The 72,089-nt window shown below is 39.7% G+C and overlaps 1 protein-coding gene across 1 annotated transcript; it reads left to right on the forward strand.

Moving 5' to 3' along the window:
- The first annotated feature begins 5,354 nt into the window (after window positions 1-5,354).
- LOC124884918 (SLIT and NTRK-like protein 3) lies at window positions 5,355-35,734 on the forward strand. The gene is made up of 6 exons (XM_047392969.1): window positions 5,355-5,776; window positions 5,949-6,200; window positions 6,426-6,541; window positions 8,042-8,962; window positions 12,872-13,091; window positions 33,185-35,734. The coding sequence occupies exons 1-6, from the start codon at window positions 5,561-5,563 to the stop codon at window positions 34,319-34,321; spliced, it is 2,862 nt and encodes a 953-aa protein (XP_047248925.1). The 5' UTR covers window positions 5,355-5,560; the 3' UTR covers window positions 34,322-35,734.
- Window positions 35,735-72,089: the final 36,355 nt, after the last annotated feature.

Consider the following 72,089-nt stretch of genomic DNA (forward strand, 5'->3'; position numbering starts at 1 on the left):
GCAGACAATGAGGAATGCAATTGGATTGCGTTACTCTGCCAAGGATTTTCATACATAGCCTGGTAAATGCTTTAATATGCCCCTTTATAGTGACTGAACTGCTCATGCTTTATTCCAACTAACTATTGCAATGTCTAAATTGGAGTGGCTGTGAGTTATGGCCCCTCATGTATTTGATATGTGAAGCTGCTCGCCTGGTGCGGGGTCTGTGCTTTGCTTTGCTGGGAGCAGGGGCCCTATGTAAAAAAAAAAAAAAAAACACTGAGTGTGTTTTCTGACCGCCAGAGAGGACACGGAGGCAGACAGTGGAAATATGTGACATGAATAATATGGGGAAGGAGAAGCAGTGACCGTCATCTCTGGTTGGCTTGCGTCAGTGTGTGTGTGTGTGTGTGTGTGTGTGTGTGTGTGTGTGTGTGTGTGTGTGTGTGTGTGTGTGTGTGTGCAAATGAAAGAAAAAAGAAAAGAAAAGACTCAAGAGAGACAAGGAGGAAAGCCACACCTGTGCCAGGCCTGACTTATAAATAAAGCAGCAAGAGACATATGCACACATCACATTCAGCCAGAGTCGCTTTTTTTTCCCATGATGATGCAGAGCTATGCTGACTGCTGACTACTTCACTTGGCTGATCTGAGAAGGAGGCTTGAGTGTTGACTCTGTTGCTTCCCATTAAGGCAAAGTCTAACAGGAGGGATCCCAGTGGTCTATCTGGACTGAGTATTGATCTTTTTCGTAAAGGAGGAGGGGTGTTTTTTTTTTTTAGCCCAGAGACAAACTGCACCCCACGGATAAAAAAAGATCACCCACTGGGACTCTGTTGTGTTGCGTTCCAGTTTGTTTGACAGTATACTGAGCACGTTAGCCCAGATTGGTGAGTTTTCTCCTTCCTGAGGCCATCCAGCACGTCTTGCAGCATTATGAAAGCTCACACTCTATCCACACGTGTTCCCGCCACCTGTTTCTGTTTCCTGGCAGGCTTCAAAAGCATACTTTTTGGATATGGTTTGACCTTTCGTGCATTGTTTTCTGCACACACAAACACACACACGTGAGAAACTTGGCTTGGGAGCTGCTTCTCTCTTAGGCAGGCGTACATTGTGTGCAGAGCAGGAGGAGGGCTTTGATGTAATCAATATCAGATTTCAGCTGTTTCACTGTGAGCTCTCATCCTGAGTGGCAGACTTGACTGACTTCTTACTGCTTATGCAATCCCACTCCTTTCCTCCTCCTTTTGCACCCACTCTATAACCCATTACTCTCTCCTTATCTGTCTGGTCTTTCTCTAATTCTCTATTCCTTCACCTTTTCTCCCATCTTGCTTCCTCCTCTGGTTTTCACTCATCCCTTCATCTCTCCCCCCATTATAATCACCTCCGTGATTGCTCTTTCTTTCCCAGGCGGTGATGTTTTCACTGCTGCCTTCTTGTCTAACCCGCCGATGCCAGATTATTGCTGGATGATTACAGCCACCATACCATCATGATCATTATTGCATTCCGCTTGCCAGTGTTCAACACTGTATGAGCAGATCGAGATGCTTTATCCAATTTAGATCTCATTAAGGCTTGAGAGGAAATATCTCAGTGCAAGACTCTGCATTCTCAGCTGTTTTAATTCTTTTTTTTTTTTGCTGGTTTCTTTCTAACTTTTGTAAAATTGTTCATTCTCCCTTCTGATAGTAGTCGGAAATTAGATGTTGAAACATTGTATACATTCCAATAAAGGGGTAAGAAACTGAGAACTCTGCTAATCTGAGACTGAAAACACATTGAATTCGGCCATGAAAAATGTGTAATAATCCTGGTCTTCTTACATCACCGTCACTATCAGCATCAGTTCATACTCCTGCCTGTCACCGCGCTACCTCCACATCAACCGGGTTTTGAAAAATTCTGAAGAGTTTTGATTTGCAGTGGTGCTTCAGCTCCGCTGTCATTATCGCAATAATGACCGTGACAGGTCTTGATGGCTGTTGATAACCCAACATATTTTTGCTGATTGATAATCTCGGGTAGTTTGCGCCTGACCCCCCAGTGTTCCCTGATTGCCATTCATCCTATTAAATGGAGCAGTTCATTAGACAGAGGCATTATGAATCTGATTTGCATTTACTCATATTCATATTGCATACATTAAAACAACACTTGCATGACATTTTAGCTTTGCCGGCCTTTTGAGAATAATGCTGAATATATTCATCCCAGCTGTTATTATTTTTTGTCCCCTACTTGTCCGAAAAGCCACTCTGAACATGGTAAAATGTGATTCAGAGGTGAGCGTGTTTGTGTTTGTGTCTTTGATTTGCATTTACAATGTCAGTATTTAAATTTGCATTATAAAAGCATTTGGTGCATCAGCTAAGAGACTGTTCAGTTTGCTTTCAAAAAGCATTGTTTTCCTTTGTTGGATTCAACTTACCTTGCAAAAATTGGCATTCTGCTCAAAGTTGTCCACATTTTGTCACATTATTACCACAAAATCATATATTTTGTTGTGTCTTTATGTAATAGATCAAAACAAAGTAGCACATCATTGTTAGGGGTAAGGAAAACACCACATTGTTTAATAATTTATTTTCTCCCTAATTAGTAAATATTGTAATCTCATTTTAACACACCGTAATTACAGCTGTCCTGTGAAAAGCTCCGAGATTAATCATGGTTGTGGCAGCATCATGGTGGGGGTTGTTTTTCTTTAGCAAGAGCAAGGAATTTGGTCAGAGTTTATAGGCAGATGGAGGTAAATCCAGGGTATCTTTGGAAGAAAACCTGTTGGAGGTTGTAAAAGATTTCACCTACCAACAGGGCAACAACCCAAAACATACATCCAAGCCATTGTGGAATGGTTTAGACCGAAGCTTATTCATGTGTTAGAATTACTCAGGCAAAGTCCAGCTCTTAGACCAATAAAAACTTTATGGCAAGATTCCTCTATTCAATCTGACTGAGTTTTAGCTACAGTATTTTGCTCAGAAAAATAGGCAAACATTTCATGTTTCAGCAGAAATTTGTAAGGCGGTTGTGTTGGCATATAATAAAATTTGCCAGCAGAAGGTGTTAGTTTTTTTTATGTGTTTAGTGTGTGTTTAACAGCCAATGAAAGTTTAGAAAGGGCTGAATTCACATTTGCTACTAAAGCAGAGACTAAACAATTGCTGATGTACAATCCACTTCTACCCATTGTTTGTTGCTTCATTTAAATCCCAGCGTGTGAGCATTTCAAGTTACTAACTTGTGTTGAACGAATTTCTATGAAAAGTTTTTGTTTGTTTGTTGTTATTGGACTTCTGTGCTAGTCACGGATTGTCCATAATGAACACCATGTTCAAACATAAGGGTGTCCATCAGTGCACTTGGCACCAGGACACCCTAGGCCGAAGGTCAATGATCGACTTTGTTGTCGTATCATCAGACCTTCGGCCGCATGTTTTAGACACTTGGGTGAAGAGAGGGGCTGAGCTGTCCACTGATCACCACCTGGGGGTGAGTTGGATCCGCTGGAGGAGGAGAAAGCCGGATAGACTTGGCAGGCTCAAGCACATAGTGAGGGTCTGCTGGGAACGTCTGGTGGAGCCCTTGGCCAGGGATGTATTCAACTCCCACCTCCGGGAGAGCTTTGACCAGATTCTGAAGGATATTGGAGACATAGAGTCCGAATGGACCATGTTCTCAGCATCTATCCTCCTCAATCCTGCCATCACACATTCCCTGGTGGAAGCAGAGGCTGGGGACTCGGGGTTGGACTCTTTCATCACCCAGGCTGAAGTCACCGAGGTGGTTAAAAAGCTCCGCGGTGGCAAGGCTTCGGGGTTGGATGAGATCCGCCCTGAGTATCTCAAGTCTCTGGATGTTGTGGGGCTGTCATTGTTGACATGCCTCTTCAACATTGCGTGGTGGTCGGGGACAGTGCCTCTGGACTAGCAGACTGGGGTGGTGGTCCCCCTTCATAAGAAGGGTGACCGGCGGCTATGTTCCAACTACAGGGGGATCACACTCCTCCGCCTCCCTGGTAAGGCCTACGCCAGGGTATTGGACAGGAGTGTCTGGCCGATAGTTGAACCTCGGCTTCAGGAGGAGCAGTGTGGTTTTCGTCCCGGCCATGGAACACTGGACCAGCTCTAAACCCTCTACAGGGTACTCGAGGGTTCATGGGAGTTTGCCCAACCGGTCCACATGTGTTTTTGGACCTGGAGAAAGCATTCGACTGTGTCCCTCGTGATGCCCTGTGGGGGGTGCTCCAGGAGTATGGAATCGGGGGCCCTTTACTAGGGGCCATTGGGTCTCTGTACAAGCGGAGCAGGAGTTTGGTTCGCATTGCCGGCGCTAAGTCGGACCTGTTCCCGGTGCATGTTGGACTCCGGCAGGGCTGCCCTTTGTCACCGGTCCTGTTCATAACTTTTATGGACAGGATTTCTAGGTGCAGCCAAGGGCCGGAGAGGGTCTGGTTTGGGGACCAGAGGATTTCGTCTCTTCTTTTTGCAGATGACCTGGTCCTGCTGGTCCCCTCTAGCCAAGAGCTACAGCATGCGCTGGGGCTGGCCTGGGAACGTCTTGGGCTCCCCCCGGCGGAGGTGTCTGGGGAGAGGGACGTCTGGGCGTCTCTGCTGAGTCTGCCCCCGCAACCCGGTCCCGGATAAAGCGAAAGACGACGAGTACGAGTTTTTGTTTTTGAGTAATTTGTCATTTGTATGGGAAGATATTTTTTTACTGCAAGCATGCTGGGTGAAGGTGTTATGTAGATTTTGGTCAAGCCATACAGAGATTAAGTTGATTTGCGTTTTGAATTTTCTGCTATTTTGCAGAAATGAAAATGATGCCATATTATTGCGTTATGTTGTTTTGTTTATTTTGTTATAAATATGTACAATATGAATGTATCCAAACACATGTCGCCTGATATGTTTGAGATGTCCTCTGTCGGCTATGATGGCAACCCGTCATCTGACAAAGAGGGACGACAAGGACTGCTTGGCTATGTTGACGCCACTAAGCGCAGAACAGCGGTGCGATAAAATATTGCTTCCTGGGGAGTGAATACAAGTGGATGCTAAACCTTTTTAGATTTTGATGTGTAAAATATTTTGAAAGTTAGGTATTAGTATTCTTCAGTTTTACAATTATGGGGCATCTTGTATAGGTGTATCATAAAATCACAATAAAGAGCATTAAGGTTTGTGATTGTAACAAGAGTAAGTGTGAAAAAGTTCCCTAAGTGCAAATATTTTTGCATGGCACCGTATGTTTGTCATGGGTTGACTCATATCATGGCAAACTATGGCCCGGAGCTGGCCTGTACATAATTATTTCTGTATAATGAAATGCTTTCCCCATGGCTCAACAGTCTGTGTGATTTAACATTTATTTCCAGCCTGCTTGAAAATGCTTATGATGTATCACCAGTCTGATTCCTCCTGAAATGACTTCTCCTTCTCCTTCCCTGTCTGTTTCTGTGCGTGTGTGCGTTTGAATGTATGCATCTTTGCCTCGCCTGGCAGTGAAATAAAGGCCTGATGCCGCGCCGTAGCCCCAGGCTGCTCAGTTGAAAGGGAGAAGCAGTAGGATGCGGTGGGTCACTCTGACAGCGGCCCTGGGGTGTTTGTGCCTGTCCCAGGCATCGCACGGCCCCACCCCTACCCCCACCTCCACCCACACCCCTCTGGTGGACAACTCTGAGGAGGAAGTGGATGAGCCGTGCTTTGAGCCGTGCACATGCGAGGTCAAAGAGGGCGTGCTGCACGTGCACTGTGATGGGCGGGGCTTCACCAATGCCAGCCAGGTACCCCTTCGTCCTCATTTATCACGGGCTTTGCGACAATGTCATTAATCTTGTTAAAATACCGAATCTCCAATGCTAATATATTGTCTTTGTTGTAGCTTATGGCTTATTCTTATTGTTCACTTCCCCTAATTAATAAACTAAGTAATCAGAGCTATAATTAATCATCCAGGTGTCACAGTCATGGATCCGCCCTTTCAAACTCAACCTCCAGAGGAACTCTTTCAGACGTCTCTATAGCAACGGGTTTCAGCACCTTGGCAACGCGGTGTCGATGAACCTTGGCAACAATGCATTACAGGATATCCGAGTGGGGGCCTTTAATGGGTTAGCCAAACTGAGGCGCCTGTACCTCCATGAGAACAAGCTGGAGGTCTTCAGAAATGACACGTTCGCTGGTTTAGAGGCTCTGGAATACCTCCAGGTAGGCTCGAGCACATAATCAGTCCTAATTATCCATGACTGACTTTATCATTGATGAATCAGCCAGAGAATACAATTCGTTTCCATGCCAGAAACAGTCATGGATTGGCAGGTGGTCTGGGAGAAATGGGGTAAAATAATTTTAAGGTTTGCTTTTGAAGAGAGTACCCAAGTTTTGGTTTCAGCAGTGACACATTTGTCAAAATTGCCCTTTTTTCTTCTGCAGGCCGACTACAATGTGATCAAACGCATCGACAGTGGTGCTCTGAGGTTTCTCCACAAGCTTCAGGTTCTCATACTGAATGACAATCTGATCCCCATCTTGCCTGCTCATCTGTTCAGGTTACATCCTGATTATTTTACTCCAAAGCTTTTTAATTATGCCACGACTGATGTGTAGAAATATCACTGCCAGGCACAGTTAGTCACAGTGTTCTGCTGAGGTAAGGTTGTTGTAGCGCAGACACAGCGCCATGCAAAAGCACTTATATCTCTTTTTCTCAATTAGTTATGTTACAGAAACCAAACTTTAACATGCTGTATTGGAACTGTCACGTGATAGACCAACACAAAATGGTTCATAATTTAAGAAGAGTGAGACTTTTCAGAAAACTTTGAAAAGTTTTATGATAAAAAATCTAAAAAGTGTGTTTTGAATTTGTATTCAGACCTTTTTACTGATCATCTAATCAATAAATGGGCTTCACCTCTCTTTATAAATATAGCTGTTCTGTGAAGGCCCCAGAGGTTTGTTAGAAAACATTAGTAAACAATCAGCATAATGAAGACCAAGAAACACAGTAGACAGAAAAATGTGGATACATTTTAAGCAGGGCTAGGTTATAAAACAATATCAGGTGTGGGAATCTGTTGATAGAACAACTATTAGGCTTGCACTTTACTCTGCCTTTATAAAAAAGTGGCAAGAGGAAAGCCATAATAAGTTCAGTTTGCCACAATACACATAGAGGATACAGTAAATGTGTGAAAGAAAGTGCTCTGGTCAGGTGAGGACGAAATGTAACTTTTGGGTCTAAACCCGTTGTGTGGCAAGAAGACTAACACTGCATATCACCCTAAAAATCCTACCACTGTTGTTAAACATGGTGGTGGCAGTATCATGCTGTGGGACTGCTTTCTTTAGCACGAACAGGGAAGCTGGTCAGAGTTGACAAAAAAGGTGAACCCTAATACAAGGCAATCCTAGAAAAAAACATGTCTGACTGCAAAAGACATAGGACTGGGAGGTTCACCTTCCTGCAGGACAACGAGTCTAAACTAAACATCACACTCAAACGGTCCTCTATAATTGTGACAATGCATACATGGATTCAGAGATGATGACTGTAATTAAATATGCTGTGCAGAAATCCACTTGATAATTGGTAGCAAGGCCATTCAATGTGACTTTGCAAAGAAGAATGAGAAGAAATGTTGTCTTTAGATGTTTACAGCATATAGAGACATACCCTGAAGTCTTTCAGCTGTAATTGGAGCTAAAGGTGTTTCTACAAAGTATTGATTTACAAGGGCTGTGTACAAATGCATTCCACAATTTTCATACTTTTTTGGGGAAAAACATTAAAAACCCTGTATCAATCCTTTAATTTCATAATTATACTCTTGTTCTTGATGTTCTGTCAAATAAAACACTAACAAAGTATATTCAAGCTTGTAGTTGTGATGCAACACAATCTGAAAAAGCTCAGGGTATATGAATGCTTTTGCAAGGCACTATATGTCATATCATAGAAGATTAATTCAGTATCGAATAAAAAACATATTCATTGCAGTTTGTCCTTTTTACTAACTCGCCTGCCTCTCCTCCCCCTCCTACTCCAGATCTGTGTCTCTGACTCATTTGGACCTGAGGGGAAACCGTCTGAAGAGCCTGGCATATGCTGGGACCCTGGAGTACATCGGCCGATCCCTGATGGAGCTACAGCTGGAGGAGAATCCCTGGAACTGTAGCTGTGAGGCGGTGCAGCTACTGCAGTGGCTGGGTCAGATCCCCTACACAGCCGTAGTTGGGGATGTTACCTGCGAATACCCATTTCATCTTCATGGAAAGGACCTGAGGGAAATCCCTCGGAAAGAACTTTGTGCTGACCTGCCGGATAAAGAGCTGCAAGAAGAGAGAGGTGCTCCATCAGAAGGATCCCAGCCCCAGCCTCTGCCCCCAAACTCTAAACACAACTCCAATCCCAGGACAGTCAGGCCGACAAAGCCATCATCTATGGTACATGGCTCTCGACAGAATACTCACACTTCATCCTCCTCCTCTTCATCAGAGCGTAAAGAAAGGGAGAGGCAACCGAGGCCGACTAAAAGACCTCGACCCTCCAGAACGCCCCCCACAGCTCGCAGTTTGATGCCCAACCAGAACCCCCCTGTTGCAGGTTACCAAACACGACCTCCTATACCTATCATTTGCCCCATCCGTTGCACCTGTAACCTGCACATTGCAGATCTAGGCCAAACCCTCAACTGCAAAGAGAATGGATTCCACAACATGTCCCAGCTCATGCCTCGGCCCCTCAATGGCCGAAAGCTCTTCCTAGGCGGGAACCTAATCCAAAAGATCTATCGCGCGGACTTTTGGAACTTCTCCAGCCTTGACCTGCTTCACTTAGGGAACAACCGCATCAGTTACCTCCAGGAAGGGGCCTTCTCCAGCCTAATAAACTTGAGGACCCTCTCCCTGAATGGAAACAACCTGGATAGATTGAGCCCCCACATGTTCCTAGGACTGCAGAACCTAAGGTAAGAAGGTTTTGCCTCGTTCAACATTTCAAGCACACGCTCCCCTCTTTGCACTTCAAACAAAATCCTTTAACCAAAGTCACATGTCAGCTTAAGGTACTTAGAAATTTGTTTGTTTAAAAAAGTTGAATTAATTTCACTATAATCCTGGCACAGCATATAGCGCTGAAAACATTGATTACTATTATGCTGGAGTTTGATTGAAATGAAGGTTTCCCATTCTCTACCATGTTTGTCATTACTTAGTCACGCTGGCTGATGCAATGCTCCAGTTGAGTTGTAAGCCTGGTTCTGAGTGAGAATGTGAAAATGAATGTTTTTTGGTATTTGCATACAGAAGGTGTTGATAAGACAGCGAGGTGTCAGGATGATGGCAGGATTTTGTGTTTGGGAAAAGGCTTGTCAGAGCAATGCATATGTATATAAATGTCAGATTAAACTCACAATGATGAATCATCAGTACATAATGCATATCTTCCTTCAGTAAGTGCATTAAACATTAATAAAGACAACAGATCAGAATTCATGCACATCTATCTGAAGAATGATAGGTCACCCGGGTTTAGATTTCAGCAGTACCATCTTTATATTTCCAGACAGGTTTAAGAAAATCTAAAGCCATTAATCTGACTATTAATCAATAATAAAGATCCTCTGCTGACATGGAAAATGTCTTCCTCTTAACCTCTCGTTAGCCTTTGTTAAGTGCTAAATGGTGACAGAGCGCTATGATCAATTTGAACTGGGTCTAAAGTGGATATAAAAAGTCTACAGACCCTAATTAAAATGCTTGTTTTTTATGAGGTTTAAAATTAAACCATGAAAAATCCTTTCAAACTTTTTAAACCTTTGATGTGACATTTATCCTGCGTAACTAACAAAAACAAATCTGTCCGACGGGATAGAAATATAACAAAAAAGTGTCAATACTCCTAACCCAAACTTTTTGCAGAAGAATCTTTTGCTTCAGTCTCAGCATTCAGTCTTCTTTGGTTGGAGTGTCTAAGCATCCCATATCTTGACTTGGTGAAATTTTCCCACTCTACCGTGAAGAAGTTTGCAAAATCTGTCAGATTGTGAGAACATCTCATACAGTGTCTTGCGAAAGTATTCGGCCCCCTTGAACTTTTCAACCTTTTTCCACATTTCAGGCTTCAAACATAAAGATATAAAAGTCAAATTTTTTGTGAAGAATCAAAAACAAGTGGGACACAATCGTGAAGTGGAATGAAATTTATTGGATGTGTCAAACTTGTTTAACAAATCAAAAACTGAAAAGTGGGGCGTGCAATATTATTCGGCCCCTTTACTTTCAGTGCAGCAAACTCACTCCGGAAGTTCAGTGAGGATCTCTGAATGATCCAATGTTGTCCCAAATGACTGATGATGACAAATAGAATCCACCTGTGTGTAATCAAGTCTCCGTATAAATGCACCTGTTCTGTGATAGTCTCAGGGTTCTGTTCAAAGCCCAGAGAGCATCATGAAGACCAAGGAACACACCAGGCAGGTCCGAGATACTGTTGTGGAGAAGTTTAAAGCCGGATCTGGATACAAAAATATTTCCCAAGCTTTAAACATCCCAAGGAGCACTGTGCAAGCAATCATATTGAAATGGAAGGAGGATCAGACCACTGCAAATCTAAATTTCCATCTCGAACAAGGAGAAGACTGATCAGTGATGCAGCCAAGAGGCCCATGATCACTCTGGATGAACTGCAGAGATCTACAGCTGAGGTGGGAGAGTCTGTCCATAGGACAACAATCAGTCGTACACTGCACAAATCTGGCCTTTATGGAAGAGTGACAAGAAGAAAGCCATTTCTCAAAGATATCCATAAAAAGTCTCGTTTAACGTTTGCCACAAGCCACCTGGGAGACACACCAAATATGTGGAAGAAGGTGCTCTGGTCAGATGAAAGCAAAATCTAACTGTTTGGCCACAATGCAAAACGATATGTTTGGCGTAAAAGCAACACAGCTCATCACCCTGAACACACCATCCCCACTGTCAAACATGGTGGTGGCAGCATCATGGTTTGGGCCTGCTTTTCATCAGCAGGGACAGGGAAGATGGTCAAAATTGATGGGAAGATGGATGGGGCCAAATACAGGACCATTCTGGAAGAAAACCTGTTAGAGTCTGCAAGAGACCTGAGACTGGGACGGAGATTTATCTTCCAACAAGACAATGATCCAAAACATAAAGCCAAATCTACAATGAAATGGTTCACAAATAAACGTATCCAGGTGTTGGAATGGCCAAGTCAAAGTCCAGACCTGAATCCAATCGAGAATCTGTGGAAAGAGCTGAAGACTGCTGTTCACGAACGCTCTCCATTCAACCTCACTCAGCTCGAGCTGTTTTGCAAGGAAGAATGGGCAAGAATTTCAGTCTCTCGATGTAAAAAACTGATAGAGACAAACCCCAAGCGACTTGCAGCTGTAATTGCAGCAAAGGGTGGCGCAACAAAGTATTAATGCAAGGGGGCCGAATAATATTGCACGCCCCACTTTTCAGTTTTTGATTTGTTAAACAAGTTTGACACATCCAATAAATTTCATTCCACTTCACAATTGTGTCCCACAGAATTTCTGTCCACCAGAGTCCTAAACTCAGGTTGAGCCATTCTTTCGTTAAATTTGATGTAGTCTCAGATTACTGTGATGCTGAAAAAGAAAATCCATTTTTAGCTTTCTAACAAAATGTTATATGTCAATATTGTCTGATCCATAACTCTTCATGATTTTTCCCACCTTTTCAAAATGTAATCCAAGAGCATGCTGCTGCCACCACCATATTTCACTGTGGGAATGGAGCTATGCAGTGTTGTTTTAATGTTAAACTTACTGTTTGGAACTGTGGAAAAGTTCCAGTTTGGTTCCATCACAAAACCTATTCTGCTACAAGGTTTAGGAGATTTTAGCCAGGTCTGGATATTTCCTTTGGAAGAAAAGGATTCTGTTGTTCAACCCTAGAGGAGATCAGTACTAATCCTGCTGCTCAGGTTTGGCCATTGACTGCCTCCTTCACCACTTTCTGTCTTGCATTTTTGTGAGTTATGGAGAAACATGCAGTTTTAGTAACACTGCTGCTGTTACATATTTTCTCTAACTGCTGATATCTGTCTTGTCTGTGTTATGATATGCATTTGATGCTATGTGATTTTTGTGCACCCTTACCCTGACTCATGCCTTTGAACAAAGAGATAATTTTGATCCTCGCTAACCTCTCTGCAAATCCTGGGTTTAGCTAAAGGATTAATATAAAAAAATGTCAAGAAATTCAAACCAGAACAGCTGAACCCTAATAATTAATACTATCTATAACTCATAGCTGATGTTTTCCTGAGAAGACTGAATACTAAAGTTGACCTAAAGGTAGTTCAACAAAGTGTTAGCTGAAGGGTGTGTACTCGATTGCATTTTTTTTAATATTCTGCCTTTTTACCTCTAAGAGATCTGTTTTTATTTCAGTTAAATAATACAGGCTATTTGTCACATTGATGTTGGAAAAGGTATTCCTTTCTGTTCGTATGCCTTTTTTCAGAAACATAAGTATGCAGAATCCCCAGCAGGCATAGAAAGGAACATCACATTTTTACTAATAAAAAAAAAATAAAAGAAATCAGCATTTCTTTAAAAACATCCAAAGTGCTAATCAGACATCTGTGTGAAATTTGACATCGTTTGATACTGATTAATTTGTGAACAGGCAGAGAGGATATTGAATCAAATTTCTGCTATGATTTTGAAACATGAATATTCAGCGGTAATTTTGTCATAGTGGGATAAAGGAAAGTTACACTACAGTGAGCATGGACGGTTTTATTATGCTGTAAGATCGTTGCCCATTTGTCTTTTTTTGTAAACACTGATCATATCTGCTTCTATTTTCTCTGATTTTAGGTTCCTTTACTTGGAGTACAACTATATCCGTGTGGTAGATCCTGGCACCTTTGACTCTATGCCGTCCCTACAGTTGCTGTTTCTCAACTCCAATATTTTGCGGAGCCTCCCTGTCAATTTGTTTTCTGGAGTCAGTCTGTCTCGTCTTAACCTGAGAAACAATTTCTTCCAACATCTTCCAATGGAGGGTTTGCTGGAACACCTCAAAGGACTGGTGCAGGTTGGTGTAAACCCATATTTTACTTATTCTAACCACTGATTTCTGCAGTGGGATTTGTAACTCTTCTGAGCTGGTATAGTGCCTCGCAGAAGTATTGGATGAACTTTTTCACCTGTTTTTATGTTACAACTACAAAATGCTATGTATTTTAATATTGTAGAACAACACAGAGTAGCCATAATGATAAAATAGATGGAAAAAGATCCATTATTTTCAATTGTTTTTATAAATCAGAAAAGTGTGGCATGTGTTGTAATTATGAATATATTTAATATTTAATATTAATACTTTAATATTTTATTAAATAATATTTCGGTCTGTTAAGGGTTGTCCTGTGAATACCAGCCCAGTAAAGCGGTGGTATTAGGACAAAATTGAAAGTAGCCAAGCTCGGACATTATTGAACAGCAGAACTCTGCACACACGGAATAAATTCACCCAATTTCTTAATATACAAGAATTTATTAACAAAAATAAGTCAACTCAAAGTCAAACATGTTTCAATCAACAAACTCTTTACTATGTTAAAACAATCCAACTAAACTACCAAGCAGAATGAAAGAATAAGGAAGACTAATGGGCTATGTACAATATAAACAAGTTGATTAAAGATGGTTGAAAATCATGACCAAAGGAGTGATGCAACATTACCATGCAATGTTTATGTTTGAGAACCAAGGATTATCTTGAAGAATCTGGAAGTGAAGTGAAGTTAGTCTTGCAACTAACTTAGGCAATAATCAGCATACCTTTAGACAACCATTCACATTGCAAGATCAGATAAAATATTATTTTAATAAAATAATATTTTAAAGAATGATTTGCTGAATAAAACCAACCTTCTGGATGATCATTTCTCAACGGTGTTTAATTAGCTGCCTTTATTTATTAACATAATATTTAAAGAAATATTATTTTGAATAAGAACCAAATCTTTCTGGAAAAAATGGGGCTTAATTGGGTTTACTTAGTTTTCAAGTTTAGTAAAATAATTTTTAGGGAAATATTATTTCCTAGATTGAAAACTAACAACCTTTTTGGGTAAATGATCTTTAGTAGCAAGCACATGTTCTGAGCAGTTAGCGGTTAAAGCTAACAAAAGAAGCTGATAGCTTAGCACCAGAATCAAACACATACCTTTAAAATACCATTAATAAAAGGGTTAAAATGCATAAGCGTGGACGGCACGTTATGACCGATCTTCTGTGTTTAAAATCACGCTTTAAATAAAGTTTATCTTAACTTTAAAACAAACCCAAACACAGAACACACAAACTGAGCACATGTGCTGTGTAGATAATATGCTATCACTGAGATGGCTGAGTTTCACACAAACAAAACCAAACATCATAAAATGAAAAATGTTTAGATTATTTCATTCTAAACTACTTCTCTCTGCCCAAAACACAACCTCTTACGTGAACTGTGCTGAGCAAAAGTTGTCCGGGTGACGAAGTTGAAGAAACATCCACAGTGAACAAAGGGTTAACTGCAGCTAACCTCCGTAGCTGTGGGTTGAGGCGGCTCCATCTGTCAGCCGGCCAAATTACTCTGTAGATGTGCAAAGCTGGTAGAGACATACCCCAAAAGACTTGGTGCAGCAACTGCAGCAAAAGGTGGTTCTACAAGTATGAACTCGGGGATTAAAGAAAAGTACTTGTTGGCATTTTCAGGGTTTTTTTGTTTAATTTTATAAAACACATATAAGCATTCTTCCTCTTCCTTATGTGCTACTTTGTGTTGTTCTAATACATGCACCTATTATAAAATACATTGATGTTTGGGGTTCCAGGGGGGACTTGAGCTGTAACTTGCACATAGCTGTATTAATCAGATACCTTACATGGGACTTCAAGCTGATTTTGGCCAAATTCGCTACTTTTATGTTGTTTGTCAGTGGTAAAGCTAAGTTGATGTAACTCTGTCACACCCTTTGTTTCACTTAACAAAAATGTGTTTACTGTCTTTTTTAAAAGCAACAAAAATGCAAAGGTCTAATATACTGTGAAGAAACAGCATGTGGTATCATTACATCTTAATGAATCAAGTTCTGACAAGCCCCTGCTGCATTTTTAAACTTCTGGTAGTCCCTGATCTGCTGGCCTCTGAAACAGCTGGAGTTTTCTCCCATCATCTGTTGTTTTGAGAGCTCTGCTGCAGCATGTGGGACTTGGTTTGTGCCTCAGGTATTCCAATTGGAAAATTGCAATTGACTCCATTTGCATAAGTGGTCTTAATAAATCAGGAGCTACACTGGAGAAAGCAGAAGCCTTTAAGTGTTTAAGCTTAGTTTTAATTAATGCAACTTACGATAAATGGACTGTATAAAATGCAGCATATTTTAATTTTTTTGTTCTTTTCACATCTAACCACAGCTTTAAGTGACTGGTTGCAGCACGCAACGCAGAGATGAGGACACATATTAAGTCCTTTCAACCAGCTTCCTAAGATTTCAGCAAATTTAATGTAAGCTTTTCTTAGACAGCCAGAGCAGAATGAGGTAAAGTGGGTGTAGATTAGCCTGAATGTCATTGTGAATTTCTGTTCTTATTTAGCTCGATGTAAAAAAAAATTCCAAACTCCCCAGTTCCAGGTTTGTGTGGGTGAGACTGGCAGTTTAGCAGCAATTTCCAAAATGTTTGCTCATAAAGGACGAGCTGGAGGAACCTTGCAAATACAAATAAATGCATTATGCCTATTGTGCAGTGCTCTTATGTTCAAGAGAATTTAAGATTTCGCAAATTGGATGCATGCAGTGGACTGTATTCATGGAGCCCAGCTGTATCACCATTATAATGCTGGAAATCTGTACCACAGTAACTGAATTCATTTATCAGGGTTGTTATTTCCCTAACAAAGCCATATTAGCACCAACCGTTGGCTGCAGAAAATAACATGACAGCGATATCACCTGTTGGCTTTCTGGTGGGCTGTTTGAAGCTTGGGGCGTGGGCTTTTCTGGGTGCTGCGGTGTGTTTCTGAGACAGAGTTTGCACTGTAAAATCAAAGGCTAAGACTGATGAAAGCTGGATTTAGCTCACAGCTGCTGGAGAAAACAAAAAAGAAAAACAGAATTCTGACAAAACAGCAGCACACACAGCTTACAGTCTGCACTGCCGTCAAGAACAAGATTATGCAGTTACACCCACTTAAATGATATGAAAAATATTTCCCCCAGCATACTGTTAGAAAAATAAATATTAGTCTGACGTTAAAGAGAAAATTAAAATCATTGTGGTGTGTGTAATTTCTAAACTGGAAAATTAATGCCAGCACGAGAGCAACTGAGCCTTAAAGCAATAAAAAAAAAATATATATAATAAAATCAACTTACGCGAAGCGGCATCTGAATAGGAGCCAGAAAAATATACAACCCAGGAAAACATATGTCTTTGTCAGTATGTTGGTTTCAAGCAGACACTTCCTTGTCATTGCCAGCATTAATCAAGAAACTTGCCCGAGGCCAGGTTTGGCTTTTAGTGAAACAACTCTCTGTCTAAAAACCTTGATGCAACTGCCACAACATATACAAGGAACCAATTACACCCTGGTGTAAAACACTGAGACAGAGACAGATCGAGTGAACAGGACAGTGAAGCAGTTTGGGAGGTTTTCTGACTGATTAGAGGGAAAGTATCCACTGTAATCGCTGCTGAATTATTCAGATCTGTCCTGGCACTAGTGTTATCAGAGCCCCTGTCCCTGTTAAAAATCTCACTCTCAGTCAAAACTGGAGCTTTTGTAAGTTATAAGGGTTATAAATATCCCCTGAGCATGAATTTAAAGCCAGTCAGGGGGCTTCACACAAAGCCTGAAAATGTTGGGATTTGTTGTGACTTATTAAAAAACTCAGGGACCATATGGACGCATGATAACTTTTAAGCCATCACAATTTTATTCTGACAAAAACACTCGAACAGCAAATCAGCAATAAATCAGATCCATGAATGCAGAGACAGACATTTATACCCTTTACTGATGTCAAGTCATGGAATTGTGTATGTGGGATCACGTACAGAGAGAATAAATAGAGAACCAGGGCTATTATAATGCTGCCAGATGGGTAACATTTACTAATTACTAACCTGCTCTCAAGTGATCTTCACCTGTTGTTCAGAATTCAGACGTTTGTTCATATGAGGAGAATTTAGCGAACCAACTTTCTCTCTCAGGAAACTCTTATGCTTTGTATAGTAAACAAAACTATTGAACAGAACGCTGCTCTGGAACAATCTCTGTAGCTATTTTCACATAACATTTCCCCCTTGAATGCGGTTATTTTAGCATCCAAATTGACAAACCAAATACTTACTTACTAAGAGGGATTATCAATACCATGATCCATAAACTGAGTTTAAAATCGATAGATTGAGAATAAAGTCATAAGTGGACTGATATATGTATATGGTATATGTAACAACATAACAAAATAAGGATAGTACTTTGCAGTTATGTTAATAATCATGTTACTCAATTTTTTTTGTAAATGGTATCTATTTAACGTGAATAACAAAAGATAAATCAAAAACTATATCAAGTACATGATTATTCATGATTGAACATAAATACCTTAGCATCAGACAACATTTTTAGTCTCCGCAACATGAGCAGTGTTGCCAAGTCTGCTTATTATAAGTGACTTTGGACTTGTTCTCTAAAGTCGCTTGCAAATTTCATGAGTTTTTTGGGCTTGTTTTAAATGTAAAAGTTGCTTATTTGGGCTTGGCTTTCTTTTCGAGTGAAACCCCTTGATTATTTCCCAGCTCCCCACAATAAAGCAAAACACGAGTGGTAGATAGTTTGTCCTTTCCATGCTCCTGTTTCCTGGTTATTGCACCCGGCCGAGTTGACTTGGCACACTCAAAATACACTAACGCAGGAGCCTAGAGGGACAGGGAAACAAGTGACGAGACAGCAGAAGAATGAGTTGCAGTAAGTGGGGAAAATGTAGGGGAAAAAATTAAAAAGAGTGGGAGAAAGAGAATGCAACGAAAGACTGGATCCGACCTCAGATGGGAAATATCTCAAAGACATTATGCCGATTCTGCAAGTGTGAAATACGTGCTCACCATGCCGATTAATTTCAGCATGTTAATACCGAGAAGCACAAAAAAATCTGTGCACATTTCTCTTCCATGAGGCTAACAAACATGGGTTTCACTGTCCCGAAACACAACAAGACAAAACAAAGAAATTATCTAAAAATAGCCACTTACGTAGTCTGTCATACATCAATCAGTGCTGTGGGCCATCTTTGTGAACTCATTGGATCCACTTCGACTGACAGTGAGATCAAAATACACAGAACAAAATGCACTGCATTAATTAATCATGCAATTGCCCCTTGCATGTTCAAAGACCTCATGAGTGATATTGGAGATGCCCAGTATTCTTTTGTAATCGATGAGGGCACAGATTTCAGAACACATCTGTCAAGCAGCTGTGTTTGGTCTGAATAAATGACTAAGATTGTGTTAACCTTTTTGAGACTAGTTAGCATGGATTGTATAACAGCCATCTGCTGTGACATATTCAAAATGCACTTTATTATTTATAATATAATAATAAACGTACATTTACTGTTTACAGACAGCCTCTGTTTTATAAAGTGTGGTAGGTTGCCCCTTGGGCTTTTTTTGTGCTAGTTTTCATAAAGCTGGATGCTTGTTTCTCTTGCAAGATCTGGCAACACTGATTATGAGAGTATTTTTACTTTGTGTTGGTTTGTGAAAACCTGCCGGCCGATCTTTTTAGGACAAATTACCCAATAGTCTCCTTCTACAACCTTTTCTTAACACAGCATAAAGTAAGCATGCCCTAACTGGCAGGACAATTACTTAAGTTTTTAGCAGTAGCACATTATCAATGCACCACAAAATGAGTACACCAACTGTAAAATTAATTATTGAGGTTAATTGAAAGTCATCTTAAATAATGTTTAGAGATGGCTTTAAATTTTTAAAACTGTAACCATAAATGACAAAAACACAATAAATAATGTAAAATGCTAAATGAAAATGCGTAGGCATAACTGTGGACATATACTTGTAAGTATGTCATGATATAAATGTAAGACAAAACATTGCTCTATATTAGCGTGTAGATGAGTTTGTCTAGAACCTTCTGGTCCAAATGTTACATGACCAACATATGTCATCTCCAACAAAATGAACTCTGAAGTTAGCACTAAACACCTAAGCCAGCTGTTAGCATGCTTCTTGATATTGACTCAAAAAGTTTTCTTTCACCCCTTCATGATGTGAAGGCAACAGAATAAACTAAGATGTGAGCTGTGTTACTAAATAAAAAGAGTTAGACAAGGCTGTCTGGCTGGTGAATGCATGTTCCAACCAGCTGCTGGTTAGCATGGTTAGCATTGTTAGTGTTTGTTGCTGGTAGGCGTCATTACCAGTTTTGAAAGCTAAAAGCCACTCTGTATTTGTCTTTAAACAGTGACTACTAACAAAACATGTAAGATACGATTTGGGTTTTTTTTCAGGATTTGTGTTATTTAAATCAATAAATTTTGAAAAGCTCCTCTGAGAATCAAATTTGCCCATTAAAATCACAAATCTTTAATTTCATGTGATAGAAGAAATGCATATGGTGACGTAAAAGAAAGATAAAAGGTTTTCAATTTTTTCCCATTCTTTTTTGGAAAATAGCACAAGCCAGTTGAAAATACACTGCTCAAAGAAATAAAGGGAACACTTAAACAACACAAGATAACTCCAAGTAAATCAAACTTCTGTGAAATCAAACTGTCCACTTAGGAAGCAACACTGATTGACAATTAATTTCACATGATGTTGTGTAAATGAAATAGACAACAGGGGGAAATCTTTGGTGATTAGCAAGACACTCAATAAAGGAGTGGTTCTGCAAGTGGGGACCACAGACCACTTCTCAGTACCTATGCTTTCTGGCTGATGTTTTGGTCTCTTTTGAATGTTGGTGGTGCTTTCACACTCGTGGTAGCATGAGATGGACTCTACAACCCACACAAGTGGCTCAGGTAGTGCAGCTCATCCAGGATGGCACATCAATGCGAACTGTGGCAAGAAGGTTTGCTGTGTCTGTCAGCGTAGTGTCCAGAGCCTGGAGGTGCTACCAGGAGACAGGCCAGTACACCAGGAGACATGGAGGAAGCCGTAGGAGGGCAACAACCCAGCAGCAGGACTGCTACCTCTGCCTTTGTGCAAGGAGGTACAGGAGGAGCACTGCCAGAGCCCTGCAAAATGACCTCCAGCAGGCCACAAATGTGCATGTGTCTGCACAAACGGTTAGAAACCGACTCCATGAGGAAGGTATGAGGGCCCGACGTCCACAAATGGGGGTTGTGCTCACAGCCCAACACCGTGCAGGACCCTTGGCATTTGCCAGAGAACACCAAGATTGGCAAATTCGCCACTTGCGCCCTGTGCTCTTCACAGATGAAAGCAGGTTCACACTGAGCACATGTGACAGACGTGACAGAGTCTGGAGACACCGTGAAGAGCGATCTGCTGCCGGTTTGGCAGTGGGTCAGTAATGGTATGGGGTGGCATTTCTTTGGAGGGCTGCAAGCCCCTCCATGTGGTTGCCAGAGGTAGCCAGACTGCCATTAGGTACCGAGATGAGATCCTCAGACGCCTTGTGAGACCATATGCTGGTGCGGTTGGCCCTGGGTTCCTCCTAATGCACGACAATGCTAGACCTCATGTGGCTGGAGTGTGTCAGCAGTTCCTGCAAGATGAAGACATTGAAGCTATGGACTGGCCCGCCTGTTCCCCAGACCTGAATCCGATTGAGCACATCTGGGACATCATGTCTCGCTCCATCCACCAACGTCACGTTGCACCACAGACTGTCCAGGAGTTGGCGGATGCTTTAGTCCAGGTCTGGGAGGAGATCCCTCAGGAGACCATCCACCGTCTCATCAGGAGCATGCCCAGGTGTTGTAGAGAGGTCATACAGACACATGGAGGCCACACATAATACTGAGCCTCATTTTGACTTGTTTTAAGGACATTACATCAAAGTTGGATCAGTCTGTAGTGTGTTTTTCCACTTTAATTTTGTGTGTGACTCCAAATCCAGGCCTCCATTGGTTAATAAATTTGATTTCCCTTGATGATTTTTGTGTGATTTTGTTGTCAGCACATTCAACTTTGTACAGAACAAAGTATTCAATGAGAATATTTCATTTATTCAGATCTAGGATGTATTATTTGAATGTTCCCTTTATTTTTTTGAGCAGTGTAGATGGAGGGGGAATGTTATTAGCAATTATCAAGGCTGGTAACAAAACGCCGGTTGGATTTAGGACCAAACTTTGACTAGGCCATTCTAACACATGAAAATGCTTTGAGCTAACCGTTTCACTGCAGCTCTAGCTGTACGTTTGGAGTTGTTGTACTGCTGGAAGCTGAACCTCCTCCTCAGTCGTTATCAATCTTTTGCAGCCTCTGATAGGATTTAGCGGTAATACAGTAAAGGTGGCTGAATACAGATACACACCTCAATTTTTTTATTTAGTTCTCAAAAATATTGAAAGTCATGCACCATTTTCCTTCCACTTTACATTTATGCATTGCTTTGTGTTGGTATCAAATAACATTCCAGTAAAATACTTTGAAGTTGGTGGTTTTAATGTGGAAAGAAATTGGGAATAAATTTTGTAAAATCTTGTGAGGTTAACCATGGAGATGTTTGGGCTGTACAATTGTTCTTCTTAGTGCATGTGTAGACACAGGTACATAGCTTTCCTCCCGTAGTCCAAAACATGCACGTTAAGTCAGCTAGTACCTAAATTGTCCTTGGGTATGAGTATGTGTGATCTGTTTTGTGTGTGCCACACCTCATGACTCATAGGATAGGATTAGCTTGATAAAGAAAATGGATGGAAGGTAGCTGATAAGGCAAGTAGATGTTAAGTTGAGACACATAAGTAAGATCCATCAATACAAAATCCATACTAGTAATTACATACTATTTGGTTGCACATCCTGTGTATCCAATTTCATCAGCACAATAAAAGCAGCTAAAAAGAAGTTATGTCCTCTTGTAACATGAACCAGTTTTCTTTATTTTAAAGTGCGCAGCACAGCATAAAACACAACCACAATAGGTGTTTTAAACTAAATAGTGAAGCTCAGCAAAAAAAGCCTCTGTCATTATAGGTTTTTATGAGCTAGGAAGTTTGACCACACTACTTGTGTGCATTTTCTATTTCCAGAGACGAGATGGGTCTCTGTCTCAGTGGCTGTCTGACTTAGTAATTTGGTTTTCACATTACATGCCAATAAAGCCCTTTTAACTTCAGTGATGCATTTTTCTTTTGTTAAATAAAGACAGAATTTTCTAACCACTGAGATAAAAGTAATTTACTGTTAATAACCACTGGCATTTAATTATGTGTAGGGGTGGATGATACGCTAGGACATAATGAGTGTAAGACTAATTATCATAGTATTAATTTAGTATCAACAAGACTTCATATCCACACGGGAGTGTCCTTGCATGCTTTTGTATGCCAGTTTTAAAGGCAGGAACAGTGAAAACCAGCGTACGTCTTCATGTCATTACAGAACTAAACAGTTATCAGCCCATTCCAATCCCAATATCCAAACTGATGTGAAATTCTGCAACATTAAAAGTCTGTATTTGTTTCCCCACAGAATAAAAGATCAGAAGCTTCTTTCCCCTTCGTTGCAGGGGATGTTTAGCTATCACACAGAGGCAGAGATGCCTGTTTCTCTACCAACAGCGGCCTCAATAGACCAGAAACCTTCACTCTTTGCTATTAGATCCGCTCATGCTCCGTCTACAAACGGCTGTACAGAACAAGTTCATGCCGTTCCTCTGGGGATTGTGGGTGAAGTCACTCGGGGAAATGTGTAAACGTAAAAGTACATGTTACAGGCAAAGGGAGCATGAATACATCATGAAAGTTTATAACAACACCACGGCCAAGAAGAAACCTCCCTGGAAAGTGATAAACAAACAGTAAAGGGTGTAGACTTTCAAAGAGCAAATTGATTTGACATGGTATTCACTTCATATGCATAATTTTATCTGAAGACATTTTTACTACATAAAATCTGGAGGTTCATGGGAATAATGTTTCCAGTGAATGAATCACAACATGGAGCAATGTCCTTAGGATAGATATGGTGCTGTTAAAAAATATCTGCCCCATTAAATGTTTCAGATCATCAAACTAATTTTTATATCAGAAAAAAAGAACTTGAGTGAATACAAACCAAAGTTTTCAAATAATATATTTTTTTTATAAGGGAAAAATGCTCTCCAAACCAACTTAGTCAAATGTGAATACTAATAACTGGCTGTTCCATCCTCAGCAGCAATGGTTGGCACAGCTAACCAAAATGTCAGCTTCCCTAACCCATATTCTGCTGACTGACATATTAGCTTTGCTAAAGCTAAACCGCTAAACAGATAAATAATTTTGGACTGCTAATTGCTAACCACTAACTGCTATAAGACGACTGTCCCTTAGTCACCTTCCATACTGTGAAGAATAACTGCAATTCAAAACTGCCTTCAGCCAGCTGCTGCTGTATCCCACAATGACGTCTTGTCATGTGTACACTTAGTAAGCCAATAGCAATAGCTTTTACTGATACCACATACACGATACACGCTCAGAGGTTACAGAGCTTTCTCTGTTGCAGATCCAAAACTGTGGAATGATTTACCACTACATGTCAGGCAGGCTCCCTCTCTCACTGTTTTTAATTCTCATTTAAAAACACTTTATTCTCTGGCCTTTGATCCTGTGTGAATTATGCTTAACCTCATTGTGTTTTTACTATTTTAGTTATTGTGATTCCATCTTTTTTTTTTTTACCTCTGCTTATTATTGGGTGAGAACGCTGTCAAAAACAATGTGCATGTAAAGACGGAAATGTGTGCATATTAGTCAATAGTTGTGCATAAGTAAAATCCAAAAGAGGTATTGTATATTTTCTCTGTAAGAATAGAAAATAAAATGTTACAGCTTCAAGAAATTACAAACACAAAGTTCAAGTTTACAGTTGTGATTTATTCTTTATGAATACAATATGCTATAACAGTTTGTGAATACGATTTCTTTTCTTTGAGAATACAAATTTACATCAGCGACTTGGTGTCACGTGATCTCAGGCTGGTTAGTGGAGCATAGAGTTAGTAAACGTAGTGCCAGATTCAGTCTAAAAGGAATATTAGAAACAGAGGGGAGATAGGGGGGAAATCAAGAGTATTATAAATAAAGCATTGTTCTTATTTTTATTAAATACAAAACTAAAACATAGAATATAGTGGGTGGAGTTATACAATGATGTACAGTAGGTGGCAGTATACACCTCTGAATTTGTTGCAAACCGCTAGCAGAAGAAGAGACGAAGAAGCAGCAGCACTAGCGCTAAGATGACGGACCAAGAAACTACGGTACAAAGCCAGGTAATGTTAAAAAGTTTATATATGTCTTAATGTCGTTAATATATGCTCTTGGTCCGTCATCTTGGTGGTAGTGCTGCTGCTTCTCCTTCTCTTCTTCTGCTGGTGGTTTGCAACAAATTCAGAGGTGCATACTGCCACCTACTGTACATCATTGTATAACTCCACCCACTATATTCTGAGCCTGAGATCACGTGACACCAAGTCGCTGATGTAAATTTGTATTCTCAAAGAAAATAAATCATATTCACAAACTGTTATAGCATATTGTATTCATAAAGAATAAACCACAACTGTAAACTTGAACTTTGTGTTTGTAATTTCTTGAAGCTGTAACATTTTATTTTCTATTCTTACAGAGAAAATATACAATACCTCTTTTGGATTTTACTTATGCACAACTATTGACTAATATGCACACATTTCCGTCTTTACATGCACATTGTTTTTGACAGTGTTCTTACCCCATAGCTTATTTAAGTATTTTATTCTGTGTCTTCTACTTCTTTCCTTTTATTGTACATCACTTTGGTTGGTCTTGTTGCTGTATTAACTTGCTTTATAAATTAGGTGGTAGGGTATAGTGTACCTAAAAGACTCTTCAAGACATGCCCACAACATAAAGGAAATAAACTTATGAATTTTGTTAGCAGACGTAAAGTTACCTAATCGTTTCCAAACTAAGCAAAAACACTAATCAGGTAAATGGAGAATTCTTTCCACTATTAGCTGTTAGTGAATTATTAGAACCTCGCCCACCACTGCTCGACAGCAACAACTGCCATCAAGGGTTTGCAATTACTGGTAATGAGTCTTTTACATTACTGTGGATGAATTTCGGCCCACACTTTTTTGCAGATTTTTTTTAACTCACCCCCACTGGAGGAATTTTAAGCCTGAAATGCCTGTGTAAGGGCATACCACAGCATCACAACCAGATTTAAGTCCAGACTTTGACTGGACCATTGCCAAAACCTTGATTTTGTTGAGCAGAGGCAGAATTGCTAGTGTTCTTCAGACCATAGTTCTGTTTGAAAACTGACAACGTAGGTAAGTGAGGCCTACTGTTCTCTTGGTGTTGTTCTCTGCTCTTTTGTGACCTCCTGGATGAGTTTTTCATGTGCTCTTGGAGTCATTTGACAAGCTGCATTCCCTTGGGATAAATTCAACACTTCCAGGTTTACTTCATTTATAGATAATGGCTCTGGAGTCTCAAATCCTTTAAAATGTCATCCTCAGTCGTTTTGTGACAGATACAAGACTGCTTCTCATCTGTTCTTAAATATGTAGATTGGGTCATGATATGCTACTTTTTAAAATCTTTTAGCCTTTCTCATGTCAAATGGGTTGCATTTAAGGGATTTCTCAATTTTACAAACCTGAAATCAATCAAGCAACTATGTGGCTGGTGAAATTCAGAAAATGTGGTCAGTCACACTTCACAGGGCCAGGTCAGTTTGGATGGCTCATTTTGTTCAAGTCATCATTTGAAATTAGCATTTTGTCTGATATTAAAAGTTGTTTATCTGAAACATTTAAGTGTGATAAAAAGAAAAGAAACTGATGACATCTATAAGGGGGCAATTACTTCTTCACAGCATTGAAACACCAAAGTAGAGAAATTTGAACATTTCGCATAGCCCCATGTTTGACAGATTTCAGGTCAAGTTCATACATTCCAAATTGATCCTAGTTATTAAACAATGCAGTCAAGTTCAGTTTGTTATCCAAACTGGATTTCTATCTAAGGAAATCCAGCAGATTGCATCGAGTCATTGACTTGCAGCATTCACTTCTCCTCGACAACCATGTAGAGACAATAGACAGTCAATGCATTGGGTCGTTGACTACAGCAATCCCTCATACTGAGCATGCATGTAACGACAGCAGAAAGGAAAACCCTCCTTTAACAGGAAGAAACTTCCAGCAGAACCTGGCTCAGCGTGAACGGCCATCTGCCATGACCGACTGAGGGTTTGAGCAGACAGAGCACATACTGAAAAAAATATATAGAAATACTGTTCAAGGATTACTTTCTATGTTTAAGAAAAATAAAAAGTTAACAGCAGTAGTATCTGCTTTAGTGGCTTCATCTAGGAGAGAAACACAGCTAAGCCAATAAGCTCTGAGCTAGTTTTAAAGTCTATAGGATAAAAGAGAGCACAAGCAGTTAGTCGCACAGCCAGTAGCTATGTTCAGTAGAGAGACAGGATTAAATATTGAAAGTGTATCATCTATAGGATAAATTATTAGTGTTATTACTTGTGTAAAGTGTCTGTCCAACGGAAGGCAATTGATGTGTCAGTGGATGCTTAGGAGGAAATGCACAAAAAAGAGACTGAAACTCTGTATTCTGGCATTTTGCGGAGCTTTTGCTGCCAATTCATCACAGACGTCTGTTTGGATGTGGGGACTATCCAAATTCCAATTTGGCTCAAATCGAGGTGTCACTCCATATATTAATGAGGTCCAACATCTCACTGTCCCTCTACTGTGGAGTGCCATTGCAGCTGTTGTCCATATTGCTAACTGTTATCACTTTCCGTAGTCGTAAAATTGTGACAAATGTCAATGGAAAGTGGCGTCAACGTCACATCACATCTGCCTTGGTTGTTCCCCATTCAAAAGGTTTAGATACGAGCTGGATTCAGGATCATATATGGAAGTGGCCTAAATGTGACTTGAAAAAATCAGATATGAGCCAGGCCCGAAAGTTAACACTTCTTCTAAAAAGTCTGACCTGGTCTCTCTCACAGTATTCTAGAGTGTCTGTCACAGTATTCTAGGGCCAAACATCAAGCTATCTGCATGGCAGCTGAAGCTTGGCTGAAATTGGGTCATAAAACAATGAAATGATCCCAAAGACTACAGCATATCTACAAGGGAACGATACAAACTGAAAATAATCAAAGTGTATCCTATAGCTCAGTCAAAGTCATAGGGTATTTTCCATGAGCTGTGCATGAATGGATATCTGTAAAGAAGAATAGGCCAAATTGTCCTCAACAATGATGCAAGAGATCAATTAAATCATATAGAATATGAGTATTTTGAATTACGGCTGCTAAATATGTTCTACAAGTGATTGAAATTGTATTTTGACTTGGATTAAAACTTGCTTTTTTCCATGACTGTATAGCAACTACATAAATATTTCCCACAAAGACATTTCTTCCAAGACTAATGATTGTTTGTCAAATTTGCTCTTCTCATGTTCACTCCTGGTCTTATTATTAATGAAACAATGGTAGACATTCATCAGAACAATGAAGGCTTGGCAAGCTAAAGTCTAGGAGGCGTCTTATCACCAGAGACTTTAGTAAAATCCTTGTGCCAGAATCTCTTAAATATGCTTCACATCAACTTGTTTTTTAGAAGCAACCCATAGAAAACCTGAATACTGACCTAATATTGAGCAAAGAGATCAATTAGAAGGCAGGGGATTCTGAATTTCTACACTGGTGGGAATGTTTATAGCTCTCTGATAAATCTTGGACAATTATTGTGCAATTTTGATCTTCATGTTAACTAGGAAGTCCTTAAAAGCAAATAAACGGACTCCTTCATTTTGGTCAGGTTGAATATGTTGGGATCCAATGTAACTCTTTAAAAACTCTCTAAAATAACTCATAGACCATACAGAAGAGTGATAACTTTTCAGCCTTCCCAGATTTTACTCTGACAAAAACCGTTAATAAGAAGAAAAAACAGATCCTTGGATTGAGACACTAACATTTATACCCTTTAGTGACGTGAAATCTTGGTATTGTGTCCGTGAGATCACGCACAAAGAGCATGGATAGAGGACCAGGACTATTATATTTTCAGAAGGGAACATTTGGTCATCACCTGCTCTCAAGTGAACTTTGCCTTTTATTCAAGATCCAGATGTTAGTTGATATAAGAGTATTTTACCAAATCAACAAAACAGAGTCAGAACGTTACCCTGACATATCCTCCCTGAGGGTGGGTATTCAGCACCCAGAGGAACTGACAAACTAAATACAAACTTACTGAGAATGATTGTCGATAGCATGATCCTTAAACTGAGTTAAAGAATTAATGATAAAGTCATAACTCAGAACTGGATTGAGAACAGTGCCTTGCGAAAGTACTCGGCCCCTTGAACTGGTCAACCTCTTGCCACATTTCAGGCTTCAGACATAAAGATAGAAAATTGTAATTTTTTGTGAAGAATCAACAACAAGTGGGACGCAATCATGAAGTGGAATGAAATTTATTGGATGTGTCAAACGTTTTTAACAAATAAAAAACTGAAAAGTGGGGCATGCAATATTATTTGGCCCCCTTGCGTTAATACTTTGTAGCGCCACCCTTTGCTGCAATTACAGCTGCAAGTCACTTGGGGTATGTCTCTATCAGTTTTGCACATCGAGAGACTGAAATTCTTGCCCATTCTTCCTTGCAAAACAGCTCGAGCTCAGTGAGGTTGGATGGAGAACAGCAGTCTTCAGCTCTTTCCACAGATTCTCGATTGGATTCAGGTCTGGACTTTGACTTGGCCATTCCAACACCTGGATACGTTTATTTGTGAACCATTCCATTGTAGATTTGGCTTTATGTTTTGGATCATTGTCTTGTTGGAAGATAAATCTCCGTCCCAGTCTCAGGTCTCTTGCAGACTCCAACAGGTTTTCTTCCAGAATGGTCCTGTATTTGGCCCCATCCATCTTCCCATCAATTTTGACCATCTTCCCTGTCCCTGCTGACAAAAAGCAGGCCCAAACCATGATGCTGCCACCACCATGTTTGACAGTGGGGATGGTGTGTTCAGGGTGATGAGTTGTGTTGCTTTTATGCCAAACATATCGTTTTGCATTGTGGCCAAACAGTTTGATTTTGGTTTCATCTGACCAGAGCACCTTCTTTCACATGTTTGGTGTGTCTCCCAGGTGGCTTGTGGCAAACATTAAACAAGACTTTTTATGAATATCTTTGAGAAATGGCTTTCTTCCTTCCACTCTTCCATAAAGGCCAGATTTGTGCAGTGTACGACTGATTGTTGTCCTATGGACAGACTCTCCCACCTCAGCTGTAGATCTCTGCAGTTCATCCAGAGGGATCATGGGCCTCTTGGCTGCATCTCTGATCAGTCTTCTCCTTGTTCGAGATGAAAGTTTAGAGGGACGGCCGGGTCTTGGTACATTTGCAGTGGTCTGATCCTCCTTCCATTTCAATATGATTGATTGCACAGTGCTCCTTGGGATGTTTAAAGCTTGGGAAATATTTTTGTATCCAGATCCGGCTTTAAACTTCTCCACAACAGTATCTCGGACCTGCCTGCTGTGTTCCTTGGTCTTCATGATGCTCTCTGCGCTTTGAACAGAACCCTGAGACTATCACAGAGCAGGTGCATTTATACGGAGACTTGATTACACACAGGTGGATTCTATTTATCATCATCAGTCATTTGGGACAACATTGGATCATTCAGAGATCCTCACTGAACTTCTGGAGTGACTTTGCTGCACTGAAAGTAAAGGGGCTGAATAATATTGCACGCCCCACTTTTCAGTTTTTTATTTGTTAAAAAAGTTTGACACATCCAATAAATTTCATTCCACTTCACGATTGTGTCCCACTTGTTGATTCTTCACAAAAACCTGAATTTTATATCTTTATGTTTGAAGCCTGAAATGTGGCAAGAGGTTGACCAGTTCAAGGGGCCGAGTACTTTTGCAAGGCACTGTGTATGTAAACCCTGACAACGTATTGAAATAAGGCTAACATTGCAGTGTTATTATGTATCATAGTAACTCCATGTTATCTACTGAACAGTGAATAATACATTTTCAGGGAGAAGGCTTGTCTGAATGTTACAGAAGGCAGCACTGATAAAAATAAAAAAACTTAGTGACTTTTTTTAAAGACATTTCTGAGAAGGATTAAACCATAAGCTTTCACTTTAACAAAAGTACACAGCATGGCCTGAAAAACTAATAACACCTGTCGGGGATAAGTGAGGGTCTATAATTTCCTATCACAGAAGTGCTTTGATTGACAAGTTGACAGCAAATCACACTCTTGGTCACCAGACTTGTAAGCTATAAACACTGTTGGTTGGGTTGGGCAGATGGTTGAACGAAAGAAGTGTGACAGACTTCCAGGGATTTGAATGAAAGCATGCAATAAAATACTTCAACAATTTCAGACAGACTACAGTTTGGCCGCATAGTTCCATGTCATTCGGTACATTCACGCTAAATCACTTCCTGGATGTTTTGTAAGAATGCAGAAACTGGAAAAATTGTTTTTCGGGGAAATTTGAATTCAGTGGGAGTGTTGAAACTGATTTGGAACTGCACTGTGTTGTTTATAGTCACCCATCAGTTCTAGCTATCATTATGAAAGCCCATAGTGGACTGATGCCAATGAAGGGAAAGAAGCATCCGGCTGTTAAGCAAGGCAACTGGGAAGGAGCGGCTCCCACAACAGCAATGCTGAATCATCTCTTTTAGAAAAATAAAAATCATCCATCTATCTCTGCAAGCCAGGGGGATGGTCCAACCAAATTAGCATGACAACATTTCTGCGAGCTCCTTGGAAGTGTGACAGAGAATATCTGCTTTCATTGCCAGTGTCGCTACTAAAGACATGGAACAGATCAGTCCTGCAGACAATACAACATGATGTGATTCCCTTTGTGCATAATCTGCTTTAGCTTTTTCAAAGTGAATATTTTAGTTTGTTTAAGGACCTGCAGTCAATAGCTGGGAGGCAGGAAATGGATTTGTAAGCATACCTATTGGATTATGGCACAGGGGAGAGTTGCATCAGATCCTGCCTATTGTTAAAGACTGTGATACTCTTACATGTTCGTCTGCCTGGGAGTTTTTTTGAGAAAGCACCAATGTAAACCTTGAGCCGTCTTTATAGTCAACTAAAATTCCTCCATTACCCACTGGGGCATAGCATGAATCTGTTTTGAGAGCATTTACAAGTGGTTAAAATTAAAAACTGCTCAGCTATTCAAAAAATAAAAATATGTAATTCATTTTTTCTATGACCCTTAATGACAGTACTTTTTATTTCTAGAATAGATCTTGAATAGATCCAAGATGGTGCCGCTGATGGCTGCCTTGGAGCTTTGCTCTCTCGTTTTCTGATTCTGATTTATTTATGCTACTCACTATATGCAGTTTTGACATTAATTTAGAAGTTTGCTCTTTGTTGAAGGCTAGAGTACAAGTAGTAAAAAAATTATACAGTGTGCATTTGTAATCAGCCCCCATTACTCTGACACCGGTAAATAAAATCCAAAGTAGCCAACTGGCTTTAGTAGTATTAGTAAAAAGAAAATTGTTCTGTAAAGGCCTTTGAGGTTTGCTAAAGAAAAAACAGCATCATGGAGACCAAGGAAAACACCAAGGAAAGTTTAAAGCAGGATTAGGTTATAAAACAATATCATTAAAAAATGGAAGAAGTATAGCACAACTGCAAACCAGGCATTTCATGGGTGTCAACCTGAACTGACAGACCAAGAATGAAGAACATTAAGCAGAGAAAAGCTCAATGTAACCCTGAAGGAGTCAGAGAGATCCACAGCTAAGGTGATCGAATTTGATGGATTCACAGCTAATAGTCATGAAGTCTACAAATTTGGTCTTTATGGATGAATGGCAAGAAGAAAGCCTTGTCGAAAGAAAGCCATGAGAAGTCCTGTTTGCAATTTGCCTCAAGTCATATAGGGGAAACAGCAAACATGTGGAAAAGACCAATGTTGAACTGTTCTACATACAAAATGCATGTCGATAACAACACCATAAACACATGTATCTACTCGAAACGTGGTTGTTTTCAGCAGGGACAAGGAAGCTGATCAGAGTTGATGGAAAGATGAATGATGTTAATCACAAAACAATCGTGTAAGAAGACATGATATAGACTGGTAATTTAAAATCAGGCAGAGAATAACCTACAAACAGTACAATACACCTAAACATACAGCCAGAGCTGCATTGGATAAATTAAGATTAAAGCATATTCAAGTGTTAGAATGACCCAGTTAATGTCTAATACAATAAAGACTCTGCAGCAAGACATGTTAACAGACTCCCCATCTAGCCTAATTGAGTTTGAGTTGTTTCGCAAAGAAGAATAGGCAAAAATATCAATCTCCAGATATGCAAAGCTGGTAAATATCTTAAAAAGACTTACAGCAGTAGTTGTAGCAAAAGGTGGATCTACAAAGCATTCACTAATGAGGGGTACATACAAAAGCACAGTCAAGAGATTTTACTTTGTAAAATGAAAAAATCTTTTGCTGCCAACTTACAATTTTGTGCTTCTTTGTGTTGGTCTACTGTATCTCATAAAATCCTAATAAAATACTCCGAAGTTTGTGATTTTTATGTGGAAAAAAATGTAGAAAAGGGTCTAGTGTCATTGCCAGGCCCTGTAGATCATGTTAATACCAAAAAACGAATTTAGTAAATATCTTCCTTCTTGTCATCCGAATAGTGATTTTACCTAGTTTATATATTGATATATGTTCTAAATTGCAAAAATATATTTCAAAGGCTGTCGCAAAATTACACATTTGTGTATACATTTACCAGAATGATTAATGAATTTTGAATCAGTAATTATAACGCAATGTCTGTGTGCTTTGGTGTGATGTGTTTCTCCAGGTGGACCTGCAGCAAAACCCATGGGAGTGCAACTGTGAAGCAGTTCCACTGAAGCGTTGGCTCGAGGGGCTCAGCACAGTGATTTTTATGGGGGAGGCAGTCTGTCACTCGCCCGAAAAGACCAAAGGTGTGGACTTACGCTCCCTCTCCATGGAGCTCCTCTGCCCCGAGCTGGAGCCCCAGGAGGACCATCAGCAGAAGGAGCAGACAGCAAATACCACAGATGCAGGAGGTGTCTCGGTTGGCTACCCCAGTCCTGGGCTGGGACCCCTCACCACTCCATGGATAGATTCAATCCCTCTGTCGGTGTTGGTGCTCAGCCTGCTTGTGCTGTTTGTCTCTGCTTTCTTTGCAGCGGCGGCACTAATCGCCTACGCCCTGAGGATTAGGGACAAGCTGCCGTTCCGTCGCCAGGGAGAGGTAGACTTGGCCGGTATCCAGATGGAGTGCGGAATCTTCACTGAGCAGACACACCACCACCACCAGCTTCACCACGGCCTCCCAGATAAGCCCCCTTTACCTCTGCCTGAACACAACCACGTCTATGACACTATCTTGCCCCGAGAGGCTGCAGCTAAAGGAACCGACCCGGCTGGGGCCTCGCACATGTGTAGCAACCCGATGTTCCAAGACCAACAGGACGTGGAGGTGAACCAGCAACTGCAGCAGCAGCAACAGATGTTTGCAACTTCAAAAGAGTGCAAGGGAGGATACTGCCCTACTCCGGAGAAGGAGAAGGAGTGGGCCCTTGAGGTGTCCTCATCCCCCATCAACACCATCACAGGAGCAATGGGGGCGCTCGCTGGCCTCCATGGGAATGGCATCCTGTGTCCTACAGTCATTGACAGCCAGGGCCCCACTCCTAAGGTGGAGCTGGTGGACTGTCTCTTCCGACTCCCGACCCCTGAGTTCAGAGATCTGCCTGACAGGTATGGGAGGCCCCCGCCCCGCTACCCCCACACCCAAGACTGCCAACAGGAAGTGGGAGCTGACCAAACACTAGTGGTCACCACTCCTAGCTCCTTAGCTGTAGGTGGCCGAGGCAGCCAGAGTGAGCAGGGAGATGGAGAGCAGAGACCCAGACTGAGGACCAAACCAGACTACATGGAAGTTCTGGACCGGTCTTATCAGTTTTAACACTTCTCCTCCCTTTAATCCCTCTCCTTCAGCTTTTCCTGCTACCTTTTTTCTGATCTCTTCATTATCTCTCTCTCTACTGATGAATCACCCAATAACACTGACTCCTGTACAGAGGTTGGTTTTCAGAGGAGACTGTGGGGGAGTGGGACTACACAACACACCATGTTTATTTCTGGACCTGAGGTCAGTTTTTGTATTTTTCCCCACTACTGGCACATAGGTTGGTATTTGGCAAGGATTAGCTGAACCAGGATCTCTGCCTGGGGGCCACACTTCAGCTGCATTTTATTTTTCCACCGCAGTCTTACAGCACGAAAAAAGGCTCAATATTTCCATCAAAACGCCACAATTAACAGGATACAGCACGGCTGTAGGCGTTAGCGTTCATATTATCTCTCTCTAAGGACCTGCATGGAGGTGAAAAAAAAAAACAGCTCTTAACAACATCAAACACAAGAGTCATGAACCACGACAGCCTGAAGGTGTGGAGCTGGGTGTGCACGTTGAGACAGAGAAACGATCAAGACAACCCAAGAAGAAGAGAAATAACTGAGAACAGCCAAGTGCCTTAGCAATGAACAGCCAGCAGTATGGTCAATGCTTATTTTTCTATAAATACAGATCTATTTATCTAAACAAAGAGGTTTGACTACCAATGGACGGGACGCTGATGGAAAACTGAGACTAAGTGAAAACCTCAAGAGTAATTGCATTCCCTGGATGAGCCAAAAATAATAACCTACCCAGTCAATACTGGAGTTGTTTGTATGCAGTTCTGTTGATTTTCTTCATCTCATCCAGTAAAACTTAGCTTGCTTATCTGGAATTCTTTACAGGGCTATGACGGGGACTAATTCAGGATTGTCTGTTGCAGAGTGAGATTCTGGATTTTGTAGTTCTTATTATTGTTATCATCATTTTAATGGAAAACAAAACCAAGAAAGAGGGAACCACAGAAGGACACCGAGCCAATGGATGCATTTTTAGATTTCTTTATCTGTCAGACTTAACGGGGCCACAAGGACCTCTGCTTCATGTTTTATTTCATTCGACAAAGGCACAGAGGTTATTGTATTGTTTTTTTTCTCTAAAGTATTTCTCAGAGGAAAAATTGAATGAAAACAAAGAGAAAGGACAAAAAAAGCAGGCGTAGAGGCATTTTTTTCTGTTGTTAAAAAAAAGACACTTCTATCAACTACTGGTTAATATCTTTTATGGAGATACTTTTTATGCTTTCATCTCCAAACAATAGTAGAGGCAGTTGTGAATATATTTATTCTTAGTTTTTGCGTGTTGAAGCTCTCCTGTTAGGGATCATGTTATATTAATGTATAGGATGATTCTGCATCTGGTTCAGCCTTCTTACCGCCGACCCACGAAGTACAATAAAGGGTGCTACATTAAAGAAGACTATCTCTGGCAACTGTTGTGTGACAGATTTACACACACTTACACACAAATTGACCCACATAGTATGCACTCTCACTCTCTCCGTCTCCATCTCCTTAAAGGGATAGTTCATGATTTTTGGTAGATACCTTCCTCGTGTCTTCATTTTGTTGCAAATCAGGGTCTAGGGTAGGGTTAGTAGGATTTTCTATGTGTTTTGTCTCTTACTGCTAATTACAATACGAGCCAATAATATATGTTCAAACACTGAAGTGTTTGCACGATGATATGGGTGCCACTGGTTTAAGGAGATACACTCTCCTTAAATGGGCAAAAGTGCTAAAATAGTTTATACCCATGACTTTCACTGTGTTTCATAAGCACGGGAGCCATGTTGAAAACCGAACTCTGGGCGGCTTGGTGACCTCCTATTTTGTAAATTTCCAACATAATGTGGCATTCTTGTCGTGTTTCCGATCAGGAACTTGAAAAATCTGACTTACAGTACAGAGAGATAAATCCATTTGGATTTGTATCATTTTAAAAGACCTCCAATCTCATAAGCATCATAGTGGTTTACATAAACGCTATTTTATGCAGTTATCATGTAGTTATTTCCACAGCAGCTGATGATTATTTGGGAAATTGAACGTGTAAATAATTTTGGGTCAAGGTAACCACATAATAGAAAAGTAAGTTGGTGTAAAAAACTCCATTAAATAGTGTTCACTTAAACCACTGTAATATTTTTTAATTCTCAGTATCTGTTTCACACAGGAAGATCATTGGTGGTACACCACCTCCAACCTAGCAAAAAGAGTTGAATCTTAAAGCGAACAATACAAGAATCCAAATGATATCAAGATCTGGTATGTTGCATAAACTTTAAGACAGATACAGCTGAAATTGCGGTGTAGTGTGTGGCCCACAGTTTACATTAACACTTGTAAAAAAAAAGTTGTTCGAAACCAAAGAAAAAGTCTTAAATATGTTTTTAAATATTCCTATGAACTCTTCAAATAAACAGTCTTTGAAAAATGTTCTGCCATTTTAGTTATGAGATAAAAATCTTACTTAATTGCATTGTGATTAATACTCCTTTTATTTGGACAAAGGGACAGAATTGTTATTGTGAATGTTGGTACTTTTGGGGTTAATAAAAATACTCATCTTCTGGTACATTAAGCCTCAAAACGTCAACAATAGGTTGTGGTTACAAAAAAGTACATTATACATTATATTCTTAGGATTTTAATATCGTTGGTAAAAATTCTTCAAACTGTTTTTGAGGAGAAACATCAACCTCCAATCAAGCAACTGAGCAACAAGCAGCTGGTAACTACTTTGGTCTAGGCCCTTCTTGGACTAGCTGTTAGCTTTAGCCTGAAGGACTAACATACTTGGATTTATACTAAATGAAGAATCCAAGACATTGATCTACTGCTTATAACATTTTAAAGACCCTCACTTAAAAAATCCTGTACTTTCCTTTTAATAGTGCATGAATAAAGCAGCCTGAGGTCTGCTAAGCTTGTCCATGCAGAGTGTTAGAGAGATCAGATGAAAGCTGGACAAAGCTGATGGCCTGGAGGATTCCTCACATATTGAAGGCTGAAGAAAGAAGCTAATAAAGTCAAATCTTCCACATTAACTGTATGAAATCAATACAATCTATTTGTGAAATGAGGACATGTAAGGCTGGTGGCCCCAGGGCCAAGGTCGCACATTGCGGCATCCCCAGCCTGTGTTTCTCTTGCAATGATCTCTCCTCTTCTTTCATCTCTCTGTCTGATTCGTTCCCCTCCCTCTCTCCATTTCCTTGCCTCTTTATTCCCCGACTCTCCTGCTCACCTTTTGCTTTTGTTCTTTCCCCTCTCCTCTATTTCCCCTTCTCTCTCAATGCTCCGGCTGTCATCTTAGCCTCTCAGGGCGGACACAGAGAGATGCTGCTCTATATGCTGCTCAGCGCGCAGGTAGCTCCCACTAAAAATGTGTGTGTGTGTGTGTGTGTTTCTTTCTTGGGCCATGAGCACCTTTCTTCAGACGCCTCCTCACTCAGCGTTCAGAACTCTGTTGCACAGATAATCCCCCCGTGGAGGCGTGTGTGTGTGGGGGGGTGGGGGGGGTGCATACTGGGGACTGTGGGTGTGTGTGTGCATTGAGAGGGGTGTGTGTTTCTTTGTAGGTGTAAGTGTGTGTGTTTAAGGAAAGTGTGTGAAGTTTGTGCAGTCTTCTGTTTGTGAGCACAGTCTCGGTCCAGCCTTAATCCCCTTAAACTGTGTCGTTTACTCATACCACATCAGGCCCATTGTGTCCTCAGACAAAAGAAGCACAGTTAAAACTAAATGCCAGTTAAAGCAACAAACGTCTAATTAAAGCATCGTTCTCTTATCCTTTTAACGCTTCCCCCCCTCACGTTTAAAGCTTCCCCTTCTCACATCCTCGCCCGTGGCATCTAATTTTTTACAGCACTGACTCCAACGATGTGGATGTTTTCTATGCACTCTTTTTTTTCTGCTTATTGTATAAAATATGCGTGTTTGCCTGTCTAACAGCTTTGCCATGGTTCATGTGTTTGGGTCCTGTCAGAGCTGTCCATTCACTGTGTGGAAAAAAATCACTCATTTCCCAGAGTCGAGGATGAAAGAGTCTTTAGACTTCAAACGCCTGTGGGCCTCTGCGGCTTAGATTGCCTCTCGCTTTTTCTCCACGCCATGTCGTTTATTTCTTTGGAAATAAATAAATAAAATAAAGAGGCTGTGGCGTCAGTTAAGTAGAGATGGCAGAGACATGCCGAGGAGCGGGACAATTAGCCTGATTAAAACAATGCCATTTTGCGTGATAGATTTAGCCGGAGCAGCGACAGGCAGATCCCTTCTGACTGTTTATCTGAAGGCATAAAAACCATATTCTTCTCTGCATAAACATACGGTGGTATTAAAAATGCACAGTTGAGCTGGGTTTGATGTCAATGAAAAGAGATCTGTTTAAAAGTCATGGTGCATAGCAGAAGCTTTGGTGTTCGGTCATGACATAGTTGCTTCTGAGCCGGTCATCCTTCACAAATACACACAGGGTAACATGTTAACGGCGTTAACACCAGAGCAAATGCACACACGCTCCTCCACTTGCAAACACAAAGTTGGAGAGCAAACAAAGTCCGGTTAAATATGTACACAAACTATCAACACAGGCAAGCAGGCCCGTTGTCATGCAGTGTTGCTCTGCATTGCAGTGATCTGCCCCAGTCTTCTTTGTCTGCTTTCACCCACAGACAATCTCCGGCTCTCAATGGACTACATCAGCAGGGGAAATACTTAACAGGAGAGTGAGAGAGTTGAAATGCATTGAGAGAGAGACAGCAGGAAGAGCAAGATGAGAAGGTACATGTGGGGAAAGAGAGACTAAAGAGGACAGAGGGAGATTTAAGAGAGGATGGGAGGAGATGAAAAGAAGGTGGGAGAGATCAGTAAGCGGGTGATTCCAGGCTTAGGGCTGCCAGAGAACTTTGTTCATTCGAGGGGGTTTGGAGTGTGTGAATGGAGTCAGATTCTGTATATTTGTCTCCGCTCTCAGGCACGCGACATCACCCTGCATGATCTTTGCCAAGACTTGGAGCTCAGCTCGATGTCTGCTAAACAGTTGCAGTTAAAAGATGGAGATTTGGGTGCCTTGCAGAGCAGTACGACAATACTTATTTACAGAGCGTTGAAGCAAAATGGCAGATTACTTGGCACGTTGGTTAGGTGTTATTATAGTAAGCTGATATGTGTCTGTTACCGTGTCAATCTGCTGCTGCAGTAAGCTCGGGAAAAGACACTAAGATGGCAGGGACCAGCCTGCCTGATGCTGAAAAACATCACAGGAGCTTTACATGCACTGTGCTGAAATGTCTGTTAATGTGTTCTTGCACATGTTTATATATCTTACGGTTTGTGTGTGATGGACAGAAATGTATGGAGAGTCTTCTCCGCATCTTTTTTTTAATCCAAAGTGTGTTAAGATTGATGCTTCAAACACTTCAGGACTCTTTCCAAATTCAGAAAATGCTGGCACCAGTAAAAACCGTTGATATGCGAGTCAACCAATGATTTATGAAGCCCTAAAAGTAAACCTTTGCACAATGAAAAATTACAAAAGGAGAGCTATGTATTTAGTACTCCGCTGTAACAATTTTCTCATAAGCCAAAAAGCTTGAATGTAGTCTCATCTGACCAGATGCTCTATAAGAGACACTGTTTCCAGTGTCTTTTATAGATTTTCGTATGAATTTGTATTCAGAGTCGATATATTGTAAAACCACTTTTTGCTAAAATTCTAGCCATAGTTGGAGCATATCTCTACCGGCTTTACACATCCAGAGACTAACTTTTTGCCCGTTCCTCTGTGCAAAACAGGTTTAAAACTTATCCAGATTGGTTGAGAGCACCTTTAAACAGCAATTTTTAATCTTGCCCAATACTCTCAGTCTAATTTGGGTCTGGACTTTGACTGGACCAACACATTAATATGCTGAATGTTTAAGATTCTTGTTCTGCTGAAACACAAATATTGTCCTTGGTCTCAGGTCTTTCGAAGCCTCTAACAATTTGTCTTCCACCCATTTTCTAACCAAACTCTGACCAGCTTCCCAGTATCTGTTGATGAAAAGCATTCCTACAGTATGTTGCTGCCATTGCCATGTGACATTGACAAGGTGACATTCAGTTATTCCACCAGACAAAGAGTTTTGCATGCAGGTGAAAGGTTACAGTTTAGTCTCGTATTAACAGCCCACATTCGTCCACATATTTACTGTGGACAGAACTTAATGGCCTTCTTCTTCCACTCTTCCAGAAATGCCAACTAATAGTTGTGCACCAGATTCTGCCAACTGAGCTTTAAACATCTGAATCTCCTCCCGATGTCTCTGCCTGGCTTGTCAGTTTAAGTGGAAGGCTGTGATTTGGTAGGTTTGCAGTTGTTGCCATTTATATATAGATAAAGATGAATAATTAAACAATTGTAATTTAACATCAAAACTGATCATACATGCTACAGACTGCATGCATTTTCATGCTGGATTGAGATGTGTAAGAAATCCTACATACCCTGAGAATCACTGTCTCCCTGAAACAGCTTTGAGGCAGTGTTGAGGGCACCATAAATTTTGATTTGTGAATGTGTCTCCCTGCTGCTTTCTTCTCTGTTGGGAGCGAGCCAGGAGCAGAGGATTACAGCCCACCTCAGCACTGGAATACCTCGTGGCTTCTTTAGCACAGCTCCCATCACCTCCAAAATACCACAGCTGGTGGCTTTAGAACTGAGAGGCAGTGGGCCACACAACTGTCGACTTTGCAATTCATTTATGATAAACTTAAGTCGGTCTTAATCTTCGCCTGACGCCATGTGTAGAACCAGTGTTTGGAACAACATGTTTATCTGGCAGGGAAGCCGAGAGTGGAGCATGAGCCAGGGGAAGGCGTCCGTTTACAAAGATAACTCAGAATATCTCCCTCTCCCCCCAAGTGCTGCTCTGAAACTGGGAGCACGGCTACCTTAATGTGTCTAGGGGCAGGGCCGTAACAGAGATTTATTAACCCCGTGCCATGGGCAGGATTAAGGAAAAGGCCCTTAAATTTTTTCTTCAAAGCAGTAATGGCATTAAGCATCTGAATCCTTATAGCCACAATACAGAGTTTGTACATTTTCATTTCTTTATCAAATAAAAAAATCCTCATGATGCAGAACTGAGAACAGCGACAGAATTCAGCACCGGTAAGGATGAACGACATCCACACATTTTCTGACTTTTAAAAAGTGAGGTACAATGTTTTTATCAAAGCAAGGCCCTGAACTTTCCTTTTATTCCTTTAGGTCCAAGGGGTTTCTCTTGCGTGGTATTTTGTATTCATGTTCATAGGCAGCAAGGTAGGTGACAGAAAATATAGTTAAGCAGAGCTTGCATATTTAAAACATACCGTAATGCCCTCAACTCAGCTTTTCATTGGCAAACACTTTAATCCTCTCATCCTTGAATATATAAACTAAACTCTGCACACTAGATATTTAGACGACTCAAAGGCATTCATGGCAGAGCAGCAAAAATACTGTGGGGATTATGGCTGTTTGGTCAACCTATTCATTACATCGTTGCAATTGGCTCCCGCAAAAGATGCAACACTTTTGCCTACCTATAGTTAAGAAGACATCAGCATAAAAAATTCATGTTTAAAGACCTACCAGTCATAATTTTGTGTTAGCAATAGATAATGCACTATATTTTTTAGAAAAAAACAGAATAACCAATTTGTACCGATTCATAGACAAGTGTGCGAATGACGGGATTGCAATAGCAGAGCCGCCATGATTTGATTCAGTTTTTGATAATAGCTTGATGCATCAGTTTTCAATAAATCTGATCTGTTATGATGAAAGACAAAGGATCTGTCTGTGAATCAATTATTCTGCTGCCTTTCCTGCTGTCTAGCTATGGGATTCTTCTCAGCAGCGACTCCTTCTGTTTGGGAAGAGAAATGCTGTGAATGTGACCAGCTCAGTTCAGTTCAACCTTGATCATGTGGATCAGATCTTATATAATTTGGTTAAATATTCTGATTGGCCACAAGGTATTTCACCATTATTTTTCATGACTTTAGTCTTCTAAAATCACAGTTTTTTTTTTGTTCTAATTGTTATTGTGTTAAAAGACGGATCTAGTTTTTACATCCTGTTGATGTCAGTAACTTTACATGTGCCCATTTTATGCCCTCCTTAAAAGTTTAACTTTTTTTCTTGGTCATAATGATGAAAATACTTTTTCCTGCTTACATCTGAGTTACTGAAAGGCTGATAAGTGCTTCTATTGCACGGCAGATTTTTAATATTTTACTGAGGCTCATTGTTCCGCAGTTATGATCCAAGCCCGTCTTGTGACAGCATGTTTTTTTTTTTTATTCATTTAATTGCAGGGTTTAACGCTACATCTGGGATATTTTAATAAAACTTTTCGGAAAAGCTTATTTTTTTAAATTAGAGTAAATGTTTCATATTGAATTTGTTAAGCGTAACATTGTTGTGCTAGTTTACTCCAACAAGAAATCAGTTCCAAATTCATTTCTTCCAGATTAAAATGAACTCATGTTCACAGTTCATAATCATACACTACTATATGTTGCTAAACTTATCCAATCGTTTGCCTTCACATGAACTTCTAGGAAGAGTTTTGACTTTGTTTATGTATTTTTTGACCATTCTACCGGAAGTGTTTTGTGAGGTCGGGGATTAATGTGGGACGAGAAGGCCTGGCTTGCAGTTTCCACGGTAATTCATTTATTTTTTATTGGGTTGAGGTCATTGAGGTTCTGTGCACCCAAACTTGCTCATCCATGTCTTTGTAAACCTTGCTTTTTGCACTGGTGCTTCCACAAACTGTTTTCACAAAGCTAGGAGCATGAAATGATCCCAATTTGGTTTGTATTCTGAAGCATTATACCTTAGTTCCAGTTTATTTCACTGGAACTAAGGGGTTAACTACTAACATTTAAATATTCCAGTCATGGTTTAAATGGTTTATGTATTGTTTGTTTGTCTTTTTCTAATGTGGTTCTCTTTCACAAATAGGCCCCCAAACATTGAAACTGCCTCTTTTCTGTGTTGTTGCAAATTGAATAAACTGCTTCCAGTCTTTAAAATAAGAATCTTAAGCACTGCAGGGCCCATGATAATAGCTTGAATTTTAAAATCGAATTGAATCACATATCCTGTTGAATGATACCCGAATGAATCGCCATTGATAAACTGAATCATGGTGTTCGCTGCTCATGTACCTTTAAAGTATCAGATCATTGTCAGTGTATCAAGGTATGTATCGTCCACAAGGCAAAGATTCCCAAACCTTCTGCAGAATTATCTTGTGGTTATCTTTTATGTCAATGTAATCCATGTTGACGTTATCCGATCCCCAGGTCGCCAAAACGAACGTAGAAATCAAAACAGTTTAAAACCTTGAAGGAAATTCAAGCAAAACAATTAAAACTAAGCAAAAAATCAAAACCTTACTAAAAATTAAATCATTATCTTTTATTTAAGATGTTGTGTGTGAGATGAAGTGAGACCAGAACCACTGTCATTAGTATGCATTATCCAAAAATGTCATTGCAGTTTTAACATAACAGAAAGCAATAATTAATTGAAGCATTCAAAGCTTATTTATTAATATGCAAAGTCAAAATTTTAGTTAACGTGAACTTAATTAATTTCTTTATTGACTATTAAGGCTATTGATATTATAACATCAGCAATTTTTTTTTTTCCTGACAATTGAGCTGTATTTAATCCATCCATTCACAGTATTTTAAAAGTCGGCTGGGGAAATATAAACATGGGAGCCAATATTCAGGCTGGTTGATAACACTGTTGGCTGGTTTTGTGTGTGGCTGCATCACTTAGTCTCACATAACATATTTGCCACATCCTGCAGAGGGTTTTGTTTGGGGTTTTGGGGAGTTTAAAACTGAAGTAAAAATCTTATCTCATAAATTTACACCTGGGGATGACAAAAGGCATTTTAATTCAAACACCTTAAGCCATATTTCATTATGGGCTGCTGCTGGTTGAATGAATATGGCCATAGCGAATGAATATGTGTTTATGCGTGGGTGCACATGCGTTGCACTCAATGCCAGTGCTCCAGTCATAAAATGAATCAGATCTGCTCTCAACAAGACTGGGTACCTCTCTCCAATGAGGGACTCGTAAAAGAAAGCTTGACATGAAATCCATTATGCTTAATTCCCCAAATCCGTAATACCCTCAGAAGTCTTAATCTTCATCCCATTCTTATATAAATTAGCTTCCTCTTCTCTGGCAGACAGAGCTTTCTGTTTCGACACCAGATGCCCAGACCTCTCGACACTCAGTTCAGGGAAATCACTACCATTACAAAAAACATCCATGTTCTTTTCTTTGGCCTGCTGAAAAACAATATCTGTTGTGTGAAGAACACAGTTATTCTTTTTGTGGTCAAAGAATTGTTGAGAAGATGGATGCCAGTTCTTGCTGCCTGTGATGCTACCTCTAGAATCCAATGGCATCATCTTGGATGCTCCACAAGCAGTGGAACAGGATTCAATCTTTCTCTTTCTTGTACTAAACTTATTTAAAAATAATGAAAAATTATTTTCTCTTTATCTTGAATTGCTCATCTTCTGAAGGGCACCACATCATTGCAATTTTCAAGAAATCTGAAGGAATCTATAAAAAGAAGGCATCTTAATAGAAACAATATGATAGAGACATTACAGTAAATATTTAAATATCCTCCAATATTGCAACAGCAACAACAAAAAGACCTACAAGGCTAATTTCACACTAAAACATTGAAAACAACCTCAACCTGGATGGTTTATGCAAGGTCTTGAAGAGGTCCTCAGGGGTGCATCGTGAACTCAGTGCATGCATTATTATGTGTAATTAACTGAGAAAGCTCCCCAAGACCTCTATAATGAGATAGTAGTGGTTCATTATCATGGTGGCAGCATGTCTGGGTCTTGGGAGACGGGAGTGTCCCACCAGTGCTGTGGCTGCAATCACAAGGCTCTCATCAAGAAGCTGAAGTGAACAATCCACAATGTTCATGCCAATAAATACAATGCCTTGGTCACATAAGACAGGTGTTTACTTGTTAAAAATAGGGCTTTAAGCTGTGGAGAAGCACAAGCACACCTCCAAATTGTGAGTAAACAGGTCACTCGGTCTAAAGAGAGTGAGTGAGTTTTTCAGATCGCAGTTAGACTGCACCTTCTAAGATATCTGCACAGAAATCCCCCTCACCTCCATTGTGCCATGCTGCTGACAAACTGAAAACTATCTTGATGGTGTTTGCTGAAACTGATTGATGATGTGCAGAAACCTCTCCTGAGTTTAGGACGTTTAGGGAAATTCCATTGACTGTGAAGACTGTGGTGACAGCACTAAGGTAGGATGGCTGGAGAAGGAGTACGTATTTGGCGAGTACTAAGAATATAGTAGCATTGTGACTGCCTTCACACTGGAAGTGAATTTTTTTTTAGATTTGCCAGGATCAGCAACATTTGAATAGTTAGCAGGTCCTGGAGAAAGTAGGGGGCTCTTGTTGCAGTGTAACAAGAAACAACAGTTAGAAACCCTTATGCCTTATGTTAGTTGAAGTTTATTATGACTGAAAGAGGCAGAGTGCAACACTGGATTCTACCCTGACAAAAACAAAATTTCATGTTGTTTTGAGTAAATTTTAAGCAACAGAAAAAAACAACACTCCATCTATTTTTTATGAGTTCAAAAACAATACTCTCTGCTAGTTTAGAGATGCTTCAGTTTAAAAGAAATCTAAACTTAAATCTTCTATAGCCAGTATTATCAAGTCATGATTCAAGAAAGTTCATCCTGTTTCTTAAAAAAAACTATATTCTGCACAAAAAACAACAGTAAGGCTCTGTGTGCAGACCAAGTGTTAAACTGCAGTTGGCAGCTTTGAAACAAACACTATGACAAAAGAAACTTTTAACAAGGAAGAAACTGAAAAGATAATTTTTTTTTACTTCAAAACTAGAGCAAGTGAGCTCCTCGAAATGCCTACACAGTTTTTTTGAGAATGAGAAGATATACAACAAAGAAATAAAAATATAATCCCATCCCATTTTCAGTTTCTGTCTGTAGCTTTGTGTTCAGATTGTTAATGTGGTTTTTCTGACTAGATCCTCCAATTTCCTCCTGTAACAAAAGGATATACAGACAAGGACAGTTTAGTTGACCCCCATTGGTAAAGATGTGCAAAAAGAAGTGGATTAATTTGTCTTTTATTGCAACTGCAGAATTTGCACCAGAAAATCTTTGAAAAACTTTGTGCATTCATTAATTTGGGAAGAATTAGACCTCTGCTGTTAATATTTTGTACAGCTTGCTTTTGCCAATTGGACAGCACCTAGACTTCACCTACAGATTTTCACAAGGTTGGAGCAGAGAGAGGGAGACCTTTGACCATGCCTCTGTGAACAATCTCTCTACATCTCCCAGGGTTTTGGGTTCTCTCTTCTCTTTACTCACCTCACAAAGATTTAGGTATGGGAACTGAGAGGGTCATAGATTGATTTAAAGTCTGGTGAACCAAATCTGTGTATATTTGGGTGTTTGCTTTGGATCATTATTCTGACAGACCCATATTCATGAAAGACTCATTAAAGACCTATTTTCACTTCAGATTTACCTGTAGCGAACAATTATTTCTTAACATGGAGTTTTTCCACCACTGAATAAATGTACAGGAATTAATGGTGTTAGTGTAAAACACCAATTTATTTACAGGTTTTTTACACATCTTTGGCAGGGGTGTCAACAAACATGTTCACATTATGTTTCTTGGTTATTCTGACTTGACTAAAGGTCTGAACATGCATGCCTGTCTGTGACTGTGACTGGATGTACTTTGTCCCAGTGATCGCTGGGACAGATGAATACAACAACAGATGGAATCTATTGTAGTCAGAATTGGCTCTACCTAATTTTGAAACAATTAGGTCATATTGAATCTGCAGGAATGTATATGTCCAATATAGGACTGGTGTTCAGTACATCCCTGTAAAAGCAAGTATTCCTGATAAAACCTTGTAAAGCAGGTGCTGCACAAAGGTTTTAAAATAGACTACCCCGGTCACTTCTGTGAGTTGTGTGTCACAGCCTCTGCTTCCGCTCCAGCTGCTCACTGTGTTGATAAGCAGGCCAAATCACCAGGCCAAGCCATAATAATTTCAAACTGTTATCAGTGCACTGACATGCATCTGTCCCTTCCACCTCACATAGGATCTCCACATTCCTCCCTCTTCATTTCTCTAATGCCTCGCTATAGCTCTTCTCGCAGTTTAAACAAAGCATCACATGTTAAATATTGCGTTTAAGAGGTGTTGCTAGGCAGATTTAACAAATACCTGATAAAGCAACTCTGTTTGTTTCTTATTTGCTGCACAAGACAGCAAGCAGAGTGTATTTTTTATTGACTGTGCATTAAAAGCGGGATTGTCAATCACATGTGTCAGAAACTCCGGGTTTCCTGACAGTGAAAAGCAAAATTTTTTAAAAGGGCTTTGTTCTCATGTACAGCTAACGAAAGCAACACTCCTTGCCAGATGCTTTTTTTCCGGCCTGTTTGGGCATCTGTCAGCTTGCTTGTCCGTTCTGAGGAAACATATACCCACAGCATAATGCCCCCTCCGCTATTTTTCATGATGGAAATGTCTTTGGACATCAAGTTTCAAGTCTTGCCACAGGTTCCCAATTGGATATGGGTCTGGATATTGTGTCATTCCAACAGATGAATATGCTTAGATCTAAACTAAACTATTACACTGAGGTTCTGGCTGTATCTGTAAGCTAACTGTCCTACTGCAAACTGAACCTCTGCCCTATAATCAATTTTTGCAGCCTCGAATATGTTCTTGTCTGCAGTATTTGTCTGCATTTTGCCTCAAACTATTTTCTCCTCATGTCCCTGCTGATAAAAAAGCACCTCACAACATGATGCTGCCACCACCATGGGTTGTCATGGTGGTGGCAGCATCATAATGGGCAGTATTATTTTTCTGCCAAACATAGCAGTTGGCATGTAGGTTGAAAAAAACTTTTTTCTGCATCCTACCTGTGTTTAATCGGTGGCTTACTCCAAATGGGACTTCTTATGGCTTTTTTTTAACTATGACTTTCTTCTTGCTCCTCTTTCGTAAAGGCCACATTTGTGGACAAATAGTGGTCCTGTCCACTGATTCCTCACTTAAACTGTGGATCTCTGCAACTCTTCCAGTTACCATGGGCCTGTTGATGCAACTTCATTGTGCTGTTTGTTCACTAATGTTTTACTGCTAGATAAAGCCGGCTTGCAGCGTCGGTTTTGCTGTACAGAGAAGCAAGCAGCACTAGTTTCCCAACAGTCAAAAATTTGTTTCAACTTCAGCTCTTCCGAAGACCTTCGTCCTCCAACACATCGGGGACATACAAAGCTAACAAAAGCAACATTTTTTGTCAGATGTTGTTTTTTTTTTAGCATCTGAGTCCTGATTTTGTTTTGGGGCATCTGTCACAGACAGTGGTAGCGGGACAACGATGAGTGCTGAAGCACGTGTGTATTGCACGTTGCTGGATAACCAGCGGGGGTGGTGGTGGTGGGAGTGGTGTGGCACAGTTTGAAACCAGGAAATAAAAACAACATTCCAAAGAGAATAATGCAGCAGGAGGGACCCAGTTCTGCCGACATCCCCCTGGCATTGCTCACCACAGCTTGTGTGTATCTCAGAGAGCCTGAGTGCCTCTGCCAGCTTTTGTGCCTCTCTCTGTGTGATGGTTATGTACACACGCTTGTCCTGCAGCACCAGAGTGAATCACACCCTTCAAGTCATGTAATTAACTGCATTTTCCAGTCATTCTTGTCCACGTTTTCAAAGAGCACGCATTAAAACTTTTTGCTTTCCGGCACATTATAAAGCCACCCTCCCACCCCCATTTTTCCCCTGTTTTTACTTTCTCACCCTGATGCTATTACATCTTCCTCTTCTCTTAATCGCTTATACTTTCAAACACCTCCCTCAGTAATTATTTCTTTCCCCAGCTTCCCCCTCGTTTTATTATATCCTCCACCTTCGCTGTCCTTCCCTCTTTCTTATTTCTTATTTAATCTTACTTCATTTTTTCTCCCCCCACCTCCCCACACACCCTCTCTCCATCCCTCCTTCTTTTTTCCATTCTCTCTACTCTGTCTGTCTCTGTTAAATGGGTGCGCTGACCCCATTACGGGGTGCTGGTGTTGCCGAGCGGCAAAGAAAGAGGAGGCGAGAGAAGGAGGAGCAGGAGGAGGAGAAGATGGGAGGATGGATTGCGTTTTGTGTGTTTGAATGGGATGATTAATGAGCGTTGCCTCCGGAGGGTGTTATCCCCGCTCCGGACCAGTAGGGACACCGCCGGGTCACCTCTGGGTCGCACATACACCAAGGCCGCAATAATGCAACGCTGTGAGCTGATGTACACACAAAAGCTTCAGCACTCTGCAAACAGCACACCTCTCACTGCCATCACTGCTGACATTATCATTAACAACGCCGGGACAGTGGGATCAGGGGGGCACAATAGCAAACACAACCCAGCAGCTGGAAGGGTTCACAGTTCACCAGGCAGTTGTTATGCGACTCTGTGCTGCTGCTGCTGTGGGACACATTTCCTCCTCAGGCTACCAAGGCTTCCCCGACGATTAACTCGCAAACATCATCGATTTAATTTGATAGCTTCATTTTACCCTGAATTGATTTTTTTCAAACCTTGACATTAAATGTTGTGTTTATCAGACAGCTTTTTTTTTAAACAATAAAACACTGTTTGTCATGATAATTATTTGTCCAATTATAGTGTTCAGTGAAATCCATTTAATGCTTTCTCTGAGGGCTAAGAAAAAGCAATTCTCCTTAATTCCCTGTGAATCCTCCTGCAGAAATTATTCTACTGAAAACAACAACATTTTTAATGCGTTATACAAACAGTACTGTGCAAAAGTCTTAAGTCAGAGCTCACTTCTTTATCTGGTGTCTTACAAATGTTGTCATACCCCTAAACTTTTTGATGTTACAACCCCAACTTCAGTGTATTTTATTAGAAGTTTATGGGACAAGTCAAAACAAAGTAGTGCATTGTGAAGAAGAATTGAAGTTAAACTGTTTTCTTTATTTGTTTTCAGAATAAAACAAAAAATTTTATTTACTACCCTTTACTTTGATTCCCCTTAATGAAATTCTGTACTTGTAGAACTGCCTTCTGCTGCAGTTACAGCTGAAATTTGTTTGGCAAAAGTCTGTACTGACATAATTTTCTATAATTCTCTGCAAAATAGCTGAGAATAGCTCAAGCTCAGTCTTATTGTATGGATAGGAAAGACAAACATTGATTTCCAAGTCCAAGCTCTGGTCAGTTTGGGTCTGCACTTTGACTTGGACATTCTACACACTAATATTCCTTGACTTAATAAATTCAGTTGTTTGTATGGCTGTTTTTTATTGTCATTGCCCTGCTGGAATGTAAACCAGTGTTAGATTTCTGACACACTTAGTGTTTTGTATGTAGAACAGAAAGTTTTCTTACCTGTTCGGAGCAGCTTCCTTTACATGTTTGCTGTGTCTTCTGCATGGCTTGCAGCAAACTGCAAACAGGACTTCTTTTAGTAATCTCTTACTTTGTGTCACTCTGACATAAAGGCCCGATTTGATCACTAATGTTGTCTGAAGCCTTCACAGAACAGCTGTGTTTATAGTGAGATTAAATCACATAATGACTGACTTCTAAAGGCAGTGCGTTGCACTGAATGTATTTAGGAGAATCAGAGTATCAAAGGGGGTAAATGCATGCCACACTTTTCAGACTCTTCTTTTTGCAAATCGTTTTCAAATCCTTAAACCCATTTTCTGTCCAGTCCTTTTAGCTGGCCAGTTTGAGCTTAAAAATAAGAACCATGGACAAAAGAACAAATTTTGGGAAAAAAAAAAAAAAAAAAGATGAATAGTTTTTGAATCATTTCTTTTAGAAATAAAAAACCCATTAATGACCTAATACAGCACCTAAGCGATGCGCTATTCCTCATCTACTGTGTGCCAAGTTTTTAGCTAACAGCGTGTTACAAATCACTTTGTGTTACAGTTTTATTTTCATAACTCAAAAAAGAAACAGAAATAAATTGTGTTAGGTATTTGCTAAGTTGTTTGTTATGTGTGGACAGAAAATTCTGATACATGTTCCTCTCTTAGGTTTAGCAGCCTTTTTGTGCGTGAATGTTACAGTAAAGTGGCTCCTGATCCTCAAGACATTAACAGTTGGAAATGTTTCTGAAAATTAGGTAAAATAATGCAAAATTCAAACACGATAAGAAAACAGATAAGAGCATTCCAAGTAAAGAAGAGAAGACACATGCTACTCTGTGATAGACTATTTATATAGATAAATGATGCAGCCATGGATGAATATAGTTATTTCAATGATTTTATCATCCACAGTACGAAGTGTCTAAATATATGCAGAGAGCCCAACGAAATAACTGCATGGTGCAGAACAAAGCCACAAACCAACTCTGAATGGCTGTAATTTTCCAAAACAGAGATGATTCAATGCTGAAAATCCCTGCATGGGTTCTGGATCAATTCTGAAAACCTTTGTTAGTGAACACAGCTCACAAATACAAGTTAAACCTTAGCCAGAGGGAGAGAGCGACAGAAAAAAGAAAAAAAAAGAAAATAAGATTGAGAAACGTCGCTGTCTTCAAAGGGTCCAAGCTCATTTTCGATGGTCTGAGGTGAAATGGAAAGCTGCCCTGTGGTCAGATGTATCAAATTTGAAATTTGTTTTCAAAGTCATGGACTCTGCTGTGTCCTTTAGGTTAAGAAGGAGAGGGACCATATGGCTTGTTACTGTATGCTCACTAAGTTTAAGAATCAGCATCTGTCGTGCCATGGCTGCAGTGGTGCATATGGCATCAGTGAGTTAGACATCTGTTAAGGCTCCATTACTGTTCAACAATATCTATATAGGTTTGGTGGCAACATATGTTCCCATGCAGATGTCCTTATCAGAGAAGCCCTGGCTTATTTTAATAACACATTGTAAAATCCCAGTGTATTTATTTTATTGATTGAACTGCTGGTGTGTTTGAAAATGCCTATTTTTCCCTGGCCCTCATAAGCCAGGGGGAAGTTATAAAATATGAAGACCATCCAAAAGGCATTCCTTTTGCTTCTTAGGGATGCTAGGTGGTGTAGTTGTTAGTAGTGTTGCTGCACCACCCAGCCCACCACCCAGCATTCATTAAGACGATGGAGGATTCATTAATGGATCAGTTTTTGACCCTTCTGGGGTTATTTTGAATTGTAATTTTGCCAATCCTTGGGTGTGTTGATTTCAGTGACATGAAATTTGGCCAGGTTGTGTCTTTAGGAGAGAAATGAACATTTTCATGTTTTGTACTATAGAACTAAAAAGAGCATTCCATAGCGTTTTGATATTTTATAATAGAGTGTCATTCTTTTTTTAGTTTCAGTGTGATGTACAAATTTACAAATTTTGTGCAAAAAATACAAGAAAATCCAATAAAATTCACTTTCTATAACAATGAGCTGGAAAAAAGATGTTTGCCAGCAAAAAGATAAAACTCTAATTTATGGGTTTACAAATTTTAAACCTTTCATGAAAACCCATGTTGTACGGCAGGTTAATAATGGCATATATTGTTACATAATATTTGTAAATGGCAATCTTTAATAGGTCATTTTTGTGTGTAAATAATGCACTTGAAGCAATCATTTTAACTTAGACATAAAATTAAAGATCATAATCAGTTTTCCTGCCCATTTTTGACACTTACATGGTTGAAAATTATGAATCTCCAACTTGCATATAGAGGATACGGAAAAAATAAAAGAGAAGTATATTTTAATAGCAAAATCAGGTCTTGAGGGGGTCATAACTTTAAAAAACAAAGCAATATTTGTAATGTATGATGAAAACTGAACTGAAAAACAGCAAAATATATTAACATGATATTTCAATAGCGATCTTTACAACAGCATTTATTATGTGGAAGGGACACCTGTGGAGCACAAAATCATTTGATCCTCCAAGGGTTAACATACTTTCTTTGCTTTCTGTATATTACTGCCAACACTTGTCAAACATTTATTTGCACTTCTTGACATTAAAAACCAATTCAGCCACAAAACAGATTGATTGAAAATGTAAGGCGGCAGCCAGAAAAACATGCTGCATTACTCCATGTAGTTATTGCTCACTCCAAATATATTTCGTCATCCTTCATCATTTTCCTAGTTTTGACAATTTGCAAGTATAATTTGCAGTGTGTAGTATGAAGTGCAAGCTGGAAATGTACAATATGTTACAAGGTTAACCATCTTTACAGCTCCTGCAGTTGTTCTTTCTGTTTTTGACAAAGGCAGTCCCTGTGGTTCTGTCACTCAAACTCCTGCAGAACACTTTAAGTTCTGTTTTATAGTGTAGACTGTCCAATACTCTGTAAAGCTGCAATGATGAACTAGAGACAGAAGCTCCTTCTTCTCTGCTGAAGTGGAATGACATCGCATCTATCTATTTACAGCACCATGGAAAATATTTTACCACATTATTCTACATTTTTTTAAGGTGGAATCTATTCACTAACTGGGTAACTCCTCTGTCCCTGCTGAAGCAAAGCGTTCCCTTAATATCATTCTGCCACCACTATGTTTCATTGTATAATGGCAGTTAGCTCTTTGCCACACAAAACATTTTGCATGCAGGCAATTTTCGAATTAGATGACTTCAGAAGGCTATTTGATTCACTGGATTTTATTTAGAGGTATAGGAGTAAAGGTGGTTAAATGCAAAGGCATGCAACGTTTTTTGTTATTTGTAAAAGTAGTCTGTTATTTGCTATTCTGGTTGTTCTTCAATCCGTTCCAATGGTAGTCTTTCGTTTTCTTCCACATCTTTCTGATTTTGCTTTCCATTTTCAAGCAGTGTAAGTCATTTTAGCCGAGCTGCCTATCATTTTCTGCACTTCTTTACAGGTTTTCCCCTCTCCAATCAAACTTCTTAATCAAAGTACGCTGTTCGACTAAACAATGATAGGATGACCCCTTTTTGTCAGGTTTTCAGAGAGAAATGCATTTACAACATGTGCTGGCATCATCCTTAATAAGGGCCACCTGATTGACATCTGTTGCCTCACATAATGAATGACCTCACTAGTTGAACATCACACTGCTATTATTTTAAACACATCTCTTTTAATCAGTTATACACACTCATGAGCATGCATGTAATGAATGTTGGTTCTGTTGGTTTCCTATGACTCTACTACACCTACTCAAATTATATGCCATGTCGTAATATGATTTCTAACAAAAGCAGTGATCTCTCTCTCTCTCTCTCTCTATCTGATTATAGACCAAATTATTGTTAAAACACCACTGAATTTGCAACACCTGTAATGAATTATGCAAATCTTATTGTCAGAGTTGTTTTGATGAGATAAGAGTGTTTCAACTATTGCTCCAGGCACTTTTCGGAGGTGTGAATCCTTTTTTTGAAAAATGCTTTTTAGAGTCTGCTATTTGCCTTCATTTTTATTTCTCTCTTTCATTCTGCCACTCCGCGGGACATTCTTCCTCTGCCTCGCCCCCTTGCTGTTTGTGCCTTTGTGGAAGCAGCTCATGTTTTCTTCAGCCACATGTGGACAGTTGATGGCAAAAGACATTTCACTCATTCACAGCAATGATGAGAGCCGATGGGAGACTGGGCGTTGCTGTCATTGGCTGCAGCAGCAGCTGAGGAGGCTGCTGCAAATAATTTCAAACTATATTTGGCCACCAACAAGCCAACTAAATTATGTACAGGTCTATGTTCTGCTTTTCTTTAAGCTTGAAAAACTCCCTCCACATTACCACAGCAGATTTTGGTAAGATTATCCTGCAATTCAAAAGTAGATTATACTGCTACAGATAGCCAAATGATGAATTAAATAAATACCCAGCAAAGTCCCAAAGACTGAACAGACGTGCAAATTATGCCTCTTTCCAAACCAGAAGAGGTTTTTAAATATTGCAATATAAATGCAGCATTATCAAATCTACAGCCCCAAGTCTTTGCCTCATGCTGCACAAATGATGGTTTTGTTAAAGACCGACACGCTCTCTCACACACACACACACACACACACACATACACACACACACACACACACACACACATGCAATCATACACACAGATTTACCAGTAGTCGTGCAAGAGTTGGTCTCAATGGAAGCTCCATTTTTTACTCCCAGTTCTATCTTTTCAACAAGTATTCTTTTCAGTCCTTATTACTTTAATACACATCACTGCCTTCAAACCTTCTTTCTTTTTTCTCTCATTTCAGCCTCATAGAAACACTGAAGCGCGCACACTCACCTTTTCCTTTTTTCCATCTGCCTCAGCCTATTTCACAATGTTTTTTCAGACTCTTTCTACTACTTTCTTTCACTCTCGATCAAACAGAGAATCAGAGAGGCTGAATTGGATGCTGTTTACAGTTTATCTGAGGGTGAATGCTTTATGAACACAGGATTGGACTGGGCTCATGTTTTTCATCTTATAGTGACAGTGGTCAAAGCACCTGGATATATTTTTAGACTGCTACTATTGTTCAGTTGTTTTTTAACTTTGAGTGTTATTTTGGTTTAATATTGAACTACTATAAATGACCCATGTGGTTTATTTGGATTTTATGTTATAGACCAACACAATGCAGAGCCTAATTGTAAGGTGGAGGGGAAAGTATACATGCATTAAAAGTACTTTATTGCACCACCAGCTACAAGTCAGAGGGTGTGTCTCCACCAGATTTGTACATTTACACACTTCAAGTCTTGCCACAGATTCTCAATTAAATTCTGGTCTAGACTTTGGTTGGGAAAGTCTAACCTTTAAATATGCTTTGATTTATTCACAAATGTTTTGCATGTATTTTAGGGTCATTATCCTGCTGGAAGAAAACCTCTGTCCCAGTCTCAAGTCTTGTAAAGGTGTACTGTTTTTAGCTACATGCATCTTCCCATCGACTGACCAGCATGCCTGCTGAATAAATGCATATCCAATGCATGATTTTGCCACCACCATGTTTTACTCTAATAAATAGTGTGTTCAGTGTTAGTTTTCTTTCATTCATAGCTTTGGGATGTAGGTTGAAAAATTAAGTTTGGCAAAAGGCTTATATAGGTTTCTTTTAAGTAATGGAGGTTCCCACTCTTCAATAAAGGCTAGATTTGTGGGGTGCACTATTACCAGTTGTTTCTCTTTCTCCCACCTGAGCTGTACATCTCTGCAGCTCCTCCAGACTTACCCTGGGCCTCTTGGCAGCTTCTCTGATTAATGCATTCCTTAGGTAGATGGCCAGGTCTTGGTAGGTTTGGAGTTGTGCCATACGCTTTCTATTTTCAGATGACTGATTGAACAGTCCTCTGTGATATGTCCATAGCTTGATATATTGTTTTATAACCTAACCCTGCTTTAAATCTCTCCACAACGTCCTCCCTGACCTGGCTGCTGTCCCTCTTGGCCTTCATGATGCTGTTTGTCCTTCATAGAACAGCAAGATATATACTGAGATTACACACAGGTGGACTTAGGTGACATCTGAAAGTATCATTTGACTTTATTTTTGGGTATCAGAGTAAAGGATTACTGAATACAAAAGCACAACACAATATTCACATTTTTATTTGTAATAAAAACCGAGAAATCCATTTATAATTTTTCATCCAATTCTCATATATGTGCTTATTTATGTTAGTCTGTCACGAATCCCTATAAAATACATTTAACTTTGGAATGTACTAACTTTTCTTTTTCTGAAGGGTGAATATGATTTGGCTCAAATATGAAATTAAATTTTTCACTATGGTTCAGGTCTTGCAGTAATTAGAGTAGAAAATCACTGTTGGAAAATAAATGAGCTACTAACTACCAATTATATTGGAGCCACAACTGTAACAAATTCAGCTTAAATGCAATTAAATAAACCTAATATTTTCAAACACCAGGAAAAGATTCATTTTAGGAAAAACTCGACAAAGCTCTGCAGCTATTCAAAATCTCAGAACCTTCTTTCTTTTCTGTCTGTTGGAACATTTCTGAAATAAGACCCTCTGATTGTGGTGATGATTGTAGGAGAAGTATCCATGGAAGCCTTTATTTCACAAATGAGGTCCCACTCTCTGAATGGAGCAAAATCAAAGGACTCTGCGATATACTTGATTTCAGAAACTTTATTTCCCCAGCTACAAAATCAATGGCATGGATTTTCTTTTTTTAATTTTTAAGAAGCTTTTTTCTTCACAGCCAATCAGAGCCAAAACTGTTAGATAGCAAAAAAAAAAAAAAAAAAAAGAAGCAAGATCACAGCTTTGCAACACTGATCAGTTAAAACTAAACTTGGCAAACCTAATTAGTGACAAGGAATAAAAAAGAAAAAATATCTTAGCAGAACAGGAGTCTATACCAAGCATAAATGTGTGTTCCCCTAAAAGACATTGATACTGTACCTTATATTTGCAATAAATCTTCAAACAGATAATGTTGATGCATAAGAAAATCACAAGATTTTCAATTTCAGGGAAGGTTTTGGACGCTGCAAACTTCTTTTAGTTGTGCTAGTTTTTAGTTGTGACTTCTGGCTTTAGTTATCTAGAACTTATATTTAAAGAAACCCTTAAGAACAACTGTTTCTTTTGCACATTGTTTTTTATTAGTACTTTTTTAAGAGAAAGAATGAACTGTGAACTTTCACAGGCTGCACTGAATTACATGGTAGGAATTATTTTAGTTACCTATTCCCCTATTCCCATTCCCTCCATTCATCTTATCCCTGGAGTTTCTTCTTTGACATTTCTTTTTTAAATGAAAGAGCTCAGCACTGGAATGTTGTGCAGATATTCACATTACCCACCAAATGAAGACTAATGACTTTGGCAAATGTCTAATTTTTAATTTACTACTACCATCACATTTTCAAATTCACCCTTTAGGCGTTTTTGACCAAACTGCTGCAGAATACAGATGCCCCCCCTATGATTTAGATGATTAGCATTTTATTGCATTCAGTATAATTTTGTGCAAAGTGAGCAAAGAATGATTTAATCTGCATGAATAAGGATATACCACACCACGCAACCCAAGGAAAAACATTCACTTCAGAGAATGTTTGCACAGTGAGATAAATTCAGTGTCTCAGTACATCAGTTACTGAAATCTGAGGAGGTGAATTCATGCACAACTGCAAACTCCTTCATATTTTGTAACTGTTTTTCACCCCATGTTTATGTTTTTGCTGCACTGCATTTACAAAGTACATTGCAAAAAATACCTACCGACCTGGGTGCCTGAATATGTTAAACATAGGGGAGCAAAGTAGGAGAAAATAAAGGTCAACCAGCCCTTGCAGTCTCTTGTTTTACCCTTAGTACAACCCACCTGTTGGGGTTAGAGTCCTCTAACCTCTGCCTGTTGTTGTGACTATGAATCTGAATATATTATTTAATATTTAATATTGATACTTTAATATTTTATCAAATAATATTTTGGTCTGTTAAGGGTTGTCCTGTGAATACCAGCCCAGTAAGGCGATGGTATTAGAACAAAATCGAAAAGGGTGAGCCAAGCTCTGAAATTATTGAACAGCAAAACTCTGTACACACATGGAATGAATTTCTTAAAATATAAGAATTTATTAACAAAAATAAGTCAACTCAAAGTCAAACATATTTCAATCAACAAACTCTTTACTATGTTAAAACAATCCAACTAAACTACCAAGCAGAATGAAAGAATAATGAAGACTAATGGGCTATGTACAATATAAACAAGTTGATTAAAGATGATTGAGAACCATGACCAAAAGAGTGATGCAACATTACCATGCAATGTTTATGTTTGAGAACCAATGATTATCTTGAAGAATCTGGAAGTGAAGTTAAGTTAGTCTTGGAACTAACTTAGACAATAATCAGCAAACATTTAGACAACCATTCACAATGCAAGATCAGATAAAATGTTATTTTAATAAAATAATGTTTTAAATAATGATCTGCTGAATAAAACCAACCTTCTGGATGACTAATTCTCAACAGTGTCTCATTAACTGCCTTTTTTATTAAAATAATATTGAAAGAAATATTAAGGAAATGGTGAAATATTCAAGGAAATATTTTGGAAAAGGGCCAAATCTTTCTGGAGAAATGGGGCTTAAATGTGTTACTTAGTTATCAAGTTTAGCAAAATAATGTTTAGGGAAATATTATTTACTGGATTGAAAACTAACAACCTTTCTGGGTAAATATTCTTTAGCAACAAGCACGTGTCCTTAGCTGTTAGCAGTTAAAGCTAACAAAAGAAGCTGATAGCTTAGCACCAGAATCAAACACAGAACACAGAACTGAGCACATGTGCTGCAGATAGCCTACTAGCACCAAGAAAGCAGAGTTTCACAAACAAAACAAAACTTCATAAAATGAAAACGTTTAGATCATTTCATCCTAAATCACTTCTCTCTGCCCAAACCCTAACCTTGTTTGAACCGTGCTGAGGAGGAGTTGTCCGGGCAACGACGAAGTTTGAAGAAACATCCACTTTGAACGAAGGTTAGCTTCGGTCTGTCGCCGGCCAACTGCACGTTACCACGGTGACGCGGTCCGTTGTCCTTCTTTGGGAAACTGCTTCACTCGGCGTCATGCTGGGAACTCTCTGTAATCTCTGAAGACCTCAGAGAGAAAAGTCAAGCCACGCTTGTACCTTAATTATTACCCCCTTTCATGAATGAATATACCTGATACACAGACAGTAATTCATCCGTACTTAACTTTGTGCATATGATCGGTAATCGCATGACACTCTTGGATCCAGTGGAAGAGTTATGTCTGTTTGCCAGGAAACAGACATTAGCGCGCTGTCTCTCCTGCCAGCTCTGCAGCGGGGCCCGAATGGAAGAGATCGGACCATTGAAAAGGTGGGGGTTTTATACGGCCAGTGCATCATGGGAAGTCCGCTGTTACCCCCCTTTTCCAAATGTGCTGGAAGTATGTTAAATGCAATTTATTTTGAAAGTTCCAGAAAAGTCTGCACCGCATCTTGATGTTTTAATCCATGGCTGTGGGTCCCAACACTGTGAACCATTTGTTGCAATCTTAAACAATCATGAGGTTTTGATTATGTTTTTAAAAAAGCAGGTTCATGAATAAAAACACTATTTAGTATATACTTTTTATCAAACGCACTGCTTGCTAAAATATCATGCAGACCTCAATACAGGAAAGGATGAACTCTACTTTTTCGAACATCCATGTTTATAAAGCAAGCAGTATTGCAGGTTGCGTTTCACTCTTTTTCTTACCTAAAATTACCCCCCTACCCTGCTTTCAGTAAGCGGTATTTTGTTCAGTGTAATCTGCATAGCACAAAGAGCTTTGGTCTTTGAAAATGCCAAATTAACTTTGGCATTTTTCTGTATAAACTATCATGCATATCTCCTCACTTATCAAACTGAGTCAGTGCAGAGAGATGCCTGACTCATAACTTATATTAGAATTAAAAAGAGACAAACTCGTTCTTATGCATGTTTAGCACCCACAAATGGCTTAATGACTTTGCCCATCAAAGTGGTATTTAGGGTCGTTTTTGAGTCTTTTTTACCCAACATAACGAGGTATGGAGTAGTATGAGATTCTCATGACATGGTAACCTTGAATATACAGGTCCTTCTCAAAATATTAGCATATTGTGATAAAGTTCATTATTTTCCATAATGTCATGATGAAAATTTAACATTCATATATTTTAGATTCATTGCACACTAACTGAAATATTTGAGGTCTTTTATTGTCTTAATACGGATGATTTTGGCATACAGCTCATGAAAACCCAAAATTCCTATCTCACAAAATTAGCATATCATTAAAAGGGTCTCTAAACGAGCTATGAACCTAATCATCTGAATCAACGAGTTAACTCTAAACACCTGCAAAAGATTCCTGAGGCCTTTAAAACTCCCAGCCTGGTTCATCACTCAAAACCCCAATCATGGGTAAGACTGCCGACCTGACTGCTGTCCAGAAGGCCACTATTGACACCCTCAAGCAAGAGGGTAAGACACAGAAAGAAATTTCTGAACGAATAGGCTGTTCCCAGAGTGCTGTATCAAGGCACTTCAGTGGGAAGTCTGTGGGAAGGAAAAAGTGTGGCAGAAAACGCTGCACAACGAGAAGAGGTGACCGGACCCTGAGGAAGATTGTGGAGAAGGGCCGATTCCAGACCTTGGGGGACCTGCGGAAGCAGTGGACTGAGTCTGGAGTAGAAACATCCAGAGCCACCGTGCACAGGCGTGTGCAGGAAATGGGCTACAGGTGCCGCATTCCCCAGGTCAAGCCACTTTTGAACCAGAAACAGCGGCAGAAGCGCCTGACCTGGGCTACAGAGAAGCAGCACTGGACTGTTGCTCAGTGGTCCAAAGTACTTTTTTCAGATGAAAGCAAATTCTGCATGTCATTCGGAAATCAAGGTGCCAGAGTCTGGAGGAAGACTGGGGAGAAGGAATTGCCAAAATGCCAGAAGTCCAGTGTCAAGTACCCACAGTCAGTGATGGTCTGGGGTGCCGTGTCAGCTGCTGGTGTTGGTCCACTGTGTTTTATCAAGGGCAGGGTCAATGCAGCTAGCTATCAGGAGATTTTGGAGCACTTCATGCTTCCATCTGCTGAAAAACTTTATGGAGATGAAGATTTCGTTTTTCAGCACGACCTGGCACCTGCTCACAGTGCCAAAACCACTGGTAAATGGTTTACTGACCATGGTATCACTGTGCTCAATTGGCCTGCCAACTCTCCTGACCTGAACCCCATAGAGAATCTGTGGGATATTGTGAAGAGAACGTTGAGAGACTCAAGACCCAACACTCTGGATGAGCTAAAGGCCGCTATCGAAGCATCCTGGGCCTCCATAAGACCTCAGCAGTGCCACAGGCTGCTTGCCTCCATGCCACGCCGCATTGAAGCAGTCATTTCTGCCAAAGGATTCCCGACCAAGTATTGAGTGCATAACTGTACATGATTATTTGAAGGTTGACGTTTTTTGTATTAAAAACACTTTTCTTTTATTGGTCGGATGAAATATGCTAATTTTGTGAGATAGGAATTTTGGGTTTTCATGAGCTGTATGCCAAAATCATCCGTATTAGACAATAAAAGACCTGAAATATTTCAGTTAGTGTGCAATGAATCTAAAATATATGAATGTTAAATTTTCATCATGACATTATGGAAAATAATGAACTTTATCACAATATGCTAATATTATGAGAAGGACCTGTAATTGCCAGTTTTATAATATCAGCACGGTATTAATAAAAAACCTGAAAACAAACATATATAACTTGATTGAACTGCTTTTATTTAAAAGGGCTTACCATAACTTGCTAAGTTATAGGTAGCAGAGAGAAATAGGTAGCACCTCTAATTCTACACCTTGATGCATGTCTTTCATGACAGGCAATATTTCTAAAGCCAAATTTGTCTTTGTTGTAATTGAGAGAATGTATGCAGCAACAGGTGGTAGAGGGACTCATAAGAACAGTATTACGTTGTTATAACTTTATTCTGATGACCAAACTCTGTCAGAATATAGCAGCTGTTCTATTTTCTACATCCTCAAAGCATAAGTTATAAAATTACTGAGAAGACACTTCAAAGCTGACACTGTTTTAAATTTTGATCATGTGTCAAACTTCTGTTAACTACAGGTAGATTCGATCAGTACCAGCTTGGGAAATAAATAAATCAAATATTTTTGGAAGCAAAACTCCTGTTTGACAGCCTTTTGTTGAAAATTAGTTCATTCTGTGGAGAGAAAATGATAAGTGGGTGATTTTTGGCAACAATGTGGCTGCTTTGGCTGTAATTTTTACAAACATGCATAAGTATCCACATTTTTCAAATCTGGTACGCAGAGACAGTTTCACCAAAAATGGTTGTATTTCAAAATATATGACTGAATTTTTGCCACCACGGTAGTATTTTAGTGTTTTATTCTGTATATCAGAAATGTGGCTCAAAAAGGTAATTATAACCTTTCTGAACTGGGTGAATTCAGCCACTGTGGCTGTCCGAGCTTTATGGTCTTCAAAGCATTTTCCCACAACAATGAGGTAAGCTAGAGCTCATTATCCTGCTGCAAGGTAACCCAGAGGGTGGATCGTGTCATGAGAAAAGGAGTGTTATTCCTTCTGGTCAAGGTGGAGGGATAATTTGGGCCTGATGTCCAGTCTCAGAGAAGCAAAAATACCTTCAAACTGCTGTTTTATACTGTGGCTTTGGAACATGGAGTCTCTTTTCCACAAACTCTTCTGTTGTTCCTGCGATTCTTAAGGCTGAATTTATTGTTCCTTTGGAACTTTGAAAACTACCCAGGCGTTTGGCTTTGTCTCTTCTCCTGGGAAATAGATTAAAGATGCTGCCCATCCCCTGAGAACAATGTGAGACAGCTTTCTTTTGACAGGAGTTTCGCTGATTGGATTCTTGTGTTCTTTATTTAGCAAATGATTCTTCTGTGATAACGTTTTCTTTTTTAAATCCCTGTGAATAAAGCTGCGTGTATTGATCCTTTGATGGTGTCATCATTGCCCGTCTGCCTGATTCAACATTTAATGAAACCAATCCAATTCCCAGTGTTTCACAACGCCCTGCTACACATTTGACTCTTCAAAAGTGTTTTTTTTTTTTCATGCTTGATAAACCAGTTGACTTATTTTAGCTCTGACACAATGTTTTTGATTATTGGCATGCAATTTATTTTCTCCTTGAAAGTGGCGTTAAAGTTATATTTATAAAAGAAAACAAAAGGCTGCAATTAGACTTACTTGAAGAAGCCTCTAATGAGATAAACCAACCAGAGTCTCATCTTTTGAGTGAATCAATGCAGCATAAAATGCTTCCTCAGTCTGACAGCCTGTCTTTAAAACTTTGCATTTATTTATTGCACGTGATGTAACATTTCATATTAAAATGCTCAAAACATTTTAGAGTTTTATTTTCAGTCACCAGCCCACGTTTATCCTTGATGCAATGATAATTGAAAAGAAAACTTTGTTTCTAATAGCCTTTGGTGAACTCTACATCTCATGCCAGACTGCACTCTGTTAAATTTCACTGCAGATTTATGGTCCATAAAAATATGACCAAAAGAAAACAGCAGCAACCACAACCTTTGGAGGTTTTGCCCTAAAGCCAGTTTGCTTAAGTAACTTTTGGAGCTCAGATAGCTTTTTTCAAGTTTGAATGCTTGTTCTTTTGTCTTCCAGGCCAGTTTGAATTGTTCCTAAAAGAAGGAAAAAAAGACAAGTTGAGCCAACCTCTGCAATCCTATCTTATATGGTGTTGAGAGTATTCATACTCATTGTACTTTTTCCCAATTTTGTGATGTTGAAGCTATACGTTTTACAGAATGTATTGGGATCTTTAGTAAAAACGAATGCTTCAAATAACCCTGAGGGATGCTTTTCTTCAACAAGTAAAGTGACACAATGTCATAGTTGATTGGAGAATGGCTGTAGCACATAACCCCGAACCCAACAGGCCCACAGAAAAAAATGATGGTGGTGGCATCATGATGTGGGGATTATTTTCACACAGGGATGCTGCTGATAGTAAATGGAATGACGGGTGGAGATAAATCCTGAATGGAAACCTGTAAGAGGCTGCAAAAGACTTGAGATTGGGCTGAAGATTCACATTTCAACAGGACAACACCCTTAACATACAGCCAGAAATACAATGGACTGGTTTAGATCAAACTGCATTCTAGTCAAAGTCCAGACCGAGATCCAATAGGGAATTTGTGTCAAGTTTCAAAAATAGATGTTCAGATGCTTTCTTTCCAATCTGAGGTTTAGCTACTTTGAAAAAAGAATAGGCTCTTGCAAAGCACTTTAAGTGGTGAAGTTCAACATTAGCTGATGCTTGTGTTATTGTCTGTCTGTATTACAGTCGTTGGGCAAAGCTCCCACAAGGCAAAGGCAAGACTGTCCTTTGACTGCTCTCTGCAATGCTAAAGAGAGCAGGAAACACAGTAATAACTGGAAATTTATTATAATACCTTTCAGAACACTATGAGCTTATGTTTTATTGAAAACACAAGATGCTTGCAGCTCACATGAAACTGATCCTTATAAACGTGTCTGGTGAAAATTCATGTAATCAAAAACACTAAAATGAGGTAGGAATAAATTACAAACCCCAGTCTTATTTTTCTGTAGCTTATCCTGTAATAAATTCCTCCAATAAACACGTACTTAAAGAAAATCTGCTTTGTCTTTTTACTGCATTAAGGATATTGTTTTTTACCTCTTGACATCCAGCCTTCAGTTTGTTTGGTGCAATATACATTTAGAAGTTGATAGGGATGAATCTCGTATTCATTTTTAGCTTTAAATAAGTTTTTGAACCATTATTTTTTTTTGAAGTGTTGACTTAGCAACAAACTATTTTATGATTTTTAGAAATTTGAATTTTCTAATTCAAAAAGTTATACAAGTGCAGCTCAACAAATTTGAATGTTGTGGAAAAAGTTTAATATTTTTTTTGATTCATTTCAGTAAGTGAAACTCATATAGATTAATTACACATTGAGTAAAATATTTCTAGCCTTTATGTCTTATAAATTTGAATATTATGCCCTACAGATAATGAAAACCCAAAATGCAGTGTCTAAAGAAATTTGAATATCCTGAAAAACATAGCATATTCATAGAAAGTTGAGTGGAAGGAAAAAGTGTGGTCGGAAAAAATACTCCAGCAACAGGGATAACTGAAGCCTTGAGAGGATTATCAAGCAAAATCCATTTATTTGGGGTATATTCACAAGGAGTGGATTGAGCGTGGAGTCAATGCATCAAGAGGCACCACTACAGAAGTATCCTACACATGGGCTACAAATGTTGCATTTCTTGTGTCAAGCCACTCCTGAACCAGATAAGAGTAAAGTTTGCATTTCATATAGAAATCAATGTCCCAGAGTCTGGAGAGAAGAGTGGAGAGGCACCACCTTGCTTGAAATCGAGTGTGAAGTTTCCACAGTTAGTGATGATTTGAAGTGCCATGTTATCTGTTGGTGTTGGTCCACTATGTTTTCTGAATTTCACATTAAACGCAGCCATCTACCAGGAAATTGTAGAGCACCTCTTTCTGATTTCTTTTGTGAGCAGGACTTGGTACTTGCCAACTGTGCTAAAAGGTACCAAAAGCTGGTTCAGTGACCATGGCGTTACTGTGCTTAATTGGCCAACAAGTATTCAACGACTCCAGTTTGTACATGTCACTGGAGCCACTGGTAGTAAAACAGGACCTCAGCATGATGCTGCCACCACCATGATGTTCTCAGGTTTTAAAGCCTTTCCTGTCATGAGTGGTAATCATGGAAGACCATGAAGGTAGGCATGGTCATGGTAAGAAGGTTTTTATTAAGTAACTAGCAGCAACTGGAAGCAAGCACAGAAAATTTGGGTAAATACAGACCCTAAACTAGTAGTCAACAGGAGAATCTTTCAGGGAGGTGGTGAAAACAAAGAGTTTAAATACTGCAGGGAGGAATTACTTTTATAAAAGAAACCAGGCGAGACTAATTACACAGTGCAGTTTGAAAATGTTACACTGCATGACAAGAGTAGTTGTTGTGGCACAATCGCCTCAGACAGATTCAACTATCATTTCATTTCATCAATAAATGCAGGTTGTGGATGTTTATGTGCCCATTTTTAGAGTCTGCTAGTGAAACGAGGGACAGGAGGATGAGGGAAATGAGACAGCGGTAGAAACGCTCATGGGAAGGACAAGAATCAGACATTGATTGAGGCAGCAGTCGCACTGCATTATTTGCTTAGAAACTTTAACACTGCCTGACATTTGTTGTATGTTGTCTTTGGTCAGGACAGTTGAAGTAGTGGTTGGTGCCTCTGTCAAACTGAACGACCACAGACCAACGGTTTAAGTTGTGAACATGGCTTAGGTGGGGATACCAGAGAAAAAGGCAGACTCAGAAAAATATTGGCCACAAGTAAACACGTGGATCAAGAAAAATACTGCTATCACGCATTAAAAGGAAAAAAATAGAAGTGACAAAAATGCATAACACTGAGGTTCAGCAGAAAACACTATCTTTTTAAGTAACTAACAAGCAATGACATAAAATACAAACTAAAGTCCTTCATATGAAAACACCTTTACTCCACCAAACCTGCCTCTTGTCATTGTGAGCTTGAAGGTGAACATTTAGAAGCTGGAGCTTCATTCTTCATTCATTCAGTCCAAGTTGATATTAAACTTTCATCACTGTGGAAAGACACATAGGCTAACACTAAGCTTGTGGAATTGTCCACAGCTCAGCCATATAGAAAATTAATGCACTTTGCTCAATATCTGGGTTCTTGGTAGGTTACCTGCCAAATGGAATAAGCTCTACAAATTGCTCCAGCAAGAGAGATCAAATATTCAGCCAGAATTATGCCAGAAGCTTGGTGATGGCAACAAAAAGTTTGTGGTTTCTCTGCAATTTTCTGAGGGACATTTATCAAAAATAATAGTGGCGGTGGAAATATTTGAACCTGTATGTAGAGTCTTGACCTCCAAAAAATATTTAATTGAAAGTCAAATATTAATCCAAACCTTTAAAACAAACAAATCAAATAAATGATTAAAGTGTAGATGAGTGTAAGTAAACTTCTGTCTATTCTGCACAAGACTGTTTTAAAAGTGTAGACATCTTTTTCTGTTTTATGTGGCCTAAATGGGGAAAATATTATGAGTCATTCCATGCGTTTTAGCTCAAACTGCCAGTGGAAACAGGAGGTATTTTCTATAACTCTCATGTCTCCACAAGGCTTCCAACTCATGCGGCATGAAGGTATTGTTGGCATATTGTAACTGTAACAATGGCAGCCATGCTGGACAAGCATAATCTCTGGGGACAAAACAAATCAGCATCATTCATGACGCCTGCTTGTAAAATCCCACGTCATGTGTCAGGCTGTCACAAAAGGCAACCCACACAGAAAGTGGAACACCTAAAGTCAAGCTGAGATTGTCTGTTTGCCCTCGTTTGCCTTGTTTGACAACCACTGAGATACTTTTCACAGCATCTAACACCACAGCATGCAGACTGCTACTGCAGAATGTTTCATTTATTAGAAAAATCTGCGGAGATTTGGTGTAAATCTAGGATGCTGAGCATTTGTATGAACCTGAACCGTTGATTCATCACTAAACAACCACATAAACACCCTGTTACCAGCTGCAAGGTCAAGTAATCCATTAGCTAGGTTATGTTTCAGCTAAATAAATGACAGATGCATTTTAGTGAATTAGAATATTATCAAAAGATTAGTTTATATTCCAAATTCCAAATTCCAAAAGGGAATCTCGACAAATGAAAAAACAAACAGTTTAGAGGAAATTCATGAAACAGCGCAATCTCCTCCAGTTTTTGTACCGTATTTTCCGCACTATAAGGCGCACCGGATTATAAGGCGCACCTTCAATGAATGGCCTATTTTAGAACTTTTTTCATATATAGGGCGCACCGGATTATAAGGCGCATAGAATAGAAGCTACTGCAGTCAAACGTTTGACTGGGGTTGCGTTATGCATCCACTAGATGGAGCTGTGCTAAAGAGAATGTCAACAAAACAGTCAGATAAGTCAGTCAGTCAAACTTTATTAATACACTACAAACCAGCGTTCTGATAACTCCATTCACTCTCATGGTAAGGTCTCCTCTACATAGAATTCTATTGAATAGAGCAAACCGCACGTTAGGAATGCATTGGAGTCTATGAAGTTGAAGTTGAAATCAAACGTTAGTTAAAACGTGAAAGGGAACTTTTCCCTGATTCAGTAAACACGTAAAAGAAACAGTTTGATGCACTAAATCAAACGTTAGTACATTCACAATATAGTAGCGTTAACTGTTGAATTATCTCGCTGCTGCTCTATTCCCATGTTCGACTGCGTAGCTGACAGCCTCGAGTTTGAACTCAGCATCGTAAGCGTGTCTCTTGAAAGCTGCAATTTTGGGGTCGTTATACACACACAAGTGGTGTTGGACTAGGAGTAAGCACAGTACAGGTGTTTACCGCTATTACTTCGGCGACACCCCTGACTACGGTAGCCGTAATGCTGCAAGCGGTGCGGCTTTGTAGTTTACCAGTCGTACTGAAACATTTTGACAGAGCGCCGTGTACAACCAGTATGAATTAACCAATTAACCAATTGATCCATATATAAGGCGCTCCGGATTACAAGGCGCACTGTCATTTTTTGAGAAAATTAATGGTTTTTAAGTGCGCCTTATAGTGCGGAAAATACGGTAATAGTTTTTCTCCCGTATTTGCTTTAGTTTTGCACTGGACTTACAAAGGAGTTTGCACTAAATATATGTAGGAGCGATCCTGCTTAAGTTCAGCAGATCAGGTGCTCTTGAGCGACAAAAACAACAGATGTAGATAATAAAGAAAATAGGTTTACTTTTTATTGTTATTTTAATCAACTCTTTTGGATCCTTTGATTTGTTTTGTATTTTTGCATTACTTTGGCTATGTTGTGGTTAATAGTTAATATATGTTTTTTTTTTTTTTTTTTTTTTTTTAGTTCAGATCTTCCATGTTTCTGTTTACCTAAACAGAGCAATTTGTGTCCCTTTGGTATTTATTTTTGAGTAAACTACTATTTAATTTATATAGTTTTATATAATTTATTTTGTCATTTCCTTGTGTCTAAATACTTTCAGAAGTTCATCTTGCGTCTACCAATTTGCATATATGGGATGGAGAAACATTAACATGTATGATTATAATAAAATTCAATAAATACATGAATAGTAGTTATGTATGGTGGGGACTGAAGTTAATAATCACATTTATGGAGAAATTGGAAGGAATATTTTGATACATAACGTTTTTATGGCAATGTATAAAAAGTATACATTTTTGAATTATATAACATGAGTTTAACTTTTGACGAGCTTCACCAGCTGAGAGGAGTTCCCATCCCTGCATTACCAGCACTGATTTCACAGCACTGGGATCTCCTTCATCCAGCTGCTTCATAAAATATTGGGTATATTGATGACGGTCCAACCCGCAAACATATGTGGGTCTGCGCACACAAACACACGCAGCAGTGTATGTACACTTTTAACGACAGCTAATCATTAGCATTTCTTTTAATATTCATGCCTTTTACGTAACTTTTACGTAACCGGGGACCTGTGCACAGATTTCTACATGTACGTGTTTGTTCGTGTACCGACGTGTGTGTGTGTGTGTGTGTGTGTGTGTGTGTGTGTGTGTGTGTGTGTGTGTGTGTGTGTGAGCATGCGCGTGTGTGTGAGCGTGTGTGCAGTCAAGTCTTTTCTCTGTAGTTTCCCTCATTATGAGAAAGCCCTTTAATGTTTGTCTCCCAGTGGAGAGGGGAAGGGAGTGTGAAACTGTTATTGTCGGCAGAGAGAGTGAGAGAAAAATCTAATAGAGGCAGCTTGACAGCCACTCCTGCTCATGCAGTATGATCTCTCAGAAGATGACATTTGCCTCGCTAGCATCTGTGTGGGCACCTATTCGTCGCCGCCTGTGTGCTGGTGTGTGTGTGACCTCAGCAATATAGTTGCAGATGACGGAAGAATGACTTGGGTGTTTAAAGAGATGGTGTGGGTTGGGGAATGAGGGCTAGCAGTTGAAGGAGGCATTTGATAAGAAGGTAGTTGTGTGGAAAAGCAGCAGGCAAAGAGGTTTGAGATGGTGAATAAAAGATGGTGTGGAGAGTTGACGGCAGGCAAGAAAAAGATGGTCTGCGCCCGTCAGACTCTTACAGTACATAATACTGAATGGAGGGACCTTAGACATGTGCATGTGTGTGTTTTGTATTTTAGTGGATCTGGGCATGCTCTGTTGGTCACTGATAACCCCACAGCACAACTGAAAGAGTCACGCTTTCCCTCACAGTCACAGCAGCGTGGGCACTGTCAGTGTGTGTCTGCATTTATGTGAATTTCTGAGTCTGTGTGTGTCCATCTGCCTCTCTGTTGCTGTCTGCCTGCCTCAGCGTCAATCTGTTACTATATTCCCTGATACCTCTCCAGTATCAGAGGCCATGATTTAAAGCGGCTCAGTAGGCGCGTTGGGAGCCCACAGTTTGGGAAGAGACCGAGAGCTTGTTGCTCGGCCAACAGGATCCTCGTGGTCATTCCTGCAGCACAAACAACCGAGCAGCCAGCTGGAGAGCCAGGAGGCGTCTCGGTGAGCTGGCACCGGGCCAAATCACAGAAGTTGTGTTGTGGCTATTCCTTTTGAGAACCCGAGCTGTGTTTTCGCGCGCTATACGATGATACACACCTCCGAAAATCTTTATATTCAAAGAACGGGGGTGTGTGTGTGTGTGTGGGGGGGGGGGGGGGGGGGGGGTTGGGGTTCTCCTTCATGTGTGCAATGAGTTTGACACCTCAAGGCGCAAATGAACTGAGTAAATGACATCGTTAGGAAAATAAATAAATAAAATTCTGAGGTCCTCATTAAAATCCATTTTTTACCCTGAGCCTGAGGGCAGATTTGACAGTGCTTGCCATTTTTCTACTCAACACATAATAGCAGCAACAATAACAGCAATGTGCGGGCAGTTCCTCAGTTTTTTTCTCCCACTGCGACTATAAATCCACTGGCCACTTTATTAGGTACACCTTAGCAACTTCTTGTAAACACCGTTAACAAATTAGCAACAAGCGTTCGTAGGCG

The sequence above is a fragment of the Girardinichthys multiradiatus genome, chromosome 19, assembly GCF_021462225.1.
Source record: "Girardinichthys multiradiatus isolate DD_20200921_A chromosome 19, DD_fGirMul_XY1, whole genome shotgun sequence".
In the NCBI taxonomy this organism is placed as follows: Eukaryota; Metazoa; Chordata; class Actinopteri; order Cyprinodontiformes; family Goodeidae; genus Girardinichthys; species Girardinichthys multiradiatus.

Bases quoted from the DNA above. Each gene is read 5' to 3' on its own strand.
- LOC124884918 (XM_047392969.1), top strand. From the start codon at position 5,561: ATGCGGTGGGTCACTCTGACAGCGGCCCTGGGGTGTTTGTGCCTGTCC. The intron at 6,201-6,425 runs GTAGGCTCGAGC...TTTCTTCTGCAG, and splicing joins AGGCTCTGGAATACCTCCAG to GCCGACTACAATGTGATCAA. The intron at 13,092-33,184 runs GTTGGTGTAAAC...GTGTTTCTCCAG, and splicing joins ACCTCAAAGGACTGGTGCAG to GTGGACCTGCAGCAAAACCC.